This window comes from Anser anser (genome assembly GCF_964211835.1).
Source record: "Anser anser genome assembly, contig: HAP1_SCAFFOLD_101, whole genome shotgun sequence".
In the NCBI taxonomy this organism is placed as follows: Eukaryota; Metazoa; Chordata; class Aves; order Anseriformes; family Anatidae; genus Anser; species Anser anser.
The window spans coordinates 357,120-428,429 of record NW_028154042.1 but is presented as its reverse complement, the minus strand read 5'-3'; the positions used below and the strand labels follow the sequence as shown (position 1 = coordinate 428,429).

Below are 71,310 nucleotides of genomic sequence, written 5' to 3'. Positions count from 1 at the left end.
AATTATTCCCTGCTTGAAAGAAAAAACACTTGTTTAATTACAGAAACGCAGTCAACAGCATATGCTGCGATACCACCTTCCACGGACCTTGAAGACAGATATTATACAGCAAATATTCAGAAGACGACGACGAGGTTGATCCCTGGCATAGGATCGCTACACTTCTGGTAAACCTAAAATTCACCTAAGATTGATTTACAACTACCTATCACTGTCTGCACTTCCAAGTGACCTTGGCAAGGTTCAAAGTTTTGAAACCTCTGCCAAAATTCACCAGCAGGTCGTCAATCTGCAAGGCTATCAGGAAACTCTACGCCTGAACAGCTCCTGACCTACAGACTTGTTCCAGGACTCTTCCTCTTCGCACCCTCCCGTGAAAACCAACTAAACCAGAAGTTCAGCAATTATCTACTGCGACAGTCAGGACCATACTACCCATTAAAATCAGTGAATCTAAATATTTTCAATTTTAGTAATGCTGAATTGCAGTGACTATACGCACAAAAAACAGTTCTGCTCTCAACAGTCAGGCTAACCCAGAAGATGTCCTGCAAGAAACACAGCTATAGCTATAGCACCAGCACCTCCTCTTGCAAGAGCCTTCTAAAGCTGTTGCTGTATTTTGTAGAAGACTGACTCTGCGGCATACATCGGGTACGATCGGAGAATTCCCACCTGACCGAAAGCCCCAGGAACTACGGTTAAATAAAAGATACATTAATATAAATGAATATAATTAATAATAAAAATTAATAATAAAAATTAATATCCAGAAAGCTGACAATCATGAGCTAGGCATCCTGCTAATCATCCCTCCTGCAGGCAGGGGGAAAAAAAAAAGGTAAATTAGATCCAGGACTAGTTCCCAGGAACTTTGAAGCTGCTAACTATACTGCCTACAGTGCCCAGGCACCTTCAGAGCTTAATGGTAAGAGACAGAGGGTTTGGTGGGCTGTAATTATGATCACAAGCACACAAAACACATCTATTTAAGTATTTCTAAGAATCGACTTATCGACTAAAGTTGTAGGGGGAAGGATGAGAAAAACAGCGGGGTAGGGATCAGAACCAGAGGTATAACCTCACAAAATCGCATCGGTCGCTTTCGTGCCTCCCCAACTGCATCACTGAGAGACAATTAACATTAAGCCACAGAACCTTCTGCAGAGTGGACATGATATTGAAAATAAACTGAAATTAATTGACAAATGCTCTAAGCAAGCTATCTGCTCAAAGCTCGTCCTTTTACGTTATGAACATTTGCACGATTCGTCTGGTTACAAAGCTAACTGCTATAATAAATGCACACATGTAACACCTATCAGTTTGTCTGTTTATCAAATCATTAAAACTCTTCCCCGATAAGTTACTGTTAATTTGATCTGCGCTGGATGTGCAGCAGCCATTCTCTGTGCAGAATCCCCCAGATATCCCCACGCACGTGTTTGCTCTGGCACACTCTTTAAATAAACCTACTGGAAAACACGCAGAGATAACAGACAATGGAAAAGTTAGAAAACCATCTCCACTGATTATTTTCAATCCACGTGTAAGGTTTATCAGTTAGCTACACAGTGTCGGCACACGCAAGCTATGGCACTTTCAACATTAATGCACTGTTCAAGCCAGAGGTTTCAACGGTTGCTCTGTAAGCGTGGGGAATGTTTGCATTGCCCTTCCAGGCCAGCTTTAGATGGACAAGATTGATTGTCAATATGTGGTATAAGGGACTTGGCATTTCTGCAAGTGATAAAAACCTAAATGAGCAGCTATCCATGCGTAGCGCTCCCTTGGTTTTGCATATGATAATCAATCCCCTCAGCTACGTTGCTCATTTAATAGCGGAGAGGTTTTGGCTGAACAAACATGTGCAGAGGGCATCTCCAGAGCATCTCTCTGGGCGTCCTGACATTTCTTAGCAAAGAGCTGCTGGGAGGGATCTCGGCGCGTCCCCCCTCCAGCACGGGGATTTTCACACCCCGAATTGACGGACCGCTTTCACCGTCAACCTGCTGTACCCTACAGCACAAACGAGAAGCAAAGCCTGGCAGGTAACGTTCAGAGAATTGATGATGGGCTGAGGAGGGGTGCAGGGAGCGGGGAAAGCCCTGGGGGTGGCACTGGGGGTCCTGAGGGCAGCGGGCTGGGGGTGAAGGGGAGGGGGAGGAGGGGGGTAATGGGCTGGGTAGAGGGGTAAGGGGGTAAGTAAGGGGCTGAGGGGGTAACTGAGGGGGTTAGGAAGGGGCTGAGGGGGTAACTGAGGGGGTTAGGAAGGGGCTGAGGGGGTAACTAAGGGGGTAACTAAGCCGTTGAGGGGGTAACTAAGGGGGTAACTAAGCGGTCGAGGGGGTAACTAAGGGGGTAAGGAGGTGGGTAGGGGGTAACTAAGGGGATAAAGGGGCGGGTAAGGTAAGGGGGTAAGTAAGGGGGTAACTGGTGGGCTGAGGGGGAAGGGCCCGCTGTGGGGGGGCCGCTCCTCACCCGCTTGCTCCTGGCACAGGGGGGCTTCGCGGCGCCCAAACGGTGGCGCCGCCTCTTCACCTTGCCGCCGGCCGCTCCTCCTCCTCCTCCTCCTCCTCCTCCTCCTCCTCCTGCTCCTCCTCCTCCTCCTCCTCCTCCTCCTCCTCCTCCTCCTGCTCCTCCTCCTCCTGATCGGGCTCCTGGGCTGCCGCCCGGCGCCCCGCCGCCACCGGCCCTGCCACCGCCGGCCATGCCGCTGCCGGTCGCGCCGCTACCGGTCGCGCCGCCCGAGGCCATACCGCCCCCCCCCCGCGTTCGGTGCCGTCACGGGGCCCCCCCGCCCCCCGCCGCCACGCGCCGCGGGGCCTGCCCTGCCCCTCGTGGGAATAAAAATGTTGTTTTTGCAGAGTTACGTTGTTTAAAGGTAAGGAATGGGGTATCGAGGTGTGCTTGCAGCGATAAGAACGCTTAGCAGGCGACCTTGTAAAATGCAGACAACCAGACTCCGTAGAACAATTCGGGGAAAATCACGGTGTTGAGTCAAGTCAGGTAAGTGAAGAACCATTACCGCTTCAACCAGTAAAAAAGTCGAAAGAAATTCGAAATTTAACAGGCCGGCAACTGAAGGCCATGCATTGTCTGGGAAGCATCAGACAGATTGTGAGCCTGGATCACCCCCTCAGTGGGGAAACAGGGGAGGGTCCCGTCATCAAAAAGTATATAAACTGGGTTTTGGAACCAGCAGGGGCGCTCCTGCTCGTGGGACGCCCGCCACTGCGATCGCGAATAAATTCCTGCTTCGCTGAGCTCCTCGCCTGAGCCCAAGTTATTGGCTACGGAGTGTTTCTCACAATTTGGGGGCTCGTCCGGGAGCCAGTCGCCTACTGGGGAGCCCCACCGCCGCAGCAGCAGGAAGGCATGCCCCGCTGATTTCAGCGGTCCTGTGCATCGACGGCGGCGGTTCTGCGGAGAGCTGATAGAGGGCCCGAGACTGATGAAAGAGGCAGGATCCGTGAAGGAGTGGGGAAGGGAAGAAGGCAGGCACTCCGGCTTTGAGAATTGATCCGGTAACTCTGTGCACAGACCAAGGTAAGAAATAGGAAGTATTGCCTTGGGGGTCGGGTGAGACTCTGTGTGCCGTGTGATTGAGACGTACTTTTGTACGGAGCGAGTGTGGAGTCCTGATCCGCGGTTCCGCAGCTCCGCGAGGGGCGCGGCCGGAGACGGACGAAGCGTGAGATAAGGGAGAGAAAGGAAGAGTCTCGGGAAATGTGGTGTATGGTAAGCCCTTGCACGGGGAAGTGCTTGGCAATACACCAGGGAAATTTGGTGTGCGGTAGTCCTCGCACGGACGGGACGCCCGCCACTGCGATCGCGAATAAATTCCTGCTTCGCCGAGCTCCTCGCCTGAGCCCAAGTTATTGGCTACGGAGTGTTTCTCACACCCTCCCCCTCCCTCCCTCGCGCGCCCCCTCCCCTCACGGGAACGCGCGCCCCCCCCTCCCGCTGCCGCTCCCGTTCCTCGCCCCGCCCCGGTCCCGTCCCGGTCCCGCCGCCCTCCCGCTCCCGCCCTCAGGACCCGGCCGCCATAATGAACCCCGGCCCGGCCACCGTAAGCACGGGGCTAGGAGTCACCTCCAGAGCCTCCCCGCGCCGTGGCGCCGACCGCTGGTGTGCCGCAGCACCGCGCCGGGCGTGGGACGGCGCCCCGAGCCCACAGTGCTCGTCAGAAAAGCCCCGCACCGACAACCGATACCCCCGCACCGACAACCAACAGCCCCCACGCCGACAACCAACGCACAAGCAGTGTTTTAGGCCGGATTCGTGGCCCCGTTGGTCCGGGAAGCAGTCGTCACGCTAAATTCTACCCCACGGCAGGGGAACGATGGGCATCGTGACAGATCGCCGCCCCAGAAAATAAACACATAAATAAAGAATAAAAACGATAACGGGACATGAATCGTGCCCTTAATAACAGACATTGGGCAGTGAAATCACCGACTTCTGCAACAATACGTGCTCAGGGAACTGACTAAAACCCCTCCTGCATCGGCCATGTAATAGCTAGGCAAACATCACATAATACTTCCCTCCCTCATGTACACCAAACCTATTAAGGCAACCATAGTAGTGTGATAACGTGATTTTTCTCCTCCAGATCAGCGTCAAAGGCAGCTACGCTAGGTTTGCTCATAAGTTCAAACGCTGCTTTATTTATTTATTTGAATGCCATTTTTCTTATTTAGAAGGATTTCCATAGGGTGACAGGCCTTTAATGACACTCACGACTCAGAAACATTTGCCGATGCAGTCAAACGGTGTCTATTAACGCTAGGCACTGAAGTTAATTGGTATTAAAAATGAGCCAAAACGAAAGGCAAGTATCTGCGTGTCCAGCAGAATGACAGCGATCATCACCATTTGATCAATCTTCCCCCCACTCTCTGTTGCAGCTAGGTACAACGAAAAGAGTTTATGAAATCATTACGGGACATTCTTGTAGAAAACTTCCTCAAGCTTGGAAGAAAAAAAAACATTTCAGCTAAGTAAAACAGAAAATAACTGGAAGAAGTGAAGTATGGCGGTGTTGGAAAAGTTGCTTCAAAGACTTGTTTAATTAAAAAGAAGGAAAAAAGCAAGTTCCTACTGCAATCCCATCTTTGTCAAACTGATGGCGGGCACCAGTACGATGTGTTCAGCTAACACAGGCTGGAAGTTGTAACTGCAGCTGTGAAGTTTACCCAGTAAAAAGACTCCGCAAAGCATTCTAGCAGTTCCGATGCAATCACTGCTTCCTGAATTTGTGACTCACGGTTAACACGGCAGTACAGGAAGAAGTCTGGCATTCACTGTGCTCTTACGGTAAAGAATCTGCCCTGCGCACACCATCCCAAGCCAGGTATGCGCTCCTAACAGGAAAGGACGATAGGCTGATAAGTCTCAGCAGAGGGAAAAAGACATCAGAGAACTACTTTATAACAGCAGCACGCGGGCTGCAACCAACGTTCTCTTCCTCTCATCATTTTCATTTCTGTGGACTCCAAGAGAATACACTCCCAACATTTTTCAGCTCTGGAGAACAAACAGCCCAACCAATCTCATTCACTGAACTACAAAACTGGTATTTTCACTATCTAGTCCGGAAAAGGAGGCGCACGTCTCTAACGTACAGTGTAGAGACCTTGTTAATAGGCAAAGTCTGCATAAAATAGGTGGCCACAGCCTGATTTTCTGACGTTCAGGGCCTTGGGTCACACACCACCACAGTATCAGACTTAATGAAGTCACCAATCTATGTGGGCCTCTCGTTACACAGGTCACATGTTATGGACCAACCTCTCAAAGGCCAAAAAACAGCACTGATACTGCCGGGCCAACACACATCTGTAGCATCCCATTTCTGGGTGACAACACAATGAATGTTTCCACAAAGTACTCGATGCAACCTAACTACTGTGTTTGGTGATGCAAAGCAAGCCGTGTCAAAGCAGCGTAGCACCCAGGCACATTCCTGGAAGATGTTTTGCTGCTCACGTTGAAGAAAATAGATAAAAAAATCCTGTGCAGTTTGCACTTCTGAGCTCAAGTACCACAGCTATGCACTACAATTGAAGTGGCATCAAAGCTTGTAAGGTTTTGAAGCTTCAGCACTGCCATCCAAATTCAAGGAGGCTGCATCTATTATCTTGAATTTGCCCCAGCTCAGTCCCCTGAAACAATTCCATAGACACGTACAAGCAACCCTTTTCACACCCAGATTCTTTGCTTCATCTATTCCACCTCTACCTTGTGTCATATTCTTATTAATCTGCCCCTCAAAAGACTCCCTGGCTCACACAAAGAAGCAACCCAACAAATCCCCGTTCCCAGCCACGTTGCTTTCATGCTTTGGGAAGAGTTAACTGCAACAGCTCTAACTGTGATGCCACCTCACCCCCTCCACCTATGTGAGGTTCTTTGCCTTCTGTCTCCTCCTACGTCTACACCTGCACTAGAACCAGGAAGAATGTGCTTCCTACAATACTCCAAGAGTCTCTTCTGTTTCAGGATGTCATCATTTCAATTCAGGACTGAAAGTATTCCTAGCAAAAACCCAACAGCTAATAGCTAACAGAAGCAGTTGCTGGTGATCAGCTACAAGTAACCTGGAAGTACTGAGGAGTCACAAAAGAGAATTTGCATTACATTTAAGAACAGCATGCAGCTTAGGACCACTGCTTTCACTGACTACACTAAGCCATAAAAAAGAATTGGATTCTTACCTGCCATCACAGCAATTATGGTTTATGTTGCCCCCAAAACACACACGGCAGTACCAGAACTGTGTCAACTAGCTTTAACAGCTTCCCCAGCTATTAAGTACAGTAATTTCTGCTTCCTTTTTTTTCTTGGAGGAATATTCTTTTGTTTCCAGCCTCACTTACTTATTATACACACTGTTAATTAGCAACTATTTCTCCATACTCATAGGGTTATGGAGTCCCTATGACTGGAAAAGACTCTGTACCCTTCAAGATAAGAACAGCATAAAGGCAGCAACTCGCAAGACTGCTCTAGCTTAAAGCAAAGCTTTCCTCATTGCTCTCATCTCCTTTGACTTGAGTGCTGTCATCCTTCTACCAGAGCTTTAAAAACTTCATTACCACGAATGAAGGAAGACCAGAGCAATCAGAGAGGGTAGCAGAGGGTATAACTTAAGGAGCTGTTACTAGGATTTTTTTGTTGTTCCTGGTGGACTATTTTTCTCCTTGCCAGCAAGGAGGGAAAACCAGCAAGTTGTTTTCTCCAAGATTTTTTTTTTTTAGGTTTAAGAACACGGATTATGTTGTAGCAATTTCTTCGCTGTAAAGCGTCAGCTGAGAAATCTAACAGTAAGAAGGGCAAGGGAAAACTGAATGCTGATGCAGAGAGTGCCAGCAGACATCATCCTCATTCCACGGGATGTTTGTAGCTATGGCAGTTGAAGTCTACACTTCCATATGCTTAACATACCCTATTTATAAGCCGATTTTAGCTGACCTAGCATGTATCAGTAGTACAGTTAGAGCCAGCAGCCTGCAGGAAAAAGTGGGCACAGGTGTTTCCATAGCAAGGCCTGTGAGTGTCTCCCATACATACTTCCAGTCTAAGCAAGCACATGAAAGGCTTGGCTTGTCGCTTACCTAAGGAACCAGGAAAACAAGGGGAAGCTAGATTTTGCTTGTGTCCTAATGCCCATATAAAAATAAAGACAGATGAAATACCCTTACTACCTTGTTAAATTCCATAAGCCGGAAGAGAACGTGCTGCACACAGGTACAAGTAAAATCCCTTGCTGGCAGGTTTGCAGAAACAAATCTTTTATTTACACAGGCAAGTCTATCTTTAGACCCCATTTACCTCTTTACATTTCTCGAATATTTACATGACTTCATGATGCTCCAAGAAGGGAGTGATGAACAAAAAGATTACAGAAACTGTCAAAAGCATAGCAAAAAAAACCCAACCTATCATTGTGCTTTAAAACTTATGAGCTAGAATAATGTAGAAGAAATGTAGTTTTAGCACTTTGGCCATAACGGTCATGCTCTAGAAGACACTTAAATAGCAGAGGGGATTTCAGAAGTGACCGTATCCAGAGGTTGCCAGTGACAATTCATGAGTGAATCGTAGAGTTCTTCGCTTGTCTCCGTGAATTGTCTGTTCATTTCATCAACATCCAAGTAGAGCTGTGGATCTGAAAATAAAAGCCTGGTAAGTCCAAGTATCAAATCTGAGGCATGCGCACAAAAAAACTTCACGTGAAATGGCTAATAAAATGTATTTTAAGCTAAGTGTAATAAGCTATTAGATCTACTAATTTTAGTGAGGTATTTAGTCCTCTAAAATTTTGAGCCTCACAACTCCAACTTTTGGGAATTTGTATATTAGAAGGCTGGGACTAGAACTGTCTTTCAAGATAAAGACAAAGACAATGTTTAAGATAGTAAAGATAACGTTTACGGATAATCAGCCATGAAACCCTCCCAAGAGTCATTTAATTCACTTCTACGGCAATACACGTTACATAGGATAGTTTCTAAACACTAACACAAAATGCCTCCACGTGAGGAACTTTGCAAACCTTCCAGGACACAAATATGTTTTGTACCGTATTTGTAAGTGCAAGCTGAATCCTCCTTTTGGAATCTGCAACATAAGCTTTTACCTCAGGGTGGAGAACAAAGCTTTTGCATATTACTGAGTTTCTAATATAAAATCTGTTTAGCGGAACCAATACAAAGAACAAAATTCTGTCTTAGACCATTTTCAAATGGGAATGAAGGCACAGGTACAAGAAACCTGCTGCGAAGCATTGACAGTGTCCCGTTTTACTTGATGCGGTCAGTGTATGCTGTATCAGCTTTAAAACCCCAGCTGATTGCAGATCAACCCCACAGAGGTTTGACCTCAGCTGAATTTTCAAGATGTTCTTCATCCAGTAGAGGTTGGCTTGTATTGTTAAAAGGCACAAGGATGGCTAAACTCAAGTGACAATGATAGAACCCTTATTACCGTCAGTAATTAGGTCATCACCGATTGCAGTCATAACTGAAGATTCCTGAAAGACAGAAAAGGCTAAGTTTAATCATAACTCATTTCAGAAAGCATCACAGATTCAAAGTGCTGCAGTCTCAACCCATTCCTTCTTCCTACAACTACAAGGATAGATGGCATTTTATCTATTTATTTTTAGAAGAAAGCCAATATTACAGTACAGGTTGGAAGGGACTTCCGGAGGTCACAACTAATACATTGACCACGATAAGACCACTTAAAACAACTGTTTAATTTGCTTTAAGCAAAGCAAATCAGAAGAATCAGAGCAAATCTGTACAACGTATTATCTGTGAAATATTTTCTTTACAGCAAGCGTGCACTATCTTTACCTCAAAAACAGCTGGAGCCATTAAAGAATCTCCTAAAGAGCAGTCTCCAACAGCTTGCATGCTGTCATAGGGAGCATAGGAGCTGTAGTTGTAGTCAGCGTAAGCATCGTAACTCCTCTGCGAGTGGTAGTTCTGGTAATCTTGGCAATAATCATTATAGTTGCATGACTGGTACCGCTGCAATTCTGCTTTCAGTCTGAAACATGAGAAGTTGCATACAGTCAGAGAACAAGAGACTGTAAACCCAGTTCTGAACTTAAACAATTTGTCAGCTTACATACTTCAAAGCTTAAAAGGAAGCTTTCCTAAACAGTCACCTAAGTGACAGCTTAAGTCACAGCTCAAAACCTCATTTCTATAGAAGCAAGCATCCTCACCTTTGCCAATACCAGAAGGAATTGTTCTCATGGATTAACTCCAGAGCCTTGACATGGTTACCTGTACACATCAAGTATTTTTAGCGTTGGCATAAGCAAGCTGCTGCTATGTCTCTGTGCTTTGCTAAAGATTGATTTAAGACCAGAGACATTTATCAAGCACAGCTGCTTTAAAGATGCAGTCTTAACCCTTCTATCTTTTGTTTGGTTAATTACTAGATCTTATTTCCAGAAAGAAGTGAATGGAGTCAGATTATCCATTTCAAAGAAGCATCTGACACTGCCTGTCAGTTTGCCATGTCTACCTCCACCTGCTCAGTTTTTTTGTTTGTTTAAAGTCCATTAAACATTCAACAGCTGCCAACTATACCGCTCAGGTGAAGTCAGTCTTGCTTAACAACACAATCGCGATTCTCCAGCATGACGCCTTATTATTAGTGGGAGAATTACAAAATACGCTGGTTCTTAAGAAGAAAGGGCCAGCTGATTAGCTTTCACTACTTTCCCTTTCAAGATTTTCTCAGGGGCAGCTTCAGACTAATGACAAGAACCAAGACAAGTGCTATCTGTACTAAAACTGAGGTACACTGCATAAAGAACATTCAGATAACCCAGCTGCATATTCAAAAAAATCCGCTGTTTAGACTTGTCTTCACTGATTCTGTACAGGCAGACCTCCTGTGTCTGCAGTGCCCAGTTTCTCTGACTTGAATTGGGGATGCAGAGAAGTGAGTTCTATGCTTTTGGGGAAGAATACAAGCTGAAGGCATTCTGAAATAGCTTCCAAACTCAGCAAACATGAGGGACAAACTAATCCAATGGCTGGGTATTTCAATGCTAAGAGAGCACGGTACTCAGCCATTCAGAAACGTATTACTGATGTGTATTTTAATACCTACATTTGTTTCAATACTGCAAAGCTACACAAGTTCTAATAAAGAGGTAATCCATTGTCTTGTTACTGTAGTAAACAAACAGAAGATACATCATCTTAGGTCTTCTGCTTCCAACTGCACTCTTCCTACATACAGTTGTGTAGGGAAGGAAAATCTGAAAATACTGTTGACGTTCTTCTGGATAGCCGAAGCAAGAAAACATGTTTGTGGCTTATTCCTGTTTTCAAAATAAAACAATATTAATTTAATCAAAAAATTTTGGCAAAGAAGTTTGGACAGTGCTCTCTTGGAGAAGAGCATTTCCATTCTAAAGCAGAAGGAGGCAACATTTGCAGAATTATGCTAGGTAAACAGAAACAGAAGTGTCATTTTTTACTATTTAACAGAACACACAAGCTAACCTCATGAACATACTGAAATTGTTTATATGAAGTCCTGTTTTGTCAGTATCCTGGATCAAAGTTCATCAAATTTGGTATCAATTCTTTAACCGTTCAGAGACCTGAATTGCCTTAAATAAGTGATAGAACTGAGCCGGTAGAGTAAGAAACCCTCTCAGGAAGTGCTAAGCTTTAAACTCCCCATTGCCCTAAGCTCATGAAAAGCAAAGAATAGCATTCTAAACCTGTTCTAGTAATAACGCCTTTGGCTTTCCCCCTGCGTTCCCATTTTTCCCCCCACTTCTTTCCTGTCAACCCACTGTAAAACTAGTTATGTGCTTCTCTCAAACTAGAGGGAAAGCTCTAAGAACAAGAACTCCCTAGCATATAAAACCACTTGTTGTCCCTTCTACCTTATGCAGGCCCAAACCTGAAAATATTTACCAATGCATTCAGCTTTGCTGCTGTTGAGAAACAAGGCTGGTTACAATGGCAGCTAAGCCCAAGTTGCGCTGTCTGGCTAGACTTAACAGTTGGATTCCCCCAGCCATCCTGAAGCAGGTTGATGAATCCAGGGAGTCAAAACATAGGACTTCTGCATTTCTGGTTTTGTAGACTGCATCCTGTGTGCAGCCACTACAGCAAGGGCCACAGACTTTCCAAAGGCAGAGCTACAAGAATCTGATTATTTAGAATAACTGTATCAATGCACAACTCCTTGGTTACCTTTTAGAAATTCCTATGCTCAGCCGGATTCCTTTTCCCCCCAGACCTGGTGCGTTCTGGCAGTCTTGCAGTGCCCTCATCTGATCACCTTGCTCACCAAATCTGTCATAGGCATACCCTCTACTATTTTCAAAAGGGAGAAAACCAATTCTGGTATGCATAACAGTTACAAAGCTAACGAATTCAATTTCTGTCTTCTACAAAAAACAGAAGATAGCAGCTACTATAGCTTCTATTACTTAAGCAACCTCTCTGGCATGTGCACGTGCACAGAAAAGGCTTTCACCAAATTAAAAAACTTGGGCCAGAAACAAAAAGCTTTGCAGCAACTTTCTAGCAGCAACTGCTTAGTTTTTTGTGGGGGTAGAGTTTTTTTTTTTTTTCTTGTTTGTTGATAAATGATAGAAAACAGAAAAGTATGTCCCTTTTACGGGGTTGGCAAACACAAGTTTTGATGAAAACTCTCCCCCCCACACACAATTTTTGTCATTTTGTTTAAAATAATTACTTTCTTTGTTAGAGGATTTGACAAATTTGATTTAGTGTTCTATCAGTTTGTCCTCAATGCTGAGTGAAGCAGTGTGCTTACTTTAGCCCCAAAATTTAACTGAACTGTACCCACAATGCTGAATTAGGGAACAACGTTAAGTAGGTGAGGTGTATTCAGTGCTATAAAATTAAAAATAAATAAATAAAATAAAAACCACAAAAAAACACATGAAGTGGTTGTTGGTACTTTGTGTATTCTGAACATATTCAGCTAAGTCTTGAACTAAACTTAACTTGCAGGGGATGAGAGAGAAGACTTTGCCTGCAGAACAGCGAGCAGAACCATCTGAAAGGTATGACATCTATTAATTTAAAACTTACTTGAAGGAAGAAAGAAATCTCCTTTTTCAGTACGGTCTGCACCTGAAAGGTGGTGACAGTTCTCAGTAAAAGGAATGGGAAATCCAATGAAAATTTTGTATTTTGAGGGAGCTGCAAAGTCTGGATTGTGTTTGAAGATCAATATAACTTTGAGAAAATTGTTGTTTTTATGAAAGGAAGGAAGATGAGCAAGAATAAAAGTACTGATACACCACTTTTTATCCCAAGTTTATCTTCTGAGTAGGATACGAAGATGGGAAACGAGGCACGTTATAATGCTGTATCCACAGAAAGGATCTTTGCTATTGGAGGCCTAATTTTTTCCTTCTACAGGAAATATGGCTCATTTTGTAGTTTGACTAAATCTGTAGCGTTACAAATTTTGCTTTGACAGATATTTCATGGTTTATAACTCAGTTTACTTATAACAAAATAATTTGTCCCTCCTAATGTTCCCTAGGGGAAAAGCTATTAGTTTTAGCTATTTAATTGCTTGCAGTTTGAAAGCTCTGTCCTAATGGGATGATTCTTTCTGAAGCATTCTTTAGAAGGTGAAGTAGGGGAAGTGAGTTACAGTTCAGGAGGATGTTTATTGATGTGTTTTTTTCTTTATTTTTTAAGCAAAAACATGGAGGAAGATTTATGATTTATTATTCTTTTTTTTAATACTCCTTTCATGATGAAGTTAATTGTCTGCTTTGAGTTCACATGAAGACCATGTGTTCTTTAGGATCATTTGAGGCCAAATGCTAACTCATCTCTAAAATAAAAAAAATCCAGCAGAATTAATTGAATTTCTTCTTGAGGAGACTGCTTTGTGTTATACTGCTTTCTTGGTTTAGGTCAAATGAGTTATCCTCCAGATAATATTGATGGCTTTTCCTTCTGGGCAAATGGTGTTTTGGGTAATAATGCTTGAGTTAAGGGACTTTGCACTCGGTTTTTAGGGGGTTGCTCTTTTCAAAGAACAGTAGCAGGGAATTTTGTCGACTCTATGCTCATCTGCCAAGCAATTCTTATGTGACCATGGGCATTCTTTGGCTTGCAGAAAGAACTCAACACTTTGTTTTGGCATCTAAAAGTTGGACTTCACAACAACCACCTTTTCAGGGGTGGAAGCGACTGGCTTTAAGGTTCTGGTACAGGTGCAATCAGGTGCTGGGTTTTAATTATGTTTTTTTCAAACTGTTCTAAATTGTCTCTGTTAGAACTCCTTTCTACTTCTCCATTTAGGAAGGAGATACAGCAAACTCATACTGCTTTTGATTTCGTTCACAAAGTTTATTGCAGTGCCCTACCTTTTGTTTGTAGAGTAGGTAGTGGTGGTAGTGTTTTTTGTGATGCTGGTCTCTGTTGGGTGCCATGTTCTGGAGCAGGAGCACCACACTGATCTGCTGGCAAGAGTCCCTTTGGACAGTTGAGTTGGAATACTCAGTAAATCTCTGGCCCACCAATGCTATATATCTATGCGTGTGTGTGTATATATATATATATATTTTATATCCTGAGTCCAATTGTAGATTAGACTTGCTTGAAGGCTGACAACTGTCTTTGCCCCCTTGAAGCTCACAGGTGTTAACAGAAAGAGGAATATGGGCTGTTATGGGCAAGCGATAGTTGTCTGAATGAAGATCTATTTTGATGTAAGACTTTTTTCAGAATTCTAATGGATTGACAGTTCGGATTAGAGAAAAGTCTGAGCATCTGCCTTAGGGATCTGTCTTCCTCTATGCAGTTACAGTGCTAAGCAGGCTGTTGTCAAGTATTTGACAAGTTTAGACCAGTTCTCCTCCTCAGTATTGTGGGAGTTTGACCTGGTGTCTTCCAGTGCGATCTAATGCACTTCTGTACTGACTGACTGATTGGCTGCAAGATAAGCTTTGAGGTCACGGTTTTTCCAGGCATACTTCATTTTCTTGCCATAGTACTTTTGTTAGAGTTATTCCCTATTCCACTTCTGGTTTGGGTTATTTTTTCCCCATTTGCTCTTGGATTAGGATATCTTTCTGGTTTTGAGCTAGGCTTTTTTAAGTACCAGAAAAATGCCTTTGTATGCCTTACAAAAGGGATCTGTATTCATGTCTGAAAAGACTTCTGGAATGTTGGCATACCCAAACACCTCTGCTGTTCCTGCTGATGGCCACATGAAAGCCAGAGCTGCTTCTGAAGCTTAGGCCATATTACCTTGCCACACAAGTCTAAGGCGTCCCTATTCTATCAGAGCTGTTGGCAGTGTTTCCCATGTGTATGTGTGCATATGTGCACTCTTTCTGTATTTTTGTGAGCTGTTCTTTTATATCCCTGCAAAAGATACATGTGCATCGCAGAATCAGAGAACCAGTCCTATTTAAAGGAAGCACTGGAAAATAACAATCTAAATCAGCTCTTCTATTTCAGGTCTTCTGGCTTAGTCATTGTTCCCATGTGAACGGTGCACTTATGTATGTCCTTTTCATTGCTGCTGTTAATAAAGTTTTTCCTATTTAGAACATCAAGTATTTACCAGCGTTTAGCAACTTGTGAGACAGCTTTAGTTTTTTTCTGATCAGCAGGTTTCAATTCTAGGACTAATAACAGCTCTAATATCTTGAAAAAAAAATTTGGCTGGTAATTTCTTTTTCTCTTTTTTCCCCCAACTTCTGTACTGTCGTGTGCTAGCAATGTGACCAGCTACAAATTCAGTACTGCTGCGTCCAATGGTCTGTCTTCAGGAGTGAGTAGCGGAGGCGGCAAAATGAGAAGGGAAAGAGGAATACACTATTTATCAAGAGCTGTACAAGAACAGGTAAGTGACTCTTAAATTAATTGCTGTCACTGAGCTTACTGAAGTAACTAGCTAAGTGTGTCAGTTTTATTGCATCATAGTAAATTATAACAATACCGCTTTATTTTTGCATTGTTTTTGTTTTCTTGTGGGTTTCAGAGCAGGCTCCAATTGATTTCCTGTCTTTGAATACCTGAACTTTGCTTATGTAATTTTGAAATTTTTAATTCTCTTACCTTCTCTTCAGATTCTTCAAACTATAACATTTCTCGTTAGCAATTGAATGAATGAGTCCTAAGAAGAGAAGTTTTGGTGAAGGTTTGTATAGTTTTTCTACAGGAATGATACTTGAAACGAGTGCCAAGTATAAAAAGAAAAAAAAAGCTTAATTTTTGGTTTCATATTTAAGTCATACAGAAAGATACAGGCCAAGAGTGTGAAAAAGAGTAGTAGAAGAGAGCATTCTGCATGTCTGCTAACGATGACTCAGTTTTTGATACTCACCAAACTCATTGTGAGAGAGTTTTTTTCTCATTTTAATAGGAAAAATCTATTCCATAAAACTATGACCATGAATATTCAGATTATTTTTTCTTTTATTGGATGTTATATAAGCTGCCTGTAAGTTAATTTAAGTATTTACGTTAACATTAAGTATTTAATTAATATTAAGTTAATATTAAGTATTTAAGTTAATTTAAGTTTCAAATCATTAAATGGGACTTCTGGATGATGCAATATAAAGAAATCGTAAACACTGTTGTTTATTCCTGTAACGCAAATAAAATAATGGTCCAAATATCAAAAGTTCCATAAACTTTTCAAATCAAAACTGTGAAACAGATGTAAGCTACAGGATGCACTGAATATCAGTAGTACCAACTTACATCCCTGCCTAGTCATTTCTAAGTAGATCATGATAGTACTGTACAAATTTTGGTCAGATTTTCTATGCCATTTAAAACATAACTCATCCAATCTTAGTAATCAAATAAAGTAAGTGGCAGGGATGAAAATTGAAGTTGTTAAGAGGCTCTCTTCTGATTTTTATATTTGCATCCTGATACATGGTATAGACTGTATTTACCAGAACACAATCTTCAGTGCTGCTAGTCTGACTTTCTTTGGTGCTTTTTGTGTTTAGTTTGGTTGTTGAACCTACCTGCTTCTTTAAACATTACCTTTTTCCACGTTCACTGCTGTAATGACTTTAGAAACTTTGGCAGCTATCCTGCCTAATTTTGCAAGAGGAACACTTTCTCACTTGTCTTGAGAGTGTACTCTTAATTGAAGCCATGCGAGGGTAGTTAGAAAGGATGATGCTTCTCTAGAGCTTTGATGACTAAAGTATAGAAAAGAAAGAAAAAAAATGTGATCTGTGCGTCTCTGTTCTGCACAGGTTTTGAGTTAACTTTCAGTGTTCTTGCTGTACAGTTGTTGAATAGAGTATAATGTGGAAGCAGGCCTGCCATAAATTAAAATGACGTGGTAGACAGAGGTGGGGAGATCGGGATTTCTTCTGGAAACTTGCTTTCTCTTAATTTGTATGGATTTTTGTTCTATTTAATTTTGTTAATAAATTGGGTGCGATGGGGTGAGAAAGTAGTATGTCTTGTATAAGAAAAATTAAAATTTGCAACTTTAGGAAGTGGAGGAACCAGTGCTACCGAACATACCCCTACCCATCAGTGCTGCATCGCTGCCTCAGTTCAATTCTAGTTTCGTTGGTAGTAGCGCTGTCTCAGCGTCACCGAGCGCTGTTTCAACAGCAGCAATGAGCACGGCAACTCCAGCAGCTGCGACGGGCATGGCAAATCCATCAGAGGTGGAGGGCATGACAGATCCATCAGAGGTGGAGGGCATGACAGATCCATCAGAGGTGGAGGACTTGACAGATCTATCAGAGGAGGAGGTGGAGGACATGATATATACAACAGCGACGTCGGGCATAACATGTTCAACAGTGCCCTCAGGCTTGACATATCCAATAATGGCGGCGGGCATGCCATATCTGCTGATGACAAAGGACAAGGCAAAGTCAACAGCGGCAACGACAAGCGTGGCAAATTCAACGGAGGCGGCAGGCATGGCAGATGCAGCAGCGACGGCGGCGGGCAAGGTAAATCTTTATGCTATAAATAATGTTTACAATGAGTATACTGCTTTATTGCGAGTTGACTTTTTCTGTGGTGCTCATGAAACTAACAAATATTAGTTTCTACGCAGCTGAATGAATTGGGGTTGTATGCCAGTTTGGGGAAAAAGGCATAAATGTTTTGATTCTGCTTCTCTCAGTCTTAGAGCCTGCCAACTCCCATTTAACGTGATTGTATAACTGCTTCAAATGCTGTGGAAGTCTGCGGGGGAAGGGGGGTGTGGACTTTATGCCACGTTATTTATAGTGGTTTTGGCAGGGGTAGAGTTAATTTTCTTCGTAGTAGATGATGCTAGATGATGCTGTGTTGCAGATTTGTGAGCAAAACAGTGTTGGTAAGGCACTGGTGTTTTAGCTGTTGCTGAGCAGTGCTTACACAGTGACAAGTCCTTTTCTGTGTCTCACGCTGCCCTGCCAGCGAGGAGGTCGGGGATGCACAAGAGGCTGGGAGGGCACTCAGCCAGGACAGCGGAGCCCAGAGGACCGAAGGGATATTCCACACCATTTAGCATCGTGCTCAGCAATAAATGCTGGGGGAAAGAAGGGGAAGGAGTGGGGAGTATGTACAGGGTTATGGCATTTGTCTTTCCAGGTAGCCATTACATGCGATGAGTCATTAATGCTACCTCAAATTTAACAACTTTACTTCTTTATTTCCAGTTCTTTTCCCTGTTCCACTTGGAGGGAGTGAGCGAGTGGCTGTGTGGTGCTTAGTTGCCTGCAATGGTTAAACCACAACTTTATTTAAGTTATTAAATTAGAGGTAACGTGGTCATATGAGCCTCACATAGAATGAGCCTAGGGTGCAATAATTGGCATATTATTGCAATAAAATAAACATTAATCTGTTCCAGAGTACTTGAAATATTTTTTGTACGGTTTGAAGTAGACAGCTGCTTTAACATGTTGAGGTGTTTGCTGAAGTTCTTGGAGTATCATTGGGCTGAGTTTGCCGTTCTTCAGCTTCCTGGCTTGCTTTTCCGTGCATTTAGACCTAAGTAGCATCTCCAGCTTTTCCTCTCAGTTTCTGGAATTTGGTTTTGAAGATATTGTCCTATACCCACTTGGAAACTTCCCTGTGTTTTATTATTACTTTTATCTGCAAAATAACTCAAACATCAGGTTTTTCGACGTCACTGCGGGACTTCTGTTGGGTAGTGAATTCAAGTAGTTGTTGCTCTTAAATATAAACCTTTAATTCTTTTGAAAATACAGATACAACCAACAAGTACTGTTAGCAGTCCTGAGTTTGCGTTTTCATCTCCAGTTGTGAAATCTACTGAGGCAGAAGTGCTACCTACGTCTTCTGTAAGTAAAATAATAAAGGAGCTTGACTTTTTTTCTTAGGCATTTAGTAGGCTGTTGCAGAACACTAAAGCAGAATCTGCCTTGATGGAGAAAAGTATGTAGGCTTCTGGCTTATAATTTGTCATTCAGCATGCGTGCTACAAATGTGAAGAGCAGCTTTCAGATTTGGTTTTGTGTGTGCATTCGATTGGAGTTCCTGTGGCTTGAGAATCTGAAAAACCTCTCTTGTTCATAGCAGATTGGGTTTACATTTAGTGTTCCCGTTGTAAAATCGGCAGAACTTTCTGGACCCAGTGGTACTCCAGTGACGCCCTTTCTTACCCTAGGTAACTGAAACTTTAGCACTTCAGATCTGAAGTGCTGATTTTCCTTTTTTTCTTTATTAAATCTTCAATCTGTCCTGTCTGCGCATGCTAGCAATTCCAGGCAGTGTTGGACTTCTGCAGTATTTTTCCAGTGACAGATCTGCTTTTATAATTTTTGTTTTGTTTTGTTGCTTTTTGTTTTGCTTGTAATCATAAAGCATTGCAAAGTAAGTAGAATTTGTGAAGATTCTTATGTGAGAAGCATGAAAGCTGGAAATTCTTGTTTCTAACAAAAGTGAGTATAATCTGCTCTAACTAGGTCACATTGTGAAAGCTGTTTTTGTTTTCTTTTGTTTCAAAAGACACCACCACCTCAACCAACATCAACACACAGAAAGAGGAGGTCAAAGATTTTGCTGGTGGTCCCTTCACCACTGCCCACGTCTTAAAGGAAGGAAGCGTCTTAGACGTTCTAAAAAATCCTGGTGAGATAATGAACTCCTTTTAAAAAGATGCTGCAAAAAATACGTTAGCATTTTTTATTAAAAAAAAACCAACACACGACTTATGGTTAATAGAGTATCTGCTATAAATATGAATGTAGGAGAGCATTACATTAAGCGCTGCGTTTGTTAGGGTGCATCTGCCCCCTTCTATTCTAAGTGGTGTTTGTTGCTGGAAGTAAAACTGCAAGATGAAAAGCAGATGGGTTGCATCTCCTTTACGTGTTAGGATGTAATTGTAAATGAGGTACTAAGAGAATTAGCCAGATAATCGGTGTTTCATTTTAAGTAAATACAATTTGTGGAATTGAAAAGGAAATGTTTGTAAAACTCAACACTCCTGTCCCACCTTCAGCCCAGGTGAAGAAAGAATAGGAAAGAGCTTCAGTTCCAAATACATGGCGAAAGCTGCGAATCTTTGGGCCTTAGCTTACAATGGCTCCTGTGGATTAAAATTTAAACTGCAAACAGAAGTGGAGTGTTTTATGTTAAAAACCCTTTTCTGAATTTTGTTTTTAAGCAATTGCAATTGTTTTCAACAGTTTCATAAAGTGTGTCTGTGGAAAAGATATCTTTTAAGAAAAAGGGCTTTATTGAGTTTGATCTTTTCCCAAAAGTCTTCTTCTAACTTACATACTTGTTAAGAAGGCAGCACATTTCCCTACTGGAAAGAGCTAAGTGAGAGAAAATACATTGTGCATTTTGTTTAAGGGAAGACCTCTGAGTGAAGTGACATTCACTTTCTTTATCGGTTTAAAAGAAGCAGAATCTAAATCCACATTGTTCAAAGACTTCATTTTTGACTAAAAAAAAACCAACAAACCACAAAACAACTATGTTCAAGGTAGATTTACAAGCAACTTGAGCTGCTGTTTAAGATGCATTTCCTTTAGTCTTTCTGTATTAGTAGCTTGTCTTTTCTGTTAAAATTGCCACCTTTTAAATAAGGAGTTGTCCTGTGTCCGATGCATTTTGAAAAAGATTATAGAAAATTAGACAGTTGTTCAATTGTCTTGAGTTTTTATTATTTAATTAATATTCAGCATCTGTGGGAAAATACCGTACGGATTGCTGCTCCGAGTACAAACTTCTGTACAGTTACTGGAGTAGATTTGAGTCATCTGCTACGGAAGGAGGAGCTTTAGAAATTTGATTCGATTGGGCATCGCGTCTTAATCAAATTGTATTATTTCCATTCCACGTTGGACTGTCAGATTTCAGTCAGCTACTGTCTGTTTGTACTTGTATCGACCAGTGAAAATGTTGATTTAAAGCTTGCTTGGAAACAAAGAGTTAAATGAAGCTTTAACGAAATGTTCTGTTGTGACCCAGTGCAGCAGATGAAATTTCATCCGTTTAGATAAGATTTCTGGGGACTTCCTGTTGCGCTCGGTCTGAATGTCTAGTTGTAACCATTGGCACCTGAGTTGAAATTTTTGCCCTCTAGTAAAGTCACTTAGTTACATGTAGTGAGGTGCTGCGCTAACAGGAAGACTTTTTTTTCTTGCTTCCTAGACTTTGGATTGTTGAAAACACGCTCTTCTACGTCTGCACAACCTACAACAAGCACAGTGGTTTATACTAGGCCTGCAATAACAACTTTTTCTGCAGGTAAAGAGACTTCTAAACAAGCATCGCACTGGCAATCTGATACATGTGACCCTTTTCTGCAAAACAAAGACATAAAGGACAAATGTGTAACTTGTCAAGCTACTAAAGCGTCAACAGTTGAGAGTATGAAACAGACAGTAAGTTCAAGTCAATGCGACACCTCAAAGCCAGCAGCGCCCCCAGCAGGGATGCTGGGCTTTGGAGACAAATTCAAAACAGTACCTGGAACGTGGGATTGTGATACATGTCTTGTCCAAAACAAACCGGAAGCTACAAAATGTATAGCATGTGAGACACCAAAACCTGGAACGGGAGTAATGCCTGCTCTGACATGACCAGTGGTCACAGACAGCTCGGTGACAGTGACATCCTCCTCGAGCAGCACTGACACAACAGCCACTCTGGGCTTTGGAGACAAATTTAAGAAGGCGAAAGGCTCTTGGGACTGTGGAATATGCCTTGTACCAAATAAGACGGAAGATAACAAATGTGTAGCCTGTCAGTCTGAGAAACCAGGTATGGTCCTTTTTTTCCTGTTGTTTCCATCCTAGCCTCTGTGAATCTTGTACAGAATAAAAGTACGTTGCATATATGGAATATTTTAAGCAACACGATTCCCAGGTACGGTTGATGGATTAGCGGCTGTCTGCAGGATTGGTTTACAGGCACTTCAGAGGTCTCAGCCCAGGTTCCAGCCTGTCGCATAAATTGAACTGATTGTGAAATGTATTAGTACGGAGCTGGATCAATGCAGATACCCCCGGCTTTGCAGCTGGTGAGGGAAGATGGCTGAAGTGGGTGACTTAATTTAAAAACAACATAGTGATTTTTCACTGGCGAAAATAACAACTCCATAGAAAGAGTTAAAAATTAGTGTTTTTCGCTTTCAAAAAATAAGTAAAAAAAATTACAGAATGTGTCCAAAATGCCTCTACTCACCGTTTGTATGTAATTGAGGGGAGATGTGAAGCCAGATTTCAAGACAGTGTAGTCTTAACTAGTCTTAAGCTAAAGCAGAGAGATGCCTATGAAGGTCAGTGGTAGGCTTCAAGAAAGCGAGTGACCCGCTGGGTAACTTCTTCAGGGCAGTACTGGGTTGTTTCCCATTGTGTGTGACCGTAATTGATTTTGAGCGTGGTTGTATTGTTTTTAAAATACGATTCTAATTCTAACTTTGACTCTAAATGTCATTTAACATGCCATTACATCGAAAAACACCTGTGCAAATATATCGTGGAAGAAACAAATTAAGATGGACTAGACCGGGCTTTTGTAATCATCCTGTGCGGTAAGACTGAAATTTCATGAGGTAAGATAATGGATTTCAGACAGAGTTGATTCTCTTGGACTTCCAACCTCTGAGCGGTCAGTCGGCATCTTTGTCTGAGGCTCTTGCCATTGCAAGGAGGAATTTTGGAAATGAGGGGTTTACTGTGACCATGGTGCAGTGAATTGCACGGTTACGTTGCACTTGTCAAGAGGAAGAGCGATGCAAGTAATACTAGGATAAAAGTTTTCTGCGTGTGCTGTGGAAGGGAAGAGCCATTCTTGTCTTTCCGGTTTTGAATTTGAAGCGTTATCTTCTGCTTCTCTCTTAAAAGGCACCTTTTTTTTAAAAGGCACCTGTCAGGCCTCTTTATGGAGGTTACACTGTGGTCAACAGCAGCAGAAGCTTGTGTGCTGAACAGAGTTGTGTGTTGTTTGGAAGCTTTGAGTTCCACTCTGGTTTTTTTGTTTGTTTCTTTGTTTCTTTGTGGGTTTTTTGGTGGCTTTTATTTTCTTCAGGGGCGGGGGGGGGGGAGTTGCGGAGTAGTTTTGAACATTTCTGTGGGATTTGACAAATCAAATTTAAAAGTTAATGTTCATTTTATAGTTCATGTTCAAACAGGATGGTTAACTGTCTTGTTTGTCTCACAGAGGGTCCAACACCTGTGACCAGTAGCAGTACATCTGCATTTTCTGCTCCTTCTGGAGAATTTCTGGATTTAGACAAATTCAAGAAGCCTGAAGGAAGCTGGGATTGGGAGACCTGCTTGGTTCAAAACAAAGCAGAGGCCACGAAGTGTGTAGCCTGTGAAAGTGCAAAGCCAAGCACCAAAGCAGAGCTCAAAGGTAATCCTTAATGATTAAAACGAGGATGCATATTCTGTGATTTATTTTTTGGTTTGCTCTGATTTTTTTTATTTTCTTACCTGTTAAGCACAATTATTTTTTCCTTTGAGGTGTGGCAAAATTATTCGTTTTTCCTGTAGGAATATTGCCTAGATAACATCTGTTTCCACACTTTTCCCCAAGAATAAGTTTATCCTTTTTAGAGAAAAGCTTTCATTAATGACGTGCTTGTTCTTTACATGCCCTACACGTTGTTCATTTGGAGTTCAGACTAAAAACATGATCTTTCAAAGAAGTTCGTATACTTTTTAAAGCCAGGTGGTGGGCAGAAAACACAATTGTGAAAAGTTTTATGTAGAGAGGAAGCATGGGGTTTTCTTGTTTGTTTTACTGTTTGGTTGGTTGTTTGTTAAACAGTTTTGACTGGAAAGATCAGGACTAGAATGTAGTTCAAACCTTCACGTACTGCAGATACACCGTGGGTTACGGACTTGACATTCACTTATTTCTTCAGGTTTTGGTACTGCGACTGCGTCCACAAAATGCTGCCTTGCCATCATTTACATTCGGTGTTCACTCAGAGTGTTCAGGTGCAGAGTCTGCAGCTGCCTCACAGTTTACTTTGGGAAGGACAGAAGAGAAGCAGGATTCTGTCACTACTGCTGCTCCGTTAGTGTTTGGAAAGAAAGCTGACACTGAAGAGTCAAAGACACAGCCTAGCTTTTCAGTTGGGAAGTCCGAGCGTACAAAAGAAGAGAGCACAGCAAAACCTATGTTCAACTTCAGTTTCGTTAAACCATCAGAGAAGGAACCTGAGCAAGCAAAGCCAGCTTTTCCATTTGGGGTCCAAACCAGTACTTCAGGTAAACAGAGTATCTTTTGTCTTCACTTGTGCGCTTATGTCCATCAAGTAAGACCTCTGAAACCATACTAGAAAAAATCTGCGGGATTTGATATGTTCATGTACTAGAGCTTTAGAAAAAGTTTAATTCCTATATGCAGCATGTCTTCTGTCCTGGTTATTGATACGTACGCAATTAGTAGCAATCCCTTTTTTGATCTCAACACTAGGTTTAGACAAAAAATTGCGACACCTTAAGGAACCTGTCCTGCATCTCATACAAGCACAGAAGTTGCACTGTCTCAATGCTAGCAGTACAGTTGGTGGTAAAATCTTTAGTAGGGTGAAATAGAGGCCTCACACTTTTCAGAGAAAAAAAGAGATGAGAGAGAGTATCTTATTCCCACGTACTTGCAACTATGCTGCAGAGTGTACTGCTGTTACTCTAGTGCTACAAAGGTCCAAAAATCACTGAACAGTTATTAGCCAGTTTTGTATTCCTTTAATTTGTTGAAAGACTGCAGTAGAGGATTGAAGTTTTTATTGAGGATCACTGTGTGGAAAAATTCTGATTGTTAAATGTCATTTGTATGACTTAAGAACCGCGTTTTGGAGTACAGAATTCAGTATTAATTCCAGAAGGGGTAAGGGAAAGGACATTAGCTAGTAATCCCGAACAAAAGCAGTGTTTAGAGCTATACTGATTTTAATCGCAGTATTCTTACAGTTGGTCTGTTACTGAACAGATATGTTTTGGGGAGATATGGTGGCCAGGGAGGCGTGTGTGTTTGTGTGCTTCCTCTTCTAGTTAAGGTTCTGGGGTTTGGTTTAGTCAGGAAAATTCGATGAGGCACCTTGTGTAAAAGGAAATGTTAACCAGCATTTTTCAACACGGTGTAGTCCCTTAAAAGTGTCGTAGATGAAAAGAGGCCATAACCGCTGGGGGAAAAAGTTAGTGGGAAACTGAGAGCAGGATCACATTCAGTAGTGAGAGAGCAGCAGCCTAGGGAAAGCTGATGAATGACTGTAACAGATAGTTCTATTTTAAGTGTAAAACAACACTCAGTACTTTATAATGGTGGTCTTACCAGAGGGTTCTTCTCCATGGCTCCTAAAAGCACGTCTTGAAGGCATTCGAGTGCAGTGAACTTAAGCTGTAAGAGTTGGGCTGGTAAGCTTGGCCTGATTTGAAGCTGTAGGCATGGGGCTATAATTTCTGAACAGGCTACAAAAGAAACTGTACCACTGTGCTTTTCAGTGCTCCGTTTAGCAAAGCCATCAAATTGTTGCAGGCAATTGATGTTGTTCTTCTAAGAGCACCTGAAAAATATTTTTGTTTGAAGAGTTCAGAGGTACCGGTTAATACTGGTTCAGATAATTACAGCCAGCTCTTGGTGTTTGTGACCAATAAAGTTTGTGGCTCCAAAAGGAGTGGGTTAGTGCTAACTGATTAACTGCTGTATATGCAGAAATATGGAATCTGATTACTTACGCAGAGAGCACTTAAAATGTATTGTTTTGCTGGCTCTCAGTGAGTTGCATCTTAATGCTACCAAGGAATAAGCTTTTTGCTTCTGGCCCAAGTTTTTTAATTTGGTGAAAGCCTTTTCTGTGCACGTGCACATGCCAGAGAGGTTGCTTAAGTAATAGAAGCTATAGTAGCTGCTATCTTCTGTTTTTTGTAGAAGACAGAAACTGAATTCGTTAGCTTTGTAACTGTTATGCATACTAGAATTGGTTTTCTCCCTTTTGAAAATAGTAGAGGGTATGCCTATGTCAGATTTGGTGAGCAAGGTGATCAGATGAGGGCACTGCAAGACTGCCAGAACGCGCCAGGTCTGGGGGGAAAAGGAATCCGGCTGAGCATAGGAATTTCTAAAAGGTAACCAAGGAGTTGTGCATTGATACAGTTATTCTAAATAATCAGATTCTTGTAGCTCTGCCTTTGGAAAGTCTGTGGCCCTTGCTGTAGTGGCTGTACACACGATGCAGTCTACAAAACCAGAAATGCAGAAGTCCTATGTTTTGACTCCCTGGATTCATCAACCTGCTTCAGGATGGCTGGGGGAATCCAACTGTTAAGTCTAGCCAGACAGCGCAACTTGGGCTTAGCTGCCATTGTAACCAGCCTTGTTTCTCAACAGTAGCAAAGCTGAATGCATTGGTAAATATTTTCAGGTTTGGGCCTGCATAAGGTAGAAGGGACAACAAGTGGTTTTATATGCTAGGGAGTTCTTGTTCTTAGAGCTTTCCCTCTAGTTTGAGAGAAGCACATAACTAGTTTTACAGTGGGTTGACAGGAAAGAAGTGGGGGGGAAAATTGGGAACGCAGGGAGAAAGCCAAAGGCGTTATTACTAGAACAGGTTTAGAATGCTATTCTTTGCTTTTCATGAGCTTAGGGCAATGGGGAGTTTAAAGCTTAGCACTTCCTGAGAGGGTTTCTTACTCTACCGGCTCAGTTCTATCACTTATTTAAGGCAATTCAGGTCTCTGAACGGTTAAAGAATTGATACCAAATTTGATGAACTTTGATCCAGGATACTGACAAAACAGGACTTCATATAAACAATTTCAGTATGTTCATGAGGTTAGCTTGTGTGTTCTGTTAAATAGTAAAAAATGACACTTCTGTTTCTGTTTACCTAGCATAATTCTGCAAATGTTGCCTCCTTCTGCTTTAGAATGGAAATGCTCTTCTCCAAGAGAGCACTGTCCAAACTTCTTTGCCAAAATTTTTTGATTAAATTAATATTGTTTTATTTTGAAAACAGGAATAAGCCACAAACATGTTTTCTTGCTTCGGCTATCCAGAAGAACGTCAACAGTATTTTCAGATTTTCCTTCCCTACACAACTGTATGTAGGAAGAGTGCAGTTGGAAGCAGAAGACCTAAGATGATGTATCTTCTGTTTGTTTACTACAGTAACAAGACAATGGATTACCTCTTTATTAGAACTTGTGTAGCTTTGCAGTATTGAAACAAATGTAGGTATTAAAATACACATCAGTAATACGTTTCTGAATGGCTGAGTACCGTGCTCTCTTAGCATTGAAATACCCAGCCATTGGATTAGTTTGTCCCTCATGTTTGCTGAGTTTGGAAGCTATTTCAGAATGCCTTCAGCTTGTATTCTTCCCCAAAAGCATAGAACTCACTTCTCTGCATCCCCAATTCAAGTCAGAGAAACTGGGCACTGCAAACACAGGAGGTCTGCCTGTACAGAATCAGTGAAGACAAGTCTAAACAGCGGTTTTTTTTGAATATGCAGCTGGGTTATCTGAATGTTCTTTATGCAGTGTACCTCAGTTTTTGTACAGATAGCACTTGTCTTGGTTCTTGTCATTAGTCTGAAGCTGCCCCTGAGAAAATCTTGAAAGGGAAAGTAGTGAAATCTAATCAGCAGGCCCTTTCTTCTTAAGAACCAATGGAAATGGATAATCTGACTCCATTCACTTCTTTCTGGAAATAAGATCTATTAATTAACCAAACAAAAGATAGAAGGGTTAAGACTGCATCTTTAAAGCAGCTGTGCTTGATAAATGTCTCTGGTCTTAAATCAGTCTTTAGCAAAGCACAGAGACTTAGCAGCAGCTTGCTTATGCCAACGCTAAAAATACTTGATGTGTACAGGTAACCATGTCAAGGCTCTGGAGTTAATCCATGAGAACAATTCCTTCTGGTATTGGCAAAGGTGAGGATGCTTGCTTCTATAGAAATGAGGTTTTGAGCTGTGACTTAAGCTGTCACTTAGGTGACTGTTTAGGAAAGCTTCCTTTTAAGCTTTGAAGTATGTAAGCTGACAAATTGTTTAAGTTCAGAACTGGGTTTACAGTCTCTTGTTCTCTGACTGTATGCAACTTCTCATGTTTCAGACTGAAAGCAGAATTGCAGCGGTACCAGTCATACAACTATAATGCTTATTGCCAAGATTACCAGAACTACTACTCGCAGCGGAGTTACGATGCTTACGCTGACTACAACTACAGCTCCTATGCTCCCTATGACAGCATGCAAGCTGTTGGAGACTGCTCTTTAGGAGATTCTTTAATGGCTCCAGCTGTTTTTGAGGTAAAGATAGTGCACGCTTGCTGTAAAGAAAATATTTCACAGATAATATGTTGTACAGATTTGTGTGAATCAGCAAAAAGAATCCGAAGTTGAAAACATGCTTTCTGCTTAGTGTGAAGTTAAAAGAGCAGATTCCATTCAGAGGTGTTTGTATTTAAGTGCTTAAATAGTAAATCCATAGAATTAGTGATTTATACACCATTATTTGTTCACGCATACCAAAGAATAGTTTTGACAGCATAATTGCGTACGCTTCTTCTGTTCCTGTTCTTCTGATTTGCTTTGCTTAAAGCAAATTAAACAGTTGTTGTAAGTGGTCTTATCGTGGTCAATGTATTAGTTGTGACCTCCGGAGGTCCCTTCCAACCTGTACTGTAATATTGGCTTTCTTCTAAAAATAAGTAGATAAAATGCCATCTATCCTTGTAGTTGTAGGAAGAAGGAATGGGTTGAGACTGCAGCACTTTGAATCTGTGATGCTTTCTGAAATGAGTTATGATTAAACTTAGCCTTTTCTGTCTTTCAGGAATCTTCAGTTATGACTGCAATCGGTGATGACCTAATTACTGACGGTAATAAGGGTTCTATCATTGTCACTTGAGTTTAGCCATCCTTGTGCCTTTTAACAATACAAGCCAACCTCTACTGGATGAAGAACATCTTGAAAGTTCAGCTGAGGTCAAACCTCTGTGGGGTTGATCTGCAATCAGCTGGGGTTTTAAAGCTGATACAGCATACACTGACCGCATCAAGTAAAACGGGACACTGTCAATGCTTCGCAGCAGGTTTCTTGTACCTGTGCCTTCATTCCCATTTGAAAATGGTCTAAGACAGAATTTTGTTCTTTGTATTGGTTCCGCTAAACAGATTTTATATTAGAAACTCAGTAATATGCAAAAGCTTTGTTCTCCACCCTGAGGTAAAAGCTTATGTTGCAGATTCCAAAAGGAGGATTCAGCTTGCACTTACAAATACGGTACAAAACATATTTGTGTCCTGGAAGGTTTGCAAAGTTCCTCACGTGGAGGCATTTTGTGTTAGTGTTTAGAAACTATCCTATGTAACGTGTATTGCCGTAGAAGTGAATTAAATGACTCTTGGGAGGGTTTCATGGCTGATTATCCTTAAACGTTATCTTTACTATCTTAAACATTGTCTTTGTCTTTATCTTGAAAGACAATTCTAGTCCCAGCCTTCTAATATACAAATTCCCAAAAGTTGGAGTTGTGAGGCTCAAAATTTTAGAGGACTAAATACCTCACTAAAATTAGTAGATCTAATAGCTTATTACACTTAGCTTAAAATACATTTTATTAGCCATTTCACATGAAGTTTTTTTGTGTGCATGCCTCAGATTTGATACTTGGACTTACCAGGCTTTTATTTTCAGATCCACAGCTCTACTTGGATGTTGATGAAATGAACAGACAATTCACGGAGACAAGCGAAGAACTCTACGATTCACTCATGAATTGTCACTGGCAACCTCTGGATACGGTCACTTCTGAAATCCCCTCTGCTATTTAAGTGTCTTCTAGAGCATGACCGTTAGGACCAAAGTGCTAAAACTACATTTCTTCTACATTATTCTAGCTCATAAGTTTTAAAGCACAATGATAGGTTGGGTTTTTTTTGCTATGCTTTTGACAGTTTCTGTAATCTTTTTGTTCATCACTCCCTTCTTGGAGCATCATGAAGTCATGTAAATATTCGAGAAATGTAAAGAGGTAAATGGGGTCTAAAGATAGACTTGCCTGTGTAAATAAAAAATTTGTTTCTGCAAACCTGCCAGCAAGAGATTTTACTTGTACCTGTGTGCAGCACGTTCTCTTCCGGCTTATGGAATTTAACAAGGTAGTAAGGGTATTTCATCTGTCTTTATTTTTATATGGGCATTAGGACACAAGCAAAATCTAGCTTCCCCTTGTTTTCCTGGTTCCTTAGGTAAGCGACAAGCCAAGCCTTTCATGTGCTTGCTTAGACTGGAAGTATGTATGGGAGACACTCACAGGCCTTGCTATGGAAACACCTGTGCCCACTTTTTCCTGCAGGCTGCTGGCTCTAACTGTACTACTGATACATGCTAGGTCAGCTAAAATCGGCTTATAAATAGGGTATGTTAAGCATATGGAAGTGTAGACTTCAACTGCCATAGCTACAAACATCCCATGGAATGAGGATGATGTCTGCTGGCACTCTCTGCATCAGCATTCAGTTTTCCCTTGCCCTTCTTACTGTTAGACTTCTCAGCTGACGTTTTACAGCGAAGAAATTGCTACAACATAATCCGTGTTCTTAAACCTAAAAAAAAAAAAATCTTGGAGAAAACAACTTGCTGGTTTTCCCTCCTTGCTGGCAAGGAGAAAAATAGTCCACCAGGAACAACAAAAAAATCCTAGTAACAGCTCCTTAAGTTATACCCTCTGCTACCCTCTCTGATTGCTCTGGTCTTCCTTCATTCGTGGTAATGAAGTTTTTAAAGCTCTGGTAGAAGGATGACAGTACTCAAGTCAAAGGAGATGAGAGCAATGAGGAAAGCTTTGCTTTAAGCTAGAGCAGTCTTGCGAGTTGCTGCCTTTATGCTGTTCTTTATCTTGAAGGGTACAGAGTCTTTTCCAGTCATAGGGACTCCATAACCCTATGAGTATGGAGAAATAGTTGCTAATTAACAGTGTGTATAATAAGTAAGTGAGGCTGGAAACAAAAGAATATTCCTCCAAGAAAAAAAAGGAAGCAGAAATTACTGTACTTAATAGCTGGGGAAGCTGTTAAAGCTAGTTGACACAGTTCTGGTACTGCCATGTGTGTTTTGGGGGCAACATAAACCATAATTGCTGTGATGGCAGGTAAGAATCCAATTCTTTTTTATGGCTTAGTGTAGTCAGTGAAAGCAGTGGTCCTAAGCTGCATGCTGTTCTTAAATGTAATGCAAATTCTCTTTTGTGACTCCTCAGTACTTCCAGGTTACTTGTAGCTGATCACCAGCAACTGCTTCTGTTAGCTATTAGCTGTTGGGTTTTTGCTAGGAATACTTTCAGTCCTGAATTGAAATGATGACATCCTGAAACAGAAGAGGCTCTTGGAGTATTGTAGGAAGCACATTCTTCCTGGTTCTAGTGCAGGTGTACACGTAGGAGGAGACAGAAGGCAAAGAACCTCACATAGGTGGAGGGGGTGAGGTGGCATCACAGTTAGAGCTGTTGCAGTTAACTCTTCCCAAAGCATGAAAGCAACGTGGCTGGGAACAGGGATTTGTTGGGTTGCTTCTTTGTGTGAGCCAGGGAGTCTTTTGAGGGGCAGATTAATAAGAATATGACACAAGGTAGAGGTGCAATAGATGAAGCAAAGAATCTGGGTGGGAAAAGGGTTGCTTGTACGTGTCTATGGAATTGTTTCAGGGGACTGAGCTGGGGCAAATTCAAGATAATAGATGCAGCCTCCTTGACTTTGGATGGCAGTGCTGAAGCTTCAAAACCTTACAAGCTTTGATGCCACTTCAATTGTAGTGCATAGCTGTGGTACTTGAGCTCAGAAGTGCAAACTGCACAGGATTTTTTTATCTATTTTCTTCAACGTGAGCAGCAAAACATCTTCCAGGAATGTGCCTGGGTGCTACGCTGCTTTGACACGGCTTGCTTTGCATCACCAAACACAGTAGTTAGGTTGCATCGAGTACTTTGTGGAAACATTCATTGTGTTGTCACCCAGAAATGGGATGCTACAGATATGTGTTGGCCCGGCAGTATCAGTGCTGGTTTTTGGCCTTTGAGAGGTTGGTCCATAACATGTGACCTGCGTAACGAGAGGCCCACATAGATTGGTGACTTCATTAAGTCTGATGCTGTGGTGGTGTGTGACCCAAGGCCCTGAACGTCAGAAAATCAGGCTGTGGCCACCTATTTTATGCAGACTTTGCCTATTAACAAGGTCTCTACACTGTACGTTAGAGACGTGCGCCTCCTTTTCCGGACTAGATAGCGAAAATACCAGTTTTGTAGTTCAGTGAATGAGATTGGTTGGGCTGTTTGTTCTCCAGAGCTGAAAAATGTTGGGAGTGTATTCTCTTGGAGTCCACAGAAATGAAAATGATGAGAGGAAGAGAACGTTGGTTGCAGCCCGCGTGCTGCTGTTATAAAGTAGTTCTCTGATGTCTTTTTCCCTCTGCTGAGACTTATCAGCCTATCGTCCTTTCCTGTTAGGAGCGCATACCTGGCTTGGGATGGTGTGCGCAGGGCAGATTCTTTACCGTAAGAGCACAGTGAATGCCAGACTTCTTCCTGTACTGCCGTGTTAACCGTGAGTCACAAATTCAGGAAGCAGTGATTGCATCGGAACTGCTAGAATGCTTTGCGGAGTCTTTTTACTGGGTAAACTTCACAGCTGCAGTTACAACTTCCAGCCTGTGTTAGCTGAACACATCGTACTGGTGCCCGCCATCAGTTTGACAAAGATGGGATTGCAGTAGGAACTTGCTTTTTTCCTTCTTTTTAATTAAACAAGTCTTTGAAGCAACTTTTCCAACACCGCCATACTTCACTTCTTCCAGTTATTTTCTGTTTTACTTAGCTGAAATGTTTTTTTTTCTTCCAAGCTTGAGGAAGTTTTCTACAAGAATGTCCCGTAATGATTTCATAAACTCTTTTCGTTGTACCTAGCTGCAACAGAGAGTGGGGGGAAGATTGATCAAATGGTGATGATCGCTGTCATTCTGCTGGACACGCAGATACTTGCCTTTCGTTTTGGCTCATTTTTAATACCAATTAACTTCAGTGCCTCGCGTTAATAGACACCGTTTGACTGCATCGGCAAATGTTTCTGAGTCGTGAGTGTCATTAAAGGCCTGTCACCCTATGGAAATCCTTCTAAATAAGAAAAATGGCATTCAAATAAATAAATAAAGCAGCGTTTGAACTTATGAGCAAACCTAGCGTAGCTGCCTTTGACGCTGATCTGGAGGAGAAAAATCACGTTATCACACTACTATGGTTGCCTTAATAGGTTTGGTGTACATGAGGGAGGGAAGTATTATGTGATGTTTGCCTAGCTATTACATGGCCGATGCAGGAGGGGTTTTAGTCAGTTCCCTGAGCACGTATTGTTGCAGAAGTCGGTGATTTCACTGCCCAATGTCTGTTATTAAGGGCACGATTCATGTCCCGTTATCGTTTTTATTCTTTATTTATGTGTTTATTTTCTGGGGTGGCGATCTGTCACGATGCCCATCGTTCCCCTGCCGTGGGGTAGAATTTAGCGTGACGACTGCTTCCCGGACCAACGGGGCCACGAATCCGGCCTAAAACACTGCTTGTGCGTTGGTTGTCGGCGTGGGGGCTGTTGGTTGTCGGTGCGGGGGTATCGGTTGTCGGTGCGGGGCTTTTCTGACGAGCACTGTGGGCTCGGGGCGCCGTCCCACGCCCGGCGCGGTGCTGCGGCACACCAGCGGTCGGCGCCACGGCGCGGGGAGGCTCTGGAGGTGACTCCTAGCCCCGTGCTTACGGTGGCCGGGCCGGGGTTCATTATGGCGGCCGGGTCCTGAGGGCGGGAGCGGGAGGGCGGCGGGACCGGGACGGGACCGGGGCGGGGCGAGGAACGGGAGCGGCAGCGGGAGGGGGGGGCGCGCGTTCCCGTGAGGGGAGGGGGCGCGCGAGGGAGGGAGGGGGAGGGTGTGAGAAACACTCCGTAGCCAATAACTTGGGCTCAGGCGAGGAGCTCGGCGAAGCAGGAATTTATTCGCGATCGCAGTGGCGGGCGTCCCGTCCGTGCGAGGACTACCGCACACCAAATTTCCCTGGTGTATTGCCAAGCACTTCCCCGTGCAAGGGCTTACCATACACCACATTTCCCGAGACTCTTCCTTTCTCTCCCTTATCTCACGCTTCGTCCGTCTCCGGCCGCGCCCCTCGCGGAGCTGCGGAACCGCGGATCAGGACTCCACACTCGCTCCGTACAAAAGTACGTCTCAATCACACGGCACACAGAGTCTCACCCGACCCCCAAGGCAATACTTCCTATTTCTTACCTTGGTCTGTGCACAGAGTTACCGGATCAATTCTCAAAGCCGGAGTGCCTGCCTTCTTCCCTTCCCCACTCCTTCACGGATCCTGCCTCTTTCATCAGTCTCGGGCCCTCTGTCAGCTCTCCGCAGAACCGCCGCCGTCGATGCACAGGACCGCTGAAATCAGCGGGGCATGCCTTCCTGCTGCTGCGGCGGTGGGGCTCCCCAGTAGGCGACTGGCTCCCGGACGAGCCCCCAAATTGTGAGAAACACTCCGTAGCCAATAACTTGGGCTCAGGCGAGGAGCTCAGCGAAGCAGGAATTTATTCGCGATCGCAGTGGCGGGCGTCCCACGAGCAGGAGCGCCCCTGCTGGTTCCAAAACCCAGTTTATATACTTTTTGATGACGGGACCCTCCCCTGTTTCCCCACTGAGGGGGTGATCCAGGCTCACAATCTGTCTGATGCTTCCCAGACAATGCATGGCCTTCAGTTGCCGGCCTGTTAAATTTCGAATTTCTTTCGACTTTTTTACTGGTTGAAGCGGTAATGGTTCTTCACTTACCTGACTTGACTCAACACCGTGATTTTCCCCGAATTGTTCTACGGAGTCTGGTTGTCTGCATTTTACAAGGTCGCCTGCTAAGCGTTCTTATCGCTGCAAGCACACCTCGATACCCCATTCCTTACCTTTAAACAACGTAACTCTGCAAAAACAACATTTTTATTCCCACGAGGGGCAGGGCAGGCCCCGCGGCGCGTGGCGGCGGGGGGCGGGGGGGCCCCGTGACGGCACCGAACGCGGGGGGGGGGCGGTATGGCCTCGGGCGGCGCGACCGGTAGCGGCGCGACCGGCAGCGGCATGGCCGGCGGTGGCAGGGCCGGTGGCGGCGGGGCGCCGGGCGGCAGCCCAGGAGCCCGATCAGGAGGAGGAGGAGCAGGAGGAGGAGGAGGAGGAGGAGGAGGAGGAGGAGGAGGAGGAGGAGGAGGAGGAGGAGGAGCGGCCGGCGGCAAGGTGAAGAGGCGGCGCCACCGTTTGGGCGCCGCGAAGCCCCCCTGTGCCAGGAGCAAGCGGGTGAGGAGCGGCCCCCCCACAGCGGGCCCTTCCCCCTCAGCCCACCAGTTACCCCCTTACTTACCCCCTTACCTTACCCGCCCCTTTATCCCCTTAGTTACCCCCTACCCACCTCCTTACCCCCTTAGTTACCCCCTCGACCGCTTAGTTACCCCCTTAGTTACCCCCTCAACGGCTTAGTTACCCCCTTAGTTACCCCCTCAGCCCCTTACTTACCCCCTTACCTTACCCGCCCCTTTATCCCCTTAGTTACTCCCTACCCACCTCCTTACCCCCTTAGTTACCCCCTCGACCGCTTAGTTACCCCCTTAGTTACCCCCTCAACGGCTTAGTTACCCCCTTAGTTACCCCCTCAACCGTTTAGTTACCCCCTTAGTTACCCCCTCAGCCCCTTACTAACCCCCTCAGTTACCCCCTCAGCCCCTTACTTACCCCCTTACCTTACCCGCCCCTTTATCCCCTTAGTTACCCCCTACCCACCTCCTTACCCCCTTAGTTACCCCCTCAACGGCTTAGTTACCCCCTTAGTTACCCCCTCAGCCCCTTCCTAACCCCCTCAGTTATCCCCTCAGCCCCTTACTTACCCCCTTACCCCTCTACCCAGCCCATTACCCCCCTCCTCCCCCTCCCCTTCACCCCCAGCCCGCTGCCCTCAGGACCCCCAGTGCCACCCCCAGGGCTTTCCCCGCTCCCTGCACCCCTCCTCAGCCCATCATCAATTCTCTGAACGTTACCTGCCAGGCTTTGCTTCTCGTTTGTGCTGTAGGGTACAGCAGGTTGACGGTGAAAGCGGTCCGTCAATTCGGGGTGTGAAAATCCCCGTGCTGGAGGGGGGACGCGCCGAGATCCCTCCCAGCAGCTCTTTGCTAAGAAATGTCAGGACGCCCAGAGAGATGCTCTGGAGATGCCCTCTGCACATGTTTGTTCAGCCAAAACCTCTCCGCTATTAAATGAGCAACGTAGCTGAGGGGATTGATTATCATATGCAAAACCAAGGGAGCGCTACGCATGGATAGCTGCTCAATTAGGTTTTTATCACTTGCAGAAATGCCAAGTCCCTTATACCACATATTGACAATCAATCTTGTCCATCTAAAGCTGGCCTGGAAGGGCAATGCAAACATTCCCCACGCTTACAGAGCAACCGTTGAAACCTCTGGCTTGAACAGTGCATTAATGTTGAAAGTGCCATAGCTTGCGTGTGCCGACACTGTGTAGCTAACTGATAAACCTTACACGTGGATTAAAAATAATCAGTGGAGATGGTTTTCTAACTTTTCCATTGTCTGTTATCTCTGCGTGTTTTCCAGTAGGTTTATTTAAAGAGTGTGCCAGAGCAAACACGTGCGTGGGGATATCTGGGGGATTCTGCACAGAGAATGGCTGCTGCACATCCAGCGCAGATCAAATTAACAGTAACTTATCGGGGAAGAGTTTTAATGATTTGATAAACAGACAAACTGATAGGTGTTACATGTGTGCATTTATTATAGCAGTTAGCTTTGTAACCAGACGAATCGTGCAAATGTTCATAACGTAAAAGGACGAGCTTTGAGCAGATAGCTTGCTTAGAGCATTTGTCAATTAATTTCAGTTTATTTTCAATATCATGTCCACTCTGCAGAAGGTTCTGTGGCTTAATGTTAATTGTCTCTCAGTGATGCAGTTGGGGAGGCACGAAAGCGACCGATGCGATTTTGTGAGGTTATACCTCTGGTTCTGATCCCTACCCCGCTGTTTTTCTCATCCTTCCCCCTACAACTTTAGTCGATAAGTCGATTCTTAGAAATACTTAAATAGATGTGTTTTGTGTGCTTGTGATCGTAATTACAGCCCACCAAACCCTCTGTCTCTTACCATTAAGCTCTGAAGGTGCCTGGGCACTGTAGACAGTATAGTTAGCAGCTTCAAAGTTCCTGGGAACTAGTCCTGGATCTAATTTACCTTTTTTTTTTTCCCCCTGCCTGCAGGAGGGATGATTAGCAGGATGCCTAGCTCATGATTGTCAGCTTTCTGGATATTATTTTTTATTATTAATTTTTATTATTAATTATATTCATTTATATTAATGTATCTTTTATTTAACCGTAGTTCCTGGGGCTTTCGGTCAGGTGGGAATTCTCCGATCGTACCCGATGTATGCCGCAGAGTCAGTCTTCTACAAAATACAGCAACAGCTTTAGAAGGCTCTTGCAAGAGGAGGTGCTGGTGCTATAGCTATAGCTGTGTTTCTTGCAGGACATCTTCTGGGTTAGCCTGACTGTTGAGAGCAGAACTGTTTTTTGTGCGTATAGTCACTGCAATTCAGCATTACTAAAATTGAAAATATTTAGATTCACTGATTTTAATGGGTAGTATGGTCCTGACTGTCGCAGTAGATAATTGCTGAACTTCTGGTTTAGTTGGTTTTCACGGGAGGGTGCGAAGAGGAAGAGTCCTGGAACAAGTCTGTAGGTCAGGAGCTGTTCAGGCGTAGAGTTTCCTGATAGCCTTGCAGATTGACGACCTGCTGGTGAATTTTGGCAGAGGTTTCAAAACTTTGAACCTTGCCAAGGTCACTTGGAAGTGCAGACAGTGATAGGTAGTTGTAAATCAATCTTAGGTGAATTTTAGGTTTACCAGAAGTGTAGCGATCCTATGCCAGGGATCAACCTCGTCGTCGTCTTCTGAATATTTGCTGTATAATATCTGTCTTCAAGGTCCGTGGAAGGTGGTATCGCAGCATATGCTGTTGACTGAGTTTCTGTAATTAAACAAGTGTTTTTTCTTTCAAGCAGGGAATAATTAGCAGAATGACAGAAACGGTGAAAAATATTGTACCGGCCTGGCTGCAGAAGTATTTCAATAAGCGTGAGGAGGAGTGTGTAGACAGAAATGAATCTGCAAACCAGGAGGAGACTCCGGTAAACTATCACCACGATTATTCAGATGAAGATACCATAATCGATGAGAGATTCACGCCTGAACCAGCAGGAATTAGTAGACGAGGTATGTGAAAAATCATTTGGAATTCTGGCCATCTGTATTTATTCACAGATTTCTAGTTTTGAATCTGAATTTCAAAAGGAAATTGGAATGAGGGTTTTGACAGAATGAAAAAAAAAAACAAACAATCAAAAAAGTCGAAACAACTGTTTGTGAAACCGTCTTAGCTTTAAACTGTATACACAGTTACGAAGCATACATCTTATGCTCTTGGAAGGCATCAGTTAACTTTAGGTACTCTATTAGCCAGGTGCTAAATGCTGAAAATAAGTCATTTGCAAGTGTGCTGGGTTGCATTTTCCATCTTTTAAAAGATATGGAATGAAAATCTGTCTAATTGCCTAAGGCAATTAAAAAAATTAATTTGTTTTGCAGTCTTCGAAACAAAAGACTAGATGCTAGAATGGCAGAGGAAAATTCCGTCTCGTGTCCTGAGTTTGTTTGTTTTGTTTTGTTTTTTTTTGTTCTGGGCTTTGATCAATTTAGTAAAGTTCCTTGTTAACTTGATGGTGAACTGGGGAACTTGTGCACGGATGTGGTTTATGAGATTATTATCCTTAAAATATTCAATAATTTTAAGGTCTACGCGGGGGGAGGGGGTGTCTTTGAAAAGGTATTTGACCGTTGGCAACGAGGTTTGCAACTCCTTTACCTCATGAAAGATTAATTTGTCTTATATCCAGTGCCTCTCACTGTTCCTGTAGTCCTGTTGTATAAATTTGCATCTATTCTTATTTGAGTTTCTCTTAAATTAGCTGTTTTGGGGAAGTCAGCTTTTAATAAGTAAAGAAGTTTTGTCTGAGCGTGCGTAGGTAACCATAGATAATGTGGAAAGTCAGTTGCTTCTGTTGTTGGCAGAATCAAAAAATAAGGAGGAAATATCTTTGCCTCCAATCTCATCTAATTGTAAACAAGGAGATTGATGGCTTTCTGTGTAGCTGTAGCTTGGGAATGAGTTTGGAGAAAAGAATAGAGAAGGTCTTCGTGACTGAGGAACACATGTTGGCTTTCCTATGTAACTGCGTGAAAGGAGCTTTCAGTAAGAACAGCTGCACTGCAAGCTTGCTAACTCCAGGAGATCAGGAGCAGGTGGACACCCTGGAACCTTTTGCAGCTTATGTTGCTGTCCGTGGGTGTTGCTTACTATGCTTAAGAATAAGATTTTTTTTTTTAATTATTACTACATTTTGAAACCAATGTGTTTCTTCAGTTCTGAGGTATCAGTGTGCTGGAGCCTATATTGGGTGGCCTTCCGCCTGAAGAACTTTCTGTATCTCAAATGGTGCTGTCCTAAAAATCTGCTCATGGTTTGGAGAGCTAATTAGTGGTACTGCAGTGGTTATGAAGATTGAACTAACTAGTTTAAGCTTCAGTTCAAGTATCAAGAGGATAGTGGCTCAAAGTCATTTGAATTGCCCAGATTCCTGGGAGAGACAGTAGGCTTTCATCAGGCAAAATACCCATGAATAGTTCCATTCATTTAGCAAGATAGACTTCAAGGCCACCTATTCCAGGCCACTGGCATTGTTTGCAGACCCTTTGCTTCAAGAGGGAAAAATGCTCATCTGGTTACTTGGGTCAACATCCTTGTCCCTTGGGTCAAAATCCCAATAGTTAATGGGTAGGAGATGATGTTTTGCCTCTAACGTGAGCTGATATGGAAGAACTTGGGAAAAAAGTACTGCAAACGTTCATTTTCATGTTGTGTATTCAGATTAATGTAACCTTTGTTCCAATATTATGGAAGCTGCAGTGTTATCTGTAATTTACCGTGTAATCTCAAATTTTGTAAAGCTTATTGCAAGCTGTACATGGGAGAAGGAGTATATATGTTTGATTTAGTGAACGGCCAAGTCAGCGTTAGAGCATTTGAGCACGGGGTCAGAATGTGGTGTTGTAAAACCTCATAGTTAACTACTTCTGGATGCAACATTAATACTGTGTATCGCAAGCAGTGTTGTTGTTGTAGCCAGACAGTTAGATGCAACCGTATCTGGGTGAGGAAGAAGTTAAATTTGGCTTCTCTCTTTTTGCGCTTAGAACTTGGCAATAGCATGGCTGTCGATAGGAAACAGGTTTTGGCTTCTGTGAGCTTGTCTATAGCAAAGCTAATTATCTCCCTGTTCTTGTCTAGAACCATCCACAAGTAGATCAGCACTGAACTTCCCAGTTGTGTTAACAAGGCCCTCTCTTCATCGGAGCCGTCTGAATTATACCATGCTGGATTCTCCTGTCCCACCTTGTCAGCCCTCGACATCTTCTATATTTGGCATTGGCAGTCCTAGGCTGTCCTTCATAAAAGAAATAGAAGATTCTACCTCTCAACAAGACGATGATAACATCTCAACAACCAGTGATTCCTCCTCTAGAGCATCTGATGAAGGTGATTTTTGTGTTCTCTGTTTAATTGACTTTTTTTTTAATGTGAAGTACCTTGCGTTCTTTAATATTCCACATCACCTTAGTAAATAAAATAGGTGAATGTCAACTTTGGATGCGAGAATTAAATTGAATTTTTAGTGTTTTAGAAGTATATAATCCTATCACCTTTTTAATAGAAGCGTGCTTTGGAATACGTTTATGATACCCTGATGTTAGAAAGAGTCAATGCTGAAATATACGCATTCAGCTAGGTTATATGTAAATTTTGAACTGGGACGGTAGGAAATCAGGCTGACTTGCCGTAACTTGACAACTAGGCTGATTGTCTAGAAGGAAGAGTGACTCAGAATATCTAACAGACAGCTGGTTAAATGTGAATAAGTGCAGGTGACAAATAGGAACACGAGATGTTTTCCTGTGTTTCAGCAAGAGAAGATAAAGAAACTACTCTGACATAAGCTATAGGCTGTTTTTTGACCTTTCTTGGTAGAAGGCTTCAGCTGTCAATACTTTCATGTCTTTTGCCAAATTCATTGAGGAAAGCACACCATTTTAAAATAAAAAATAAGCATCGTGTCGATGTAGGTTGGTACGTAGGTCTTCTCACTGAAAGGGCGAACAGCAGGTTTGCAGCTTTTTCTAGTCCCCCATATAGACAGGGACTGACGTGTGCTCAGCAGGTTTTGCAGAGAACTTTTGTACAGCTGAGAGTAGAGTTGCTGGGCTTTAGCAATATAACCTGAGTGCACTAGAACTTTCTGGTGTGTCTTCGTAAAACATACATGGGCAGAAGATCGTTAACTCTTAGAGCAGCCTTTGGGGAATCTTCCAGGTTTAAAACCTGTGCGATTATGATCTGTGCTGGCCTCCAGCCTTTTACCAACACAGAAAAAAGCTTTGTCCGTACAAATGCACTGATGTTTATGCGGTCCTCTTTTATCTTAGCATGAAGGAAAAAAATACCTGCATTGGAAGCACAGTATTAACTTGGTAAGATTGGTGAAAACTACTTGCAGCTCTGTGAACAGTTTTCAAGTTTGTAGGTGATACTTGGTTTTCAGTCTGTACGTGAAGTTGATCTATTTAAAGAAGCTGAAGTCATGCTTATTTTTCTGTATTGAAGAACTTGAATTAGTGTGATCTTTATTGTTAAAGTTCTGTACGTACGAGAGGCATTTACATCTAGCATACGTCATTTTGGCAGATGTTGCAGTTTTAAAAAATACTTCATCGTCACTGCTCTGGCCCACACAAGATGAAAGAACTCATTCCCTCTCGCAGCATTCTGCAGCTAGCTCTAAGAAACCTGCATTCAGTTTATTTGTTTTTGGAGGACTGTGTCCTGTAAGTACTGCACAGTATTTCTTTTAATCAGTTTGAATGTGTACCTGTTTTTCTATCCACTTCTCATACTGTGTTTCCGTAGGTACGTGGAAGCACGTCTGTTTTTAAGCAAAACCAGCTTGGGTTTTCTCCATTATACCCCGGAAAGACGGCTTATGCCGGTGGTGCAGCTGTAAGATCAAGGCAGCCAAAGACGGAACCTTATCAGGTATGAGAAAAGTAGTGTAGTGGGAAATAGTGATGGAAATAATAAAAGGAGCACTGCCGAAGGGGAAAAGTTTTGCCAAACAGTTGCTCTTCTGCCCTCTTGGTCTACAAAAATAGACGAGATTGATTTCTGTTTAAATTCTTTAATGACAGTTTTTACCACAGGTAATACTTGTCAGAAAGAACAAGAATGACAGTTTGGGCTAGTTGTTGGTAGTTGGGGTTTCCTCTGTTGTTAGGTCTTTCAAAAAATTCCATTTAAGTGCCATTGTCTGCCTCTGACTACATTACGTTAAAATAACTTGATGCAAAAAAGCCAATGACAGCATAACTTTGAAAACTTGTGTTTATGGTAGCAAAAGCTACAGTAGTCAAACCTGGCTAATATTTATCTGTGGATCTTCTTTTCCAAGCATGCCTACATTCATGCTATGGATATGTTGTATAAACCTGCAGTCTTTGAAAATATCTAAAATCAACTTTGCTGATCCTTTGTTCTTCTGGTACACAGAGGCATGCAGGACTAAATGCAGTCCCAAGATAAGCAGTAACATGCTTTCTGTTTTGAACGATTCATATAGTTCTTGGAGAGAGTTATTTGCCCCCAAGAGTTCTTGGAAATAGCAAATAAAAACTGCTGACAACTCTGATTAGCTAGAGCTGAATCGAAAAGGAAAGTCAAATCAGGTTTGGTAGGAATGTATTTAAATGAAAGTGACTTTTATCGATAAATCAAAAGGAATTTGAAGAAAATGAAAACGCGGGTTTGCTGGCTCTGTTCTGACAGTCCATTTGTGCAACGGAAAAAGGGCAGTACAAGTACCTCACTTACGGGAAACCTTGAAACCTTGTGGTGCAAAGCTGGGAACCCTCTTTGGTCGGCTATTTTTGTTTTTTACAATATTACTGCATTATGGTAAAAAGAGGAACCAAAATACTAGGCTTTTAAAGGAGAGAGTAGCTTGCTTCTTGCTGCTTGCTGTGAATGACAGCAAGGTACTAGAGAGTCCAGCGAAGGGCCACCAAGAAGATCAAGGGACTGGGAGCACCTCTCCTCTGAGGAGAGGCAGGGACTGCTGGGCCTGTTTAGCATGGAGGAGAGGAGGTTTGGGGGGATCTTATTGGTGTATATAAATACCTGAATGGATGGTGCAAAGAGCATAGAGAGCCATTGTGTTTTCAGCGGTGCCCAGTGCCAGGTCAAGAGGCAACAGGCACAAACTGAAACGTGAGGCTCTGTCTGAGCATCAGGAAATGCTTTTGCACTGTGCGGGTGATGGAGCCCTGGCACAGGTTGCCCGGAGAGGCTGTGGAGTCTCCCTCTTTGGAGGTCTTCAAGAGCTGACTTGACATGGTCCTGGGCAGCCTGCTCGGGGTGGCCCTGCTTGAGCGGGGGGGTAGACCAGGCGATCTCTAGAGGTCACTTCCAACCTTAACCATTCTGTGGTTCTGTGAGTCTCACTTGTGTTTTTACACGCTGCGTGGTCTGCTTCCTGTCTTCACATCGTGTGATAAGCACAGTGTGGTTATTTGAGGGGTTTAACCTGGGAAGAAAAAAAGTCACACCAAAGGAAGTTTTTGACTGATATTTGAAGTTGGGTGGTGCAAATAAACAGTTTACTTTTTCAGTGTAATGTTTAGATCTGTTACAGTTTAAATCAGATCTTTATCTTTTAAGACAAAGATTTGCAGCCAACTTTAATCTTGGGGGAAGGGAGGAAGCAAGAGAGAAGTAAAACTAGTTCCTGGTTATGATTGTATACACTGATTTTAAGATGGTACACTTAGACCATCGTGAAACTCTGAGGTCTGTGTTGTTACTGAAAATGCTTTCTGTACCACAAGCCTTTTCTTGAGTTCTGTTTCCCTGATTACTGCTTCGGAGGCCTTAGCAGTCCTAGCATCATCCGTCTTGACCTTTTACAAGTACGGAGCTCTTTTATTGCTCGTGCAACAAGCACGTGCAAGATGCACTGAGGCCCAAGGTAAACTTCATTAAACTCCGAACGTATTCTCTTCTTTATGGCTTGAACTCCCAGTGACTGCATGTTTCTCTGTCATCAGAATATATTGATTGTATCATCAGTGTAGCCTTGGGACGTAAAAAACATGCCTCCTTAGCTGAGAATTGACCATTGTAACACTTAAAATGCTAATTTTTCAGGCACAAAAGAGAGCGAAAGCTAGACAAGAAACTGTGCGGTCCCACGCTACCTTGAGTACCTCAGCGTGGTGCATCTTGGAGGCAGTGGAGAAGCTGTCAAGCCCTTTGTTGGTAAATAGCACTTCTTTTAATCTGTTTTTGCTTCATGTGTTTATAAAACTTAGTAAATGTGCCATCAAAGGATAAAGATAAAACTATTCTTCCTTACGTTGTGGCCGGTTTAATTTATTGCGCTGTTTTTTCAACAGGATGCGAAAAGAATGACATCTCTTTTGCCGCTGTGTTGTGTAAGTTGACCATGAACCCCCACATTTTTGTTGCAGGGAACCCTCTCTCTCAGGAGAAAAAAATTGCCCTCTAATATTTATGCTTTGTTTTTTCCCTCAGCCTCCGGACATAGATAAACCGGATATTACTGACTTCCAGTCCAAACGAAGAAAGGTAAGAACCAATAATGTCTTAAGCTGAGGTAGATAACTTTTTCAATGCTTTATCACTATTAGAAAAATTTTCTCAAACCTCAGTGACAACATAGACATCAAATCAAGTTAATATTGGCATGTATCCACAATAGATGATGGGCTGTGAAGATTACTCAGGTTAAGAATTATGTTATCTTTGTAAGTTGAGAGCAACAACTCTAGAACACACCAAGTCGTTTTATCTTGTCCCCCAACTTGGGGTGAAGCTGCATATTAAAATTCCTCTTGAGGCAAGTTTTCTCTTGAAGAAATGATCACAAATAGAAAAATACTGCTTGAGTGGTCATATAGACTTTGTACAGACTTCCGTGTTCATTCGGGCACAGAAAACTAATTTTTCTGCTTTTTATCACCATTCAAAGTAAAGAGGAGGAAAATTGTTAATTTCCGACGCTATAAATCTTACGCTCCTAAATTCCTATTTGGAGGTAGCACAGAACTGGTGATAACGCTGTGGTAAAGCATGATTTCCTTTCATTTTCTTTAAAAAATGAAAACTAGTCATCTTTTTTTGATGACTTTAGTTAGGGGTATTCTTGGGCTTATTAAATTGCAAAACCCTTAAATGACCACTTGAAGATCAGGTGACTGAAGGAAATAACAAGATGTGCAAACTTTTCATCTTCTGTTCTAATGAGAAAAGGGACAGTGTCTCAAGAAGTTTCTGTGCTAATTCCTTGACTGGATGGATGTATAATTAAGTTTACAATCACTTCAGAGTTTACAAACATCTCAGATTTCCTGGACCATCTTTTCACCATCTGCCAAATTACAAGGGCATGGAGAAGTGAAGTATATCATAAATATTATCCAAATAACTAAAACCAAATCTGGTGTGAATTCTCAGTTATATTATAGCAATACACCTGTGATAAGGCATTAAGAAAGATCTGCCAGATTTGCAACAGAGAGCCTGAAATTGTCAGCCACTAAATGAATGTTGCACGCAGCTGTCAGTGGGTGAAAGGAGATAGATTGTCTATTCATAATACTAGAATTCATAATGGTGGCGGGAGAAGGGTAGCCCGTGATGAGAAGCAATTATTTGCTGAGGAGACGATCGTGTGTTTTCCTGCTAAAGTGAACATGCGGTTGACGGAACACTTGTGCACTCGGGCTAAACTTCTGCAGTGGGTAGCAGTGATGTGGTATTTTTCTTATTTCAAGGAACTGTACCAGGCAGAATAGCTCTTGGTGTATTGAATGCCTAACTGGGGGAATTAATATTTTTCTTTTTTACCTTTAAAACCAGCAATGAACCGTCGTTCACTCGAAGTAGATTTGTGAACTTACATAAAACATGTCTTATTCAAGGTTTCAAACTGAATGTAATATTTTTTAGAAAGATGTATTTTTGTATACTTTAGAGAGAGTGTGAATCCTATTACTAAGAGCTGGGAGATACTGTGAAATTAAAGCTGCGGTGTAAACGATTTCCTGTTGGTATTGATTTGAACAATAGCATGCTTCCTAAGACTGTATTTTCTGATCCTTAAGACCGCAGGCGGAGCCATCGGTAAATCTTGTAGCCTTTAGGGTTTGTTTTCTGTCTGACAGTTCAGTTAAGTCAGTTTTGCAGAACACGCAGTGGTCTGTGTTAAAAATTAACTCTGGTCTGTGAAAATGCTTTGAAAAGGGAAGTCAAACCCACTACTTGAAGTGCATCTAATGCACATGTAAAGCATTGGATCATATTTTAATGAATGAGATTATTGTAAGATTGACAAGTTGTTTTTTTTGAGTGTGTTCTATTGTTTGTGTAACTTTGAAGGGGGAAAATGTAGGGGATGTGAAGCCCAGAAGCCTGTATAATTAGTTGCTTAACACTTCAAATGTTAAATTAATGAATTAAGCTACTAAAAAAAAAAAAATCACAGTGTGGGCAGAGGAAAAGATAGGAGCATATTCTAGGAACATGGATTATTTTAATTATGGTAGCATGAATTATTTTGTCTATGAAGCTAACTGCCAAATTTTGAAACGGAATTCAGTCAGACTTTGGCTACTTATATATAGCTTTATGGATTTCGTTACTGGTTTTCTGGTGATTTCCCTCTACAAGTTGAACGGTCTTCAGAATTTTCAAATTGTATTCACTGAGTGCCAAGACCGATGGGGGGAGGTTTATAGTTCTGTAATTTGTTTTCATCAATAAATATTGGAATTAATTTGGGTGGACATAAGGATAAATTGATTGCTGTTTCCCTTTCAAAGCTGGAATCCCAGAATGCATTCCAGCCTCCACCTGTTAAGAGACTTGTGACACCAACAGTAAACCGTCAGCCGATGCGTTATACGCGGTATTCTGAACCATCACCGACTTCAACTACTCAGTCCAGCAAAATTTGCCAGAGAGGAGACACAAAGTTCCAAGTGAGTACATTTTTGAGTCCTTATGTGCCTGTTTTTTTTTTCCAGTCTTGGAATGTTTCTCAAACCAATTGTTATCCTATCTTTGCAAAAAGTACTGATAGTATGTTTGAGGCGAGCTTTAAGGCAGTGGGAACCATTGTGAAATAGATTGAGCTTTTATGGATTTAATTCTGTTTTTGGAACACTCAGTGTCTTGTGGTTGTTTTCACGATGTCATGATGTGCTATTGAGTCATCCTGTTCTCAGTGAAAGAATATTAAAAGACAGAAATGTTTTCCTTTTATATTCTCATGTACACAAAGCTGTCACTGATGAAACATGCTCGTGTTCTGTGTAAACTATTCCAGGTGAGCTATGTGCTCCAAGTGAGAGTTCTGACAATGTGCTGAGTTATCGGTTTTGATTGCTTTGGAGTAGATGGAGTCTGATAAATTTTCCATAAAATTAAATGGGCATCTCTTTCTGCGAAAACATCTGTGTTTCCAGTATCAGTCTGAGTGTACAAATGACCACTTGTTAAGTGTATGGGCTTCTTAGGCTGGAAATCAAAGTGGACAGTAATACTGGTTGCTTATTGCTTTTAACTCTTTCAATCTCTGTATTGTTTAGCCAGCACAATCTCCATTTGGTAAAGTTCTAAAATGAATGTAGCAGCAACTGCTTAGTTTTTAGGGGGGTAGAGGTTTTTTTTTTCTTGTTTGTTGATAAATGACAGAAAACAGAAAAGTATGTCCCTTTTACGGGGTTGGCAAACACAAGTTTTGATGAAAACTCTCCCCCACACACACAATTTTTGTCATTTTGTTTAAAGTAATTACTTTCTTTGTTAGAGGATTTGACAAATTTGATTTAGTGTTCTATCAGTTTGTCCTCAATGCTGAGTGAAGCAGTGATGCTTACTTTAGCCCCAAAATTTAACTGAACTGTACCCACAATGCTGAATTAGGGAACAACGTTAAGTAGGTGAGGTGTATTCAGTGCTATAAAATTAAATATAAATAAATAAAAACCACAAAAAACCACATGAAGTGGTTGTTGGTACTTTGTGTATTCTGAACATATTCAGCTAAGTCTTGAACTAAACTTAACTTGCAGGGGATGAGAGAGAAGACTTTGCCTGCAGAACAGCGAGCAGAACCATCTGAAAGGTATGACATCTATTAATTTAAAACTTACTTGAAGGAAGAAAGACATCTCCTTTTTCAGTACGGTCTGCACCTGAAAGGTGGTGACAGTTCTCAGTAAAAGGAATGGGAAATCCAATGAAAATTTTGTATTTTGAGGGAGCTGCAAAGTCTGGATTGTGTTTGAAGATCAATAGAACTTTGAGAAAATTGTTGTTTTTATGAAAGGAAGGAAGATGAGCAAGAATAAAAGTACTGATACACCACTTTTTATCCCAAGTTTATCTTCTGAGTAGGATACGAAGATGGGAAACGAGGCACGTTATAATGCTGTATCCACAGAAAGGATCTTTGCTATTGGAGGCCTAATTTTTTCCTTCTACAGGAAATATGGCTCATTTTGTAGTTTAACTAAATCTGTAGCGTTACAAATTTTGCTTTGACAGATATTTCATGGTTTATAACTCAGTTTACTTATAACAAAATAATTTGTCCCTCCTAATGTTCCCTAGGGGAAAAGCTATTAGTTTTAGCTATTTAATTGCTTGCAGTTTGAAAGCTCTGTCCTAATGGGATGATTCTTTCTGAAGTATTCTTTAGAAGGTGAAGTAGGGGAAGTGAGTTACAGTTCAGGAGGATGTTTATTGATGTGTTTTTTTCTTTATTTTTTAAGCAAAAACATGGAGGAAGATTTATGATTTATTATTCTTTTTTTTAATACTCCTTTCATGATGAAGTTAATTGTCTGCTTTGAGTTCACATGAAGACCATGTGTTCTTTAGAATCATTTGAGGCCAAATGCTAACTCATCTCTAAAATAAAAAAAATCCAGCAGAATTAATTGAATTTCTTCTTGAGGAGACTGCTTTGTGTTATACTGCTTTCTTGGTTTAGGTCAAATGAGTTATCCTCCAGATAATATTGATGGCTTTTCCTTCTGGGCAAATGGTGTTTTGGGTAATAATGCTTGAGTTAAGAGACTTTGCACTCGGTTTTTAGGGGGTCGCTCTTTTCAAAGAACAGTAGCAGGGAATTTTGTTGACTCTATGCTCATCTGCCAAGCAATTCTTATGTGACCATGGGCATTCTTTGGCTTGCAGAAAGAACTCAACACTTTGTTTTGGCATCTAAAAGTTGGACTTCACAACAACCACCTTTTTAGGGGTGGAAGCGACTGGCTTTAAGGTTCTGGTACAGGTGCAATCAGGTGCTGGGTTTTAATTATGTTTTTTTCAAACTGTTCTAAATTGTCTTTGCTAGAACTCCTTTCTACTTCTCCATTTAGGAAGGAGATACAGCAAACTCATACTGCTTTTGATTTCGTTCACAAAGTTTATTGCAGTGCCCTACCTTTTGTTTGTAGAGTAGGTAGTGGTGGTAGTGTTTTTTGTGATGCTGGTCTCTGTTGGGTGCCATGTTCTGGAGCAGGAGCACCACACTGATCTGCTGGCAAGAGTCCCTTTGGACAGTTGAGTTGGAATACTCAGTAAATCTCTGGCCCACCAATGCTATATATCTATGCGTGTGTGTGTATATATATATATATTTTATATCCTGAGTCCAATTGTAGATTAGACTTGCTTGAAGGCTGACAACTGTCTTTGCCCCCTTGAAGCTCACAGGTGTTAACAGAAAGAGGAATATGGGCTGTTAGGGGCAAGCGATAGTTGTCTGAATGAAGATCTATTTTGATGTAAGACTTTTTTCAGAATTCTAATGGATTGACAGTTTGGATTAGAGAAAAGTCTGAGCATCTGCCTTAGGGATCTGTCTTCCTCTATGCAGTTACAGTGCTAAGCAGGCTGTTGTCAAGTATTTGACAAGTTTAGACCAGTTCTCCTCCTCAGTATTGTGGGAGTTTGACCTGGTGTCTTCCAGTGCGATCTAATGCACTTTTGTACTGACTGACTGATTGGCTGCAAGATAAGCTTTGATGTCACGGTTTTTCCAGGCATACTTCATTTTCTTGCCATAGTACTTTTGTTAGAGTTATTCCCTATTCCACTTCTGGTTTGGGTTATTTTTTCCCCATTTGCTCTTGGATTAGGATATCTTTCTGGTTATGTGCTAGGCTTTTTTAAGTACCAGAAAAATGCCTTTGTATGCCTTACAAAAGGGATCTGTATTCATGTCTGAAAAGACTTCTGGAATGTTGGCATACCCAAACACCTCTGCTGTTCCTGCTGATGGCCACACGAAAGCCAGAGCTGCTTCTGAAGCTTAGGCCATATTACCTTGCCACACAAGTCTAAGGCGTCCCTATTCTATCAGAGCTGTTGGCAGTGTTTCCCATGTGTATGTGTGCATATGTGCACTCTTTCTGTATTTTTGTGAGCTGTTCTTTTATATCCCTGCAAAAGATACACGTGCATCGCAGAATCAGAGAACCAGTCCTATTTAAAGGAAGCACTGGAAAATAACAATCTAAATCAGCTCTTCTATTTCAGGTCTTCTGGCTTAGTCATTGTTCCCATGTGAACGGTGCACTTATGTATGTCCTTTTCATTGCTGCTGTTAATAAAGTTTTTCCTATTTAGAACATCAAGTATTTACCAGCGTTTAGCAACTTGTGAGACAGCTTTAGTTTTTTTCTGATCAGCAGGTTTCAATTCTAGGACTAATAACAGCTCTAATATCTTGAAAAAAAAATTTGGCTGGTAATTTTTTTTTCTCTTGTTTCCCCCAACTTCTGTACTGTCGTGTGCTAGCAATGTGACCAGCTACAAATTCAGTACTGCTGCGTCCAGTGGTCTGTCTTCAGGAGTGAGTAGCGGAGGCGGCAAAATGAGAAGGGAAAGAGGAATACACTATTTATCAAGAGCTGTACAAGAACAGGTAAGTGACTCTTAAATTAATTGCTGTCACTGAGCTTACTGAAGTAACTAGCTAAGTGTGTCAGTTTTATTGCATCATAGTAAATTATAACAATACCGCTTTATTTTTGCATTGTTTTTGTTTTCTTGTGGGTTTCAGAGCAGGCTCCAATTGATTTCCTGTCTTTGAATACCTGAACTTTGCTTATGTAATTTTGAAATTTTTAATTCTCTTACCTTGGAGATTCTTCAAACTATAACATTTCTCGTTAGCAATTGAATGAATGAGTCCTAAGAAGAGAAGTTTTGGTGAAGGTGTGTATAGTTTTTCTACAGGAATGATACTTGAAACGAGTGCCAAGTATAAAAAGAAAAAAAAAGCTTAATTTTTGGTTTCATATTTAAGTCGTACAGAAAGATACAGGCCAAGAGTGTGAAAAAGAGTAGTAGAAGAGAGCATTCTGCATGTCTGCTAACGATGACTCAGTTTTTGATACTCACCAAACTCATTGTGAGAGAGTTTTTTTCTCATTTTAATAGGAAAAATCTATTCCATAAAACTATGACCATGAATATTCAGATTATTTTTTCTTTTATTGGATGTTATATAAGCTGCCTGTAAGTTAATTTAAGTATTTACGTTAACATTAAGTATTTAATTAATATTAAGTTAATATTAAGTATTTAAGTTAATTTAAGTTTCAAATCATTAAATGGGACTTCTGGATGATGCAATATAAAGAAATCGTAAACACTGTTGTTTATTCCTGTAACGCAAATAAAATAATGGTCCAAATATCAAAAGTTCCATAAACTTTTCAAATCAAAACTGTGAAACAGATGTAAGCTACAGGATGCACTGAATATCAGTAGTACCAACTTACATCCCTTCCTAGTCATTTCTAAGTAGATCATGATAGTACTGTACAAATTTTGGTCAGATTTCCTATGCCATTTAAAACATAACTCATCCAATCTTAGTAATCGAATAAAGTAAGTGGCAGGGATGAAAATTGAAGTTGTTAAGAGGCTGTTTTCTGATTTTTATATTTGCATCCTGATACATGGTATAGACTGTATTTACCAGAACACAATCTTCAGTGCTGCTAGTCTGACTTTCTTTGGTGCTTTTTGTGTTTAGTTTGGTTTTTGAACCTACCTGCTTCTTTAAACATTACCTTTTTCCACGTTCACTGCTGTAATGACTTTAGAAACTTTGGCAGCTATCCTGCCTAATTTTGCAAGAGGAACACTTTCTCACTTGTCTTGAGAGTGTACTCTTAATTGAGGCCATGCGAGGGTAGTTAGAAAGGATGATGCTTCTCCAGAGCTTTGATGACTAAAGTATAGAAAAGAAAGAAAAAAAATGTGATCTGTGCGTCTCTGTTCTGCACAGGTTTTGAGTTAACTTTCAGTGTTCTTGCTGTACAGTTGTTGAATAGAGTATAATGTGGAAGCAGGCCTGCCATAAATTAAAATGACGTGGTAGACAGAGGTGGGGAGATCGGGATTTCTTCTGGAAACTTGCTTTCTCTTAATTTGTATGGATTTTTGTTCTATTTAATTTTGTTAATAAATTGGGTGCGATGGGGTGAGAAAGTAGTATGTCTTGTATAAGAAAAATTAAAATTTGCAACTTTAGGAAGTGGAGGAACCAGTGCTACCGAACATACCCCTACCCATCAGTGCTGCATCGCTGCCTCAGTTCAATTCTAGTTTCGTTGGTAGTAGCGCTGTCTCAGCGTCACCGAGCGCTGTTTCAACAGCAGCAATGAGCACGGCAACTCCAGCAGCTGCGACGGGCATGGCAAATCCATCAGAGGTGGAGGGCATGACAGATCCATCAGAGGTGGAGGGCATGATAGATCCATCGGAGGTGGAGGACTTGACAGATCTATCAGAGGAGGAGGTGGAGGACATGATATATACAACGGCGACGTCGGGCATAACGTGTTCAACAGTGCCCTCAGGCTTGACATATCCAATAATGGCGGCGGGCATGCCATATCTACTGATGACAAAGGACATATCAAGGTCAACAGCGGCAACGACAAGCGTGGCAAATTCAACGGAGGCGGCAGGCATGGCAGATGCAGCAGCGACGGCGGCGGGCAAGGTAAATCTTTATGCTATAAATAATGTTTACAATGAGTATACTGCTTTATTGCGAGTTGACTTTTTCTGTGGTGCTCATGAAACTAACAAATATTAGTTTCTACGCAGCTGAATGAATTGGGGTTGTATGCCAGTTTGGGGAAAAAGGCATAAATGTTTTGATTCTGCTTCTCTCAGTCTTAGAGCCTGCCAACTCCCATTTAACGTGATTGTATAACTGCTTCAAATGCTGTGGAAGTCTGCGGGGGAAGGGGGGTGTGGACTTTATGCCACGTTATTTATAGTGGTTTGGGCAGGGGTAGAGTTAATTTTCTTCGTAGTAGATGATGCTGTGTTGCAGATTTGTGAGCAAAACAGTGTTGGTAAGGCACTGGTGTTTTAGCTGTTGCTGAGCAGTGCTTACACAGTGAGAAGTCCTTTTCTGTTTCTCACGCTGCCCTGCCAGCGAGGAGGTCGGGGATGCACAAGAGGCTGGGAGGGCACTCAGCCAGGACAGCGGAGCCCAGAGGACCGAAGGGATATTCCACACCATTTAGCATCGTGCTCAGCAATAAATGCTGGGGGAAAGAAGGGGAAGGAGTGGGGAGTATGTACAGGGTTATGGCATTTGTCTTTCCAGGTAGCCATTACATGCGATGAGTCATTAATGCTACCTCAAATTTAACAACTTTACTTCTTTATTTCCAGTTCTTTTCCCTGTTCCATTTGGAGGGAGTGAGCGAGTGGCTGTGTGGTGCTTAGTTGCCTGCAATGGTTAAACCACAACTTTATTTAAGTTATTAAATTAGAGGTAACGTGGTCATATAAGCCTCACATAGAATGAGCCTAGGGTGCAATAATTGGCATATTATTGCAATAAAATAAACATTAATCTGTTCCAGAGTACTTGAAATATTTTTTGTACGGTTTGAAGTAGACAGCTGCTTTAACATGTTGAGGTGTTTGCTGAAGTTCTTGGAGTATCATTGGGCTGAGTTTGCCGTTCTTCAGCTTCCTGGCTTGCTTTTCCGTGCATTTAGACCTAAGTAGCATCTCCAGCTTTTCCTCTCAGTTTCTGGAATTTGGTTTTGAAGATATTGTCCTATACCCACTTGGAAACTTCCCTGTGTTTTATTATTACTTTTATCTGCAAAATAACTCAAACATCAGGTTTTTCGACGTCACTGCGGGACTTCTGTCGGGTAGTGAATTCAGGTAGTTGTTGCTCTTAAATATAAACCTTTAATTCTTTTGAAAATACAGATACAACCAACAAGTACTGTTAGCAGTCCTGAGTTTGCGTTTTCATCTCCAGTTGTGAAATCTACTGAGGCAGAAGTGCTACCTACGTCTTCTGTAAGTAAAATAATAAAGGAGCTTGACTTTTTTTTCTTAGGCATTTAGTAGGCTGTTGCAGAACACTAAAGCAGAATCTGCCTTGATGGAGAAAAGTATGTAGGCTTCTGGCTTATAATTTGTCATTCAGCATGCGTGCTACAAATGTGAAGAGCAGCTTTCAGATTTGGTTTTGTGTGTGCATTCGATTGGAGTTCCTGTGGCTTGAGAATCTGAAAAACCTCTCTTGTTCATAGCAGATTGGGTTTACATTTAGTGTTCCCGTTGTAAAATCGGCAGAACTTTCTGGACCCAGTGGTACTCCAGTGACGCCCTTTCTTACCCTAGGTAACTGAAACTTTAGCACTTCAGATCTGAAGTGCTGATTTTCCTTTTTTTCTTTATTAAATCTTCAATCTGTCCTGTCTGCGCATGCTAGCAATTCCAGGCAGTGTTGGACTTCTGCAGTATTTTTCCAGTGACAGATCTGCTTTTATATTTTTGTTTTGTTTTGTTGCTTTTTGTTTTGCTTGTAATCATAAAGCATTGCAAAGTAAGTAGAATTTGTGAAGATTCTTATGTGAGAAGCATGAAAGCTGGAAATTCTTGTTTCTAACAAAAGTGAGTATAATCTGCTCTAACTAGGTCACATTGTGAAAGCTGTTTTTGTTTTCTTTTGTTTCAAAAGACACCACCACCTCAACCAACATCAACACACAGAAAGAGGAGGTCAAAGATTTTGCTGGTGGTCCCTTCACCACTGCCCACGTCTTAAAGGAAGGAAGCGTCTTAGACGTTCTAAAAAATCCTGGTGAGATAATGAACTCCTTTTAAAAAGATGCTGCAAAAAATACGCTAGCATTTTTTATTAAAAAAAAACCAACACACGACTTATGGTTAATAGAGTATCTGCTATAAATATGAATGTAGGAGAGCATTACATTAAGCGCTGCGTTTGTTAGGGTGCATCTGCCCCCTTCTATTCTAAGTGGTGTTTGTTGCTGGAAGTAAAACTGCAAGATGAAAAGCAGATGGGTTGCATCTCCTTTACGTGTTAGGATGTAATTGTAAATGAGGTACTAAGAGAATTAGCCAGATAATCGGTGTTTCATTTTAAGTAAATACAATTTGTGGAATTGAAAAGGAAATGTTTGTAAAGCTCAACACTCCTGTCCCACCTTCAGCCCAGGTGAAGAAAGAATAGGAAAGAGCTTCAGTTCCAAATACATGGCGAAAGCTGCGAATCTTTGGGCCTTAGCTTACAATGGCTCCTGTGGATTAAAATTTAAACTGCAAACAGAAGTGGAGTGTTTTACGTTAAAAACCCTTTTCTGAATTTTGTTTTTAAGCAATTGCAATTGTTTTCAACAGTTTCATAAAGTGTGTTTTTCACATTGTTCAAAGACTTCATTTTTGACTAAAAAAAAACCAGCAAACAAACCACAAAACAACTATGTTCAAGGTAGATTTACAAGCAACTTGAGCTGCTGTTTAAGATGCATTTCCTTTAGTCTTTCTGTATTAGTAGCTTGTCTTTTCTGTTAAAATTGCCACCTTTTAAATAAGGAGTTGTCCTGTGTCCGATGCATTTTGAAAAAGATTATAGAAAATTAGACAGTTGTTCAATTGTCTTGAGTTTTTATTATTTAATTAATATTCAGCATCTGTGGGAAAATACCGCATGGATTGCTGCTCCGAGTACAAACTTCTGTACAGTTACTGGAGTAGATTTGAGTCATCTGCTACGGAAGGAGGAGCTTTAGAAATTTGATTCGATTGGGCATCGCGTCTTAATCAAATTGTATTATTTCCATTCCACGTTGGACTGTCAGATTTCAGTCAGCTACTGTCTGTTTGTACTTGTATCGACCAGTGAAAATGTTGATTTAAAGCTTGCTTGGAAACAAAGAGTTAAATGAAGCTTTAACGAAATGTTCTGTTGTGACCCAGTGCAGCAGATGAAATTTCATCCGTTTAGATAAGATTTCTGGGGACTTCCTGTTGCGCTCGGTCTGAATGTCTAGTTGTAACCATTGGCACCTGAGTTGAAATTTTTGCCCTCTAGTAAAGTCACTTAGTTACATGTAGTGAGGTGCTGCGCTAACAGGAAGACTTTTTTTTCTTGCTTCCTAGACTTTGGATTGTTGAAAACACGCTCTTCTACGTCTGCACAACCTACAACAAGCACAGTGGTTTATACTAGGCCTGCAATAACAACTTTTTCTGCAGGTAAAGAGACTTCTAAACAAGCATCGCACTGGCAATCTGATACATGTGACCCTTTTCTGCAAAACAAAGACATAAAGGACAAATGTGTAACTTGTCAAGCTACTAAAGCGTCAACAGTTGAGAGTATGAAACAGACAGTAAGTTCAAGTCAATGCGACACCTCAAAGCCAGCAGCGCCCCCAGCAGGGATGCTGGGCTTTGGAGACAAATTCAAAACAGTACCTGGAACGTGGGATTGTGATACATGTCTTGTCCAAAACAAACCGGAAGCTACAAAATGTATAGCATGTGAGACACCAAAACCTGGAACGGGAGTAATGCCTGCTCTGACATGACCAGTGGTCACAGACAGCTCGGTGACAGTGACATCCTCCTCGAGCAGCACTGACACAACAGCCACTCTGGGCTTTGGAGACAAATTTAAGAAGGCGAAAGGCTCTTGGGACTGTGGAATATGCCTTGTACCAAATAAGACGGAAGATAACAAATGTGTAGCCTGTCAGTCTGAGAAACCAGGTATGGTCCTTTTTTTCCTGTTGTTTCCATCCTAGCCTCTGTGAATCTTGTACAGAATAAAAGTACGTTGCATATATGGAATATTTTAAGCAACACGATTCCCAGGTACGGTTGATGGGTTAGCGGCTGTCTGCAGGATTGGTTTACAGGCACTTCAGAGGTCTCAGCCCAGGTTCCAGCCTGTCGCATAAATTGAACTGATTGTGAAATGTATTAGTACGGAGCTGGATCAATGCAGATACCCCCGGCTTTGCAGCTGGTGAGGGAAGATGGCTGAAGTGGGTGACTTAATTTAAAAACAACATAGTGATTTTTCACTGGCGAAAATGAGAACTCCATAGAAAGAGTTAAAAATGACTGCGTTTTTCTCTTTCAAAAAATAAGTAAAAAAAATTACAGAATGTGTCCAAAATGCCTCTACTCACCGTTTGTATGTAATTGAGGGGAGATGTGAAGCCAGATTTCAAGACAGTGTAGTCTTAACTAGTCTTAAGCTAAAGCAGAGAGATGCCTATGAAGGTCAGTGGTAGGCTTCAAGAAAGCGAGTGACCCGCTGGGTAACTTCTTCAGGGCAGTACTGGGTTGTTTCCCATTGTGTGTGACCGTAATTGATTTTGAGCGTGGTTGTATTGTTTTTAAAATACGATTCTAATTCTAACTTTGACTCTAAATGTCATTTAACATGCCATTACATCGAAAAACACCTGTGCAAATATATCCTGGAAGAAACAAATTAAGATGGACTAGACCGGGCTTTTGTATTCATCCTGTGCGGTAAGACTGAAATTTCATGAGGTAAGATAATGGATTTCAGACAGAGTTGATTCTCTTGGACTTCCAACCTCTGAGCGGTCAGTCGGCATCTTTGTCTGAGGCTCTTGCCATTGCAAGGAGGAATTTTGGAAATGAGGGGTTTACTGTGACCATGGTGCAGTGAATTGCACGGTTACGTTGCACTTGTCAGGAGGAAGAGCGATGCAAGTAATACTAGGATAAAAGTTTTCTGCGTGTGCTGTGGAAGGGAAGAGCCATTCTTGTCTTTCCGGTTTTGAATTTGAAGCGTTATCTTCTGCTTCTCTCTTAAAAGGCACCTTTTTTTTAAAAGGCACCTGTCAGGCCTCTTTATGGAGGTTACACTGTGGTCAACAGCAGCAGAAGCTTGTGTGCTGAACAGAGTTGTGTGTTGTTTGGAAGCTTTGAGTTCCACTCTGGTTTTTTTGTTTGTTTCTTTGTTTCTTTGTGGGTTTTTTGGTGGCTTTTATTTTCTTCAGGGGCGGGGGGGGGGGAGTTGCGGAGTAGTTTTGAACATTTCTGTGGGATTTGACAAATCAAATTTAAAAGTTAATGTTCATTTTATAGTTCATGTTCAAACAGGATGGTTAACTGTCTTGTTTGTCTCACAGAGGGTCCAACACCTGTGACCAGTAGCAGTGCATCTGCATTTTCTGCTCCTTCTGGAGAATTTCTGGATTTAGACAAATTCAAGAAGCCTGAAGGAAGCTGGGATTGGGAGACCTGCTTGGTTCAAAACAAAGCAGAGGCCACGAAGTGTGTAGCCTGTGAAAGTGCAAAGCCAAGCACCAAAGCAGAGCTCAAAGGTAATCCTTAATGATTAAAACGAGGATGCATATTCTGTGATTTATTTTTTGGTTTGCTCTGATTTTTTTTATTTTCTTACCTGTTAAGCACAATTATTTTTTCCTTTGAGGTGTGGCAAAATTATTCGTTTTTCCTGTAGGAATATTGCCTAGATAACATCTGTTTCCACACTTTTCCCCAAGAATAAGTTTATCCTTTTTAGAGAAAAGCTTTCATTAATGACGTGCTTGTTCTTTACATGCCCTACACGTTGTTCATTTGGAGTTCAGACTAAAAACATGATCTTTCAAAGAAGTTCGTATACTTTTTAAAGCCAGGTGGTGGGCAGAAAACACAATTGTGAAAAGTTTTATGTAGAGAGGAAGCATGGGGTTTTCTTGTTTGTTTTACTGTTTGGTGGGTTGTTTTTTAAACAGTTTTGACTGGAAAGATCAGGACTAGAATGTAGTTCAAACCTTCATGTACTTCAGGTAAACAGAATATCTTTTGTCTTCACTTGTGCGCTTATGTCCATCAAGTAAGACCTCTGAAACCATACTAGAAAAAATCTGCGGGATTTGATATGTTCATGTACTAGAGCTTTAGAAAAAGTTTAATTCCTATATGCAGCATGTCTTCTGTCCTGGTTATTGATACGTACGCAATTAGTAGCAATCCCTTTTTTGATCTCAACACTAGGTTTAGACAAAAAATTGCGACACCTTAAGGAACCTGTCCTGCATCTCATACAAGCACAGAAGTTGCAGTGTCTCAATGCTAGCAGTACAGTTGGTGGTAAAATCTTTAGTAGGGTGAAATAGAGGCCTCACACTTTTCAGAGAAAAAAAGAGATGAGAGAGAGTATCTTATTCCCACGTACTTGCAACTATGCTGCAGAGTGTACTGCTGTTACTCTAGTGCTACAAAGGTCCAAAAATCACTGAACAGTTATTAGCCAGTTTTGTATTCCTTTAATTTGTTGAAAGACTGCAGTAGAGGATTGAAGTTTTTATTGAGGATCACTGTGTGGAAAAATTCTGATTGTTAAATGTCATTTGTATGACTTAAGAACCGCGTTTTGGAGTACAGAATTCAGTATTAATTCCAGAAGGGGTAAGGGGAAGGACATTAGCTAGTAATCCCGAACAAAAGCAGTGTATAGAGCTATACTGATTTTAATCGCAGTATTCTTACAGTTGGTCTGTTACTGAACAGATATGTTTTGGGGAGATATGGTGGCCAGGGAGGCGTATGTGTTTGTGTGCTTCCTCTTCTAGTTAAGGTTCTGGGGTTTGGTTTAGTCAGGAAAATTCGATGAGGCACCTTGTGTAAAAGGAAATGTTAACCAGCATTTTTCAACACGGTGTAGTCCCTTAAAAGTGTCATAGATGAAAAGAGGCCATAACCGCTGGGGGAAAAAGTTAGTGGGAAACTGAGAGCAGGATCACATTCAGTAGTGAGAGAGCAGCAGCCTAGGGAAAGCTGATGAATGACTGTAACAGATAGTTCTATTTTAAGTGTAAAACAACACTCAGTACTTTATAATGGTGGTCTTACCAGAGGGTTCTTCTCCATGGCTCCTAAAAGCACGTCTTGAAGGCATTCGAGTGCAGTGAACTTAAGCTGTAAGAGTTGGGCTGGTAAGCTTGGCCTGATTTGAAGCTGTAGGCACGGGGCTATAATTTCTGAACAGGCTACAAAAGAAACTGTACCACTGTGCTTTTCAGTGCTCCGTTTAGCAAAGCCATCAAATTGTTGCAGGCAATTGATGTTGTTCTTCTAAGAGCACCTGAAAGATATTTTTGTTTGAAGAGTTCAGAGGTACCGGTTAATACTGGTTCAGATAATTACAGCCAGCTCTTGGTGTTTGTGACCAATAAAGTTTGTGGCTCCAAAAGGAGTGGGTTAGTGCTAACTGATTAACTGCTGTATATGCAGAAATATGGAATCTGATTACTTACGCAGAGAGCACTTAAAATGTATTGTTTTGCTGGCTCTCAGTGAGTTGCATCTTAATGCTACCAAGGAATAAGCTTTTTGCTCCTGGCCCAAGTTTTTTAATTTGGTGAAAGCCTTTTCTGTGCACGTGCACATGCCAGAGAGGTTGCTTAAGTAATAGAAGCTATAGTAGCTGCTATCTTCTGTTTTTTGTAGAAGACAGAAACTGAATTCGTTAGCTTTGTAACTGTTATGCATACCAGAATTGGTTTTCTCCCTTTTGAAAATAGTAGAGGGTATGCCTATGTCAGATTTGGTGAGCAAGGTGATCAGATGAGGGCACTGCAAGACTGCCAGAACGCACCAGGTCTGGGGGGAAAAGGAATCCGGCTGAGCATAGGAATTTCTAAAAGGTAACCAAGGAGTTGTGCATTGATACAGTTATTCTAAATAATCGGATTCTTGTAGCTCTGCCTTTGGAAAGTCTGTGGCCCTTGCTGTAGTGGCTGTACACAGGATGCAGTCTACAAAACCAGAAATGCAGAAGTCCTATGTTTTGACTCCCTGGATTCATCAACCTGCTTCAGGATGGCTGGGGGAATCCAACTGTTAAGTCTAGCCAGACAGCGCAACTTGGGCTTAGCTGCCATTGTAACCAGCCTTGTTTCTCAACAGTAGCAAAGCTGAATGCATTGGAAAATATTTTCAGGTTTGGGCCTGCATAAGGTAGAAGGGACAAGAAGTGGTTTTATATGCTAGGGAGTTCTTGTTCTTAGAGCTTTCCCTCTAGTTTGAGAGAAGCACATAACTAGTTTTACAGTGGGTTGACAGGAAAGAAGTGGGGGGGAAAAATGGGAACGCAGGGAGAAAGCCAAAGGCGTTATTACTAGAACAGGTTTAGAATGCTATTCTTTGCTTTTCATGAGCTTAGGGCAATGGGGAGTTTAAAGCTTAGCACTTCCTGAGAGGGTTTCTTACTCTACCGGCTCAGTTCTATTGCCTTATTTAAGGCAATTCAGGTCTCTGAACGGTTAAAGAATTGATACCAAATTTGATGAACTCTGATCCAGGATACTGACAAAACAGGACTTCATATAAACAATTTCAGTATGTTCATGAGGTTAGCTTGTGTGTTCTGTTAAATAGTAAAAAATGACACTTCTGTTTCTGTTTACCTAGCATAATTCTGCAAATGTTGCCTCCTTCTGCTTTAGAATGGAAATGCTCTTCTCCAAGAGAGCACTGTCCAAACTTCTTTGCCAAAATTTTTTGATTAAATTAATATTGTTTTATTTTGAAAACAAGAATAAGCCACAAACATGTTTTCTTGCTTCGGCTATCCAGAAGAACGTCAACAGTATTTTCAGATTTTCCTTCCCTACACAACTGTATGTAGGAAGAGTGCAGTTGGAAGCAGAAGACCTAAGATGATGTATCTTCTGTTTGTTTACTACAGTAACAAGACAATGGATTACCTCTTTATTAGAACTTGTGTAGCTTTGCAGTATTGAAACAAATGTAGGTATTAAAATACACATCAGTAATACGTTTCTGAATGGCTGAGTACCGTGCTCTCTTAGCACTGAAATACCCAGCCATTGGATTAGTTTGTCCCTCATGTTTGCTTAGTTTGGAAGCTATTTCAGAATGCCTTCAGCTTGTATTCTTCCCCAAAAGCATAGAACTCACTTCTCTGCATCCCCAATTCAAGTCAGAGAAACTGGGCACTGCAAACACAGGAGGTCTGCCTGTACAGAATCAGTGAAGACAAGTCTAAACAGCGGATTTTTTTGAATATGCAGCTGGGTTATCTGAATGTTCTTTATGCAGTGTACCTCAGTTTTAGTACAGATAGCACTTGTCTTGGTTCTTGTCATTAGTCTGAAGCTGCCCCTGAGAAAATCTTGAAAGGGAAAGTAGTGAAAGCTAATCAGCTGGCCCTTTCTTCTTAAGAACCAGCGTATTTTGTAATTCTCCCACTAATAATAAGGCGTCATGCTGGAGAATCGCGATTGTGTTGTTAAGCAAGACTGACTTCACCTGAGCGGTATAGTTGGCAGCTGTTGAATGTTTAATGGACTTTAAACAAACAAAAAAACTGAGCAGGTGGAGGTAGACATGGCAAACTGACAGGCGGTGTCAGATGCTTCTTTGAAATGGATAATCTGACTCCATTCACTTCTTTCTGGAAATAAGATCTAGTAATTAACCAAACAAAAGATAGAAGGGTTAAGACTGCATCTTTAAAGCAGCTGTGCTTGATAAATGTCTCTGGTCTTAAATCAATCTTTAGCAAAGCACAGAGACTTAGCAGCAGCTTGCTTATGCCAACGCTAAAAATACTTGATGTGTACAGGTAACCATGTCAAGGCTCTGGAGTTAATCCATGAGAACAATTCCTTCTGGTATTGGCAAAGGTGAGGATGCTTGCTTCTATAGAAATGAGGTTTTGAGCTGTGACTTAAGCTGTCACTGAGGTGACTGTTTAGGAAAGCTTCCTTTTAAGCTTTGAAGTATGTAAGCTGACAAATTGTTTAAGTTCAGAACTGGGTTTACAGTCTCTTGTTCTCTGACTGTATGCAACTTCTCATGTTTCAGACTGAAAGCAGAATTGCAGCGGTACCAGTCATACAACTATAATGATTATTGCCAAGATTACCAGAACTACCACTCGCAGAGGAGTTACGATGCTTACGCTGACTACAACTACAGCTCCTATGCTCCCTATGACAGCATGCAAGCTGTTGGAGACTGCTCTTTAGGAGATTCTTTAATGGCTCCAGCTGTTTTTGAGGTAAAGATAGTGCACGCTTGCTGTAAAGAAAATATTTCACAGATAATATGTTGTACAGATTTGTGTGAATCAGCAAAAAGAATCCGAAGTTGAAAACATGCTTTCTGCTTAGTGTGAAGTTAAAAGAGCAGATTCCATTCAGAGGTGTTTGTATTTAAGTGCTTAAATAGTAAATCCATAGAATTAGTGATTTATACACCATTATTTGTTCACGCATACCAAAGAATGGTTTTGACAGCATAATTGCGTACGCTTCTTCTGTTCCTGTTCTTCTGATTTGCTTTGCTTAAAGCAAATTAAACAGTTGTTGTAAGTGGTCTTATCGTGGTCAATGTATTAGTTGTGACCTCCGGAAGTCCCTTCCAACCTGTACTGCAATATTGGCTTTCTTCTAAAAATAAGTAGATAAAATGCCATCTATCCTTGTAGTTGTAGGAAGAAGGAATGGATTGAGACTGCAGCACTTTGAATCTGTGATGCTTTCTGAAATGAGTTATGATTAAACTTAGCCTTTTCTGTCTTTCAGGAATCTTCAGTTATGACTGCAATCGGTGATGACCTAATTACTGACGGTAATAAGGGTTCTATCATTGTCACTTGAGTTTAGCCATCCTTGTGCCTTTTAACAATACAAGCCAACCTCTACTGGATGAAGAACATCTTGAAAGTTCAGCTGAGGTCAAACCTCTGTGGGGTTGATCTGCAATCAGCTGGGGTTTTAAAGCTGATACAGCATACACTGACCGCATCAAGTAAAACGGGACACTGTCAATGCTTCGCAGCAGGTTTCTTGTAACGTGTATTGCCGTAGAAGTGAATTAAATGACTCTTGGGAGGGTTTCATGGCTGATTATCCTTAAACGTTATCTTTACTATCTTAAACATTGTCTTTGTCTTTATCTTGAAAGACAATTCTAGTCCCAGCCTTCTAATATACAAATTCCCAAAAGTTGGAGTTGTGAGGCTCAAAATTTTAGAGGACTAAATACCTCACTAAAATTAGTAGATCTAATAGCTTATTACACTTAGCTTAAAATACATTTTATTAGCCATTTCACGTGAAGTTTTTTTGCGTGCATGCCTCAGATTTGATACTTGGACTTACCAGGCTTTTATTTTCAGATCCACAGCTCTACTTGGATGTTGATGAAATGAACAGACAATTCACGGAGACAAGCGAAGAACTCTACGATTCACTCATGAATTGTCACTGGCAACCTCTGGATACGGTCACTTCTGAAATCCCCTCTGCTATTTAAGTGTCTTCTAGAGCATGACCGTTAGGACCAAAGTGCTAAAACTACATTTCTTCTACATTATTCTAGCTCATAAGTTTTAAAGCACAATGATAGGTTGGGTTTTTTTTGCTATGCTTTTGACAGTTTCTGTAATCTTTTTGTTCATCACTCCCTTCTTGGAGCATCATGAAGTCATGTAAATATTCGAGAAATGTAAAGAGGTAAATGGGGTCTAAAGATAGACTTGCCTGTGTAAATAAAAAATTTGTTTCTGCAAACCTGCCAGCAAGGGATTTTACTTGTACCTGTGTGCAGCACGTTCTCTTCCGGCTTATGGAATTTAACAAGGTAGTAAGGGTATTTCATCTGTCTTTATTTTTATATGGGCATTAGGACACAAGCAAAATCTAGCTTCCCCTTGTTTTCCTGGTTCCTTAGGTAAGCGACAAGCCAAGCCTTTCATGTGCTTGCTTAGACTGGAAGTATGTATGGGAGACACTCACAGGCCTTGCTATGGAAACACCTGTGCCCACTTTTTCCTGCAGGCTGCTGGCTCTAACTGTACTACTGATACATGCTAGGTCAGCTAAAATCGGCTTATAAATAGGGTATGTTAAGCATATGGAAGTGTAGACTTCAACTGCCATAGCTACAAACATCCCGTGGAATGAGGATGATGTCTGCTGGCACTCTCTGCATCAGCATTCAGTTTTCCCTTGCCCTTCTTACTGTTAGATTTCTCAGCTGACGCTTTACAGCGAAGAAATTGCTACAACATAATCCGTGTTCTTAAACCTAAAAAAAAAAAATCTTGGAGAAAACAACTTGCTGGTTTTCCCTCCTTGCTGGCAAGGAGAAAAATAGTCCACCAGGAACAACAAAAAAATCCTAGTAACAGCTCCTTAAGTTATACCCTCTGCTACCCTCTCTGATTGCTCTGGTCTTCCTTCATTCGTGGTAATGAAGTTTTTAAAGCTCTGGTAGAAGGATGACAGTACTCAAGTCAAAGGAGATGAGAGCAATGAGGAAAGCTTTGCTTTAAGCTAGAGCAGTCTTGCGAGTTGCTGCCTTTATGCTGTTCTTATCTTGAAGGGTACAGAGTCTTTTCCAGTCATAGGGACTCCATAACCCTATGAATATGGAGAAATAGTTGCTAATTAACAGTGTGTATAATAAGTAAGTGAGGCTGGAAACAAAAGAATATTCCTCCAAGAAAAAAAAGGAAGCAGAAATTACTGTACTTAATAGCTGGGGAAGCTGTTAAAGCTAGTTGACACAGTTCTGGTACTGCCGTGTGTGTTTTGGGGGCAACATAAACCATAATTGCTGTGATGGCAGGTAAGAATCCAATTCTTTTTTATGGCTTAGTGTAGTCAGTGAAAGCAGTGGTCCTAAGCTGCATGCTGTTCTTAAATGTAATGCAAATTCTCTTTTGTGACTCCTCAGTACTTCCAGGTTGCTTGTAGCTGATCACCAGCAACTGCTTCTGTTAGCTATTAGCTGTTGGGTTTTTGCTAGGAATACTTTCAGTCCTGAATTGAAATGATGACATCCTGAAACAGAAGAGGCTCTTGGAGTATTGTAGGAAGCACATTCTTCCTGGTTCTAGTGCAGGTGTACACGTAGGAGGAGACAGAAGGCAAAGAACCTCACATAGGTGGAGGGGGTGAGGTGGCATCACAGTTAGAGCTGTTGCAGTTAACTCTTCCCAAAGCATGAAAGCAACGTGGCTGGGAACAGGGATTTGTTGGGTTGCTTCTTTGTGTGAGCCAGGGAGTCTTTTGAGGGGCAGATTAATAAGAATATGACACAAGGTAGAGGTGGAATAGATGAAGCAAAGAATCTGGGTGGGAAAAGGGTTGCTTGTACGTGTCTATGGAATTGTTTCAGGGGACTGAGCTGGGGCAAATTCAAGATAATAGATGCAGCCTCCTTGACTTTGGATGGCAGTGCTGAAGCTTCAAAACCTTACAAGCTTTGATGCCACTTCAATTGTAGTGCATAGCTGTGGTACTTGAGCTCAGAAGTGCAAACTGCACAGGATTTTTTTATCTATTTTCTTCAACGTGAGCAGCAAAACATCTTCCAGGAATGTGCCTGGGTGCTACGCTGCTTTGACACGGCTTGCTTTGCATCACCAAACACAGTAGTTAGGTTGCATCGAGTACTTTGTGGAAACATTCATTGTGTTGTCACCCAGAAATGGGATGCTACAGATGTGTGTTGGCCCGGCAGTATCAGTGCTGGTTTTTGGCCTTTGAGAGGTTGGTCCATAACATGTGACCTGTGTAATGAGGGGCCCACATAGATTGGTGACTTCATTAAGTCTGATGCTGTGGTGGTGTGTGACCCAAGGCCCTGAACGTCAGAAAATCAGGCTGTGGCCACCTATTTTATGCAGACTTTGCCTATTAACAAGGTCTCTACACTGTACGTTAGAGACGTGCGCCTCCTTTTCCGGACTAGATAGCGAAAATACCAGTTTTGTAGTTCAGTGAATGAGATTGGTTGGGCTGTTTGTTCTCCAGAGCTGAAAAATGTTGGGAGTGTATTCTCTTGGAGTCCACAGAAATGAAAATGATGAGAGGAAGAGAACGTTGGTTGCAGCCCGCGTGCTGCTGTTATAAAGTAGTTCTCTGATGTCTTTTTCCCTCTGCTGAGACTTATCAGCCTATCGTCCTTTCCTGTTAGGAGCGCATACCTGGCTTGGGATGGTGTGCGCAGGGCAGATTCTTTACCGTAAGAGCACAGTGAATGCCAGACTTCTTCCTGTACTGCCGTGTTAACCGTGAGTCACAAATTCAGGAAGCAGTGATTGCATCGGAACTGCTAGAATGCTTTGCGGAGTCTTTTTACTGGGTAAACTTCACAGCTGCAGTTACAACTTCCAGCCTGTGTTAGCTGAACACATCGTACTGGTGCCCGCCATCAGTTTGACAAAGATGGGATTGCAGTAGGAACTTGCTTTTTTCCTTCTTTTTAATTAAAAAAGTCTTTGAAGCAACTTTTCCAACACCGCCATACTTCACTTCTTCCAGTTATTTTCTGTTTTACTTAGCTGAAATGTTTTTTTTTCTTCCAAGCTTGAGGAAGTTTTCTACAAGAATGTCCCGTAATGATTTCATAAACTCTTTTCGTTGTACCTAGCTGCAACAGAGAATGCTTTTATTCAAAAACCTGCTGGTTTTCTTTTCCAAGAAGTAGTGGGGTTTTTCCTATCTCTTCACTGATGGGAAAGGCTGTAGGACAGTAGCTTGAGGGGCTACTAATGCTGTCATCAGTGAGCCGGGAAAAGGCAGGAGTCCGAAACGGGTAAAAAGTACTTAAAAGGATACCAAAAGAGTAAATGGTACTTAAGCCGTGGATGTTTCTTTTTGCAGGGATGCTCTGGACCAACCGCTTCTTTCTAGCGCTACCTCAAAGTAACTTGCAGATAGAACTCACAGGGAAGGTTGATCAAATGGTGATGATCGCTGTCATTCTGCTGGACACGCAGATACTTGCCTTTCGTTTTGGCTCATTTTTAATACCAATTAACTTCAGTGCCTCGCGTTAATAGACACCGTTTGACTGCATCGGCAAATGTTTCTGAGTCGTGAGTGTCGTTAAAGGCCTGTCACCTGTTGTGGTTTAACCCGGCTGGCAGCTAAACACCACACAGCCGTTCGCTCACCCTCCCCCCTCCCTCTCTGGGATGGGGGAGAGAAACGGGAAAGTGAAGCCGGTGAGTTGAGATAAAGACAGTTTATTAAGACAGGAATATAATAATAACAATAATAGTAATAATAGTGATAATGGTAATAGTATTAATAATAATAATGTGTAAGAAAACAAGTGATGCACAATGCAATTGCTCACCACCCGCTGACCGATGCCCAGCCTATCCCCGAGCAGCCGGCCCCCCACCCCAGCCAGCCACCCCTATGTATTGTTTAGCATGACGCCAGATGGTATGGAATACCCCTTTGGCCAGTTTGGGTCAGCTGTCCTGGGTCTGTCCCCTCCCAGCTCCTGCTGCACCCCCAGCCTGCTCGCTGGCAGGACAGAGCGAGAAGCCGAAAAGTCCTTGGCCTGGTGTAAACACTGCTCTGCAACAATTAAAACATCAGCATGTTATCAGCGCTCTTCTCATCCTAATCCAAAACATAGCACCCTACCAGCTACTATGAGGGAAAATTAACTCTGTCCTAACTGGAACCAGGACAAACTGCTTCAGCACTTTTGATCTTTTACAAACTCAGCTAAATTATTTAAGTTCTACTTTGGGCACCGTGTTCCTTCATCAGCCAGGATTTTGTGGATAGAGTTGAGTCTTCTTATCACGCGAGGCCAATAAAACAACTGAGTAATTTAAACCTTTGTGGCTGCTCCCACCCCCAACACTTTCCCATTCCCATGACGACTTCTCATCCCCCAAATGACTTCTCACCCCCAGGTCTCACTCGGGGACCCACCACCCGCAGCCGCTCCCCATCAGGAGCAGCCATCCCCAAACCAATTGGCGACGCGGGCAGCGGCAGAGGGCTGCGTTCAGCCCCCACCCCCCCCACCCCCCCCCGCTGACCGATGCAGGAAATAAGTGCAGGCAGAGGCTTTGCAGGGTGGAACAGTTTGTAATTTATTCCCGGGGTAATTAATTGTGGCTGCCACCCCCAGCCCGTCCCCAGGTGAGGCCCGGCCGCCTGCTCAGGCGGGGGGCCCGGCCTGCCGGCCCATGCGGTCTCCGGCCCCCGGCTCCTCCTGCCTGACCCTATGCAGCCAGGACGTGTCCCCGACGTCGTCGTCCTGCTGGGACCTTGGCAGTCTGCGCCCCACCTGCCCCGCGTGCCAGGAGAAGCTCCTGACGAGCTCTCCTGCCATGGAGGGGCTGCGCTCCCTGCGCCGGGGCGAGACGCTGCGGGAGCGGTAGCTGGAGGGGCTCGTCTGGCGCTGCTGCTGCTGCTGCCGCTGCCCCAGCCGTGCGTTGCGCTGGAACCTCCTGCGTGGTCGTCGGGCCAGGCGCACGATGCCAATGATGTGCCCGCGGCACAGCGGGCAGGTGTCTCTTTCGGCAGCCCAGACGTGGACACACTCCAGGCAGAAGATGTGCCTGCAGGGGTCGATGCGAGCCGCGCTGGACATGCGCTCCAAACAGATGGGGCACGTCTCCTCCTCGGGGGCCTCCTCTGGCTGCCGCCGTGGCCGCCAGCTCATGATGCCTGTGGCCGCCGCAACGTGGAGCTGGTTTTCGTCTGGGGGAGGCTGCCCTGGTGCCAGGCACTTAGCAGCAGCCTGGGGTCTTCAGCACCCCCCGGGTCGCCGGCAGGACCTCGATGCCTTGCGTGTCGCTGTCTGGATCTCGACGCTTGGCGTGACACCAGCAGGACTACTGCAGATAGGAGCAGGAAGAAAACATTGCAGCAGCAAAGAGACATCAGCTTTCTAGGTTCAACCAATTGTCTAGAGTACTGTAGCGGTAACTGTTCTGTGTATGGATTGCAGACATTGCCGTTAGAATGGCAAATCTGCTTGTGGTAGGTTATACATGGCAAGACCGCGCTTAGGACAGATGAGGCAGATAGATGTCTATAGATTTGAGAACATTACCGAAGGACCTCGATGGCTCGGGTGCAACAGCAATGGCTTCGCGTGTGCCTCTCGGCACACCTCCGCCTCTCTCTTTCCTTCCAGCCTTAGGACCTCGAGCTTTCGATACCGCCAGCTGGACTGGCCGCAGGCGCGCCGCTCAGGGCATTTATAGCCAGCCACCTCTTGTGAGGCAATAGGGTGACATCACCAGGGTCTCGGGGTGCCCATCAAGCACTGACTTGATGGGAGTCTCACGTATTTGAACGTATTTGAAGTGACACTTTATTCTTGATACCTTAGGGCCCACTCCTTGGCCCACTCTTGGGTTCGGTCTCTTCCGAGATGGCTTTTCTTAATTAGCCTAATACCGCTCTCCTTGCTTGGCTTCTGTCAGCATGGAGCAGCCATCTCACATCAGCATTTTCTCGCAACAGTCAGGTGATCTCTGTCAGTGCTGCCAACAGGGGCACCCCGAGACCCTGGTGATGTCACCCTATTGCCATTATTGCCATATTGCAGATTTGCCATTCTAACGGCAATGTCTGCAATCCATACACAGAACAGTTACCGCTACAGTACTCTAGACAATTGGTTGAACCTAGAAAGCTGATGTCTCTTTGCTGCTGCAATGTTTTCTTCCTGCTCCTATCTGCAGTAGTCCTGCTGGTGTCACGCCAAGCGTCGAGATCCAGACAGCGACACGCAAGGCATCGAGGTCCTGCCGGCGACCCGGGGGGAGCTGAAGACCCCAGGCTGCTGCTAAGTGCCTGGCACCAGGGCAGCCTCCCCCA

General features: G+C 42.4%; 2 protein-coding genes and 1 long non-coding RNA gene across 3 annotated transcripts; 1 reads left to right on the top strand and 2 right to left on the bottom strand.

The window, feature by feature from the left end:
- Positions 1-8,006: 8,006 nt before the first annotated feature.
- Positions 8,007-9,466, bottom strand: LOC310890911 (uncharacterized protein C6orf52). The gene is made up of 3 exons (XM_083853235.1): positions 9,369-9,466; positions 8,995-9,040; positions 8,007-8,176 (listed from the first exon to the last, which is right to left on the bottom strand). Exons 1-3 carry the CDS (start codon positions 9,426-9,428, stop codon positions 8,040-8,042), a joined length of 243 nt encoding a protein of 80 aa, XP_083709361.1. The 5' UTR covers positions 9,429-9,466; the 3' UTR covers positions 8,007-8,039.
- Positions 9,467-15,899: 6,433 nt separating this feature from the next.
- LOC310890922 lies at positions 15,900-34,635 on the bottom strand. Its single transcript, XR_014577352.1, has 2 exons — positions 34,306-34,635; positions 15,900-17,395 (listed from the first exon to the last, which is right to left on the bottom strand). It is a non-coding gene; the product is annotated as an uncharacterized lncRNA (long non-coding RNA).
- A 9,417-nt stretch (positions 34,636-44,052) lies between these two features.
- On the top strand, positions 44,053-70,716 carry LOC310890923 (nuclear pore complex protein Nup153-like; the record flags this gene model as incomplete). Its single annotated transcript, XM_083853242.1, has 7 exons — positions 44,053-44,548; positions 44,686-44,724; positions 44,825-44,878; positions 47,134-47,292; positions 48,388-48,440; positions 51,125-51,183; positions 70,622-70,716. Exons 1-7 carry the CDS (start codon positions 44,423-44,425, stop codon positions 70,714-70,716), a joined length of 585 nt encoding a protein of 194 aa, XP_083709368.1. The 5' UTR covers positions 44,053-44,422.
- Between the last annotated feature and the right edge of the window lie 594 nt (positions 70,717-71,310).

Coding starts and splice junctions, on each gene's coding strand:
- LOC310890911 (XM_083853235.1), bottom strand. CDS start 9,428: ATGCAAGCTGTTGGAGACTGCTCTTTAGGAGATTCTTTAATGGCTCCA. Junction 9,041..9,368: donor TGGCTCCAGCTGTTTTTGAG/GTAAAGATAGTG, acceptor TCTGTCTTTCAG/GAATCTTCAGTTATGACTGC. Junction 8,177..8,994: donor TGATGACCTAATTACTGACG/GTAATAAGGGTT, acceptor TTTTATTTTCAG/ATCCACAGCTCTACTTGGAT.